This window comes from Peromyscus leucopus, chromosome 1 (assembly GCF_004664715.2).
Source record: "Peromyscus leucopus breed LL Stock chromosome 1, UCI_PerLeu_2.1, whole genome shotgun sequence".
NCBI lineage: Eukaryota > Metazoa > Chordata > Mammalia > Rodentia > Cricetidae > Peromyscus > Peromyscus leucopus.
Genome location: NC_051063.1, coordinates 77,330,204 through 77,398,545, shown reverse-complemented (window position 1 = coordinate 77,398,545; position 68,342 = coordinate 77,330,204). Strand labels below are relative to the sequence as shown.

General features: G+C 48.6%; 4 protein-coding genes and 1 long non-coding RNA gene across 6 annotated transcripts; 3 read left to right on the top strand and 2 right to left on the bottom strand.

The window, feature by feature from the left end:
- The first annotated feature begins 10,393 nt into the window (after positions 1-10,393).
- Positions 10,394-16,468, top strand: Znf48 (zinc finger protein 48). The gene is made up of 2 exons (XM_028885562.2): positions 10,394-10,816; positions 13,812-16,468. The coding sequence occupies exon 2, from the start codon at positions 13,829-13,831 to the stop codon at positions 15,602-15,604; it is 1,776 nt and encodes a 591-aa protein (XP_028741395.1). The 5' UTR covers positions 10,394-10,816; positions 13,812-13,828; the 3' UTR covers positions 15,605-16,468.
- A 4,750-nt stretch (positions 16,469-21,218) lies between these two features.
- Positions 21,219-31,586, top strand: Znf771 (zinc finger protein 771). 2 transcript variants are annotated; one of them, XM_028885563.1, is made up of 3 exons: positions 21,219-21,326; positions 21,707-21,856; positions 30,585-31,586. In XM_028885563.1, exons 2-3 carry the CDS (start codon positions 21,716-21,718, stop codon positions 31,395-31,397), a joined length of 954 nt encoding a protein of 317 aa, XP_028741396.1. In that variant the 5' UTR covers positions 21,219-21,326; positions 21,707-21,715; the 3' UTR covers positions 31,398-31,586. The 2 variants fall into 2 exon arrangements, with proteins under 2 accessions (XP_028741396.1, XP_037066332.1); XM_037210437.1 differs by having other exon boundaries at positions 21,252-21,326; positions 21,694-21,856.
- A 2,289-nt stretch (positions 31,587-33,875) lies between these two features.
- On the bottom strand, positions 33,876-36,871 carry Dctpp1 (dCTP pyrophosphatase 1). The gene is made up of 3 exons (XM_028885691.2): positions 36,714-36,871; positions 35,910-36,020; positions 33,876-34,312 (listed from the first exon to the last, which is right to left on the bottom strand). Exons 1-3 carry the CDS (start codon positions 36,815-36,817, stop codon positions 34,024-34,026), a joined length of 504 nt encoding a protein of 167 aa, XP_028741524.1. The 5' UTR covers positions 36,818-36,871; the 3' UTR covers positions 33,876-34,023.
- Positions 36,872-52,815: 15,944 nt separating this feature from the next.
- On the bottom strand, positions 52,816-55,025 carry Sephs2 (selenophosphate synthetase 2). Its single transcript, XM_028885566.2, has one exon. The coding sequence runs from the start codon at positions 54,869-54,871 to the stop codon at positions 53,513-53,515; it is 1,359 nt and encodes a 452-aa protein (XP_028741399.1). The 5' UTR covers positions 54,872-55,025; the 3' UTR covers positions 52,816-53,512.
- A 3,864-nt stretch (positions 55,026-58,889) lies between these two features.
- Positions 58,890-67,237, top strand: LOC119088925. The gene is made up of 3 exons (XR_005092686.1): positions 58,890-59,953; positions 64,056-64,106; positions 66,974-67,237. It is a non-coding gene; the product is annotated as an uncharacterized LOC119088925 (long non-coding RNA).
- The last annotated feature ends 1,105 nt before the right edge of the window (positions 67,238-68,342 follow it).

Here is a 68,342-nt window from a genome sequence, read left to right as displayed (position 1 = left end):
CTTATGCAGGGACACTTGGCTCAGTCTGGGAGGAAGGGACTGGACCTGCCTGGACTGAGTCTACCAGGTTGATCACAGTCCTCAGGGGAGGATTTGCCCTGGAGGAGGTGGGAATGGGGGGTGGGCTGAGGGTAAGGAGAGGGGGTGGGAGGGGGAGAATAGGGGAACCCGTGGCTGATATGTAGAACTGAATGGTATTGTAAAATAAAATAAAATAAATAAATTAAAAAAAAGAATTCCAGCCAAAAAAAAATTTATTGTTATTTAAGTGTGTGTGCACACCACATGTGTGTATAGGTGTACTTGGAGGCCAGAAGGCGGCATTGGATCCCCCAGAGCTGAAGTTACAGGTGGTTATGAGCTGCCCCTTGAGTCCATAAAATAAATAAACCATAAGATAAAAACCTTGTGCCGGCCGGTGGTGGTGGCGGCGGCGGCGGCGGCGGCGGCGGCGCACGCCTTTAATCCCAGCACTCGGGAGGCAGAGCCAGGCAGATCTCTGAGTTTTTGGCCAGCCTGATCTACATTACAGTGAGAGTTCCAGGATAGTCAGAGCTATACATTGTATAGCTATACAGAGCTATACAATGCCTGGGGGGCGCTCACCAACCTAAGACAGAGCGCCTGTGTGGCCTGGGCAGGCATCTCCATGACGGGTAAGGTGACCTGCTGACGTCCCACGCAACCTAAGTCAGAAGCTCATTTTTTAGTAAAAGGGGGACCTGTAGGGTCCTGCCCCCCCCCTCCCCCGTTTTGGGTAACTGTTGTCTTGCTTTCTGCCCTTGACCTTGATATCCTCACTATGCTAATTCCCTGCCGGGTTCCACCCTCCTGAATGCTTAAGGGAAGTTCCTTGTTTGTGTATCCTGCATAATTAGATGCAAGATTGTAAAACATCAGGTAGTGAACTTCTGCCCTCCGGGGTTCTCCCATTGTGCTGTAAGCCTGTATTTAAGACCTCTTCCCTCCTTCAATAAACAGCATTCGGCATTAAAAATAAATAAATAAATAAAAGAAAAGAAAGAAAGAAACCCAGTCTCAAAAAAAACAAAAGGAAAGAAGAGGAGGAGGAAAAGAAGAACAAGAAGGAGAAGAAGGAAGGAGGAGAAGGAAGAGAAGAAGGAGGAAAAGGAGGATGAAGAAAGGGAGAATTACAAAAACTAGGAACTGGGGGCTGAGGAGAAGGCTCAGTGGTGACGTTTGCTGTGCAGGCAGGAGCACCCGAGTTCAGCGATGTAGCGCTCATGTGCTTTTTGGATTGGCAAGACGGCCGAGTGGGTAAAATCCTACATCACAATACTAGGTGACAACTCACATAGAACCCGGTGCTGCGAAGGGGGGCGGGAGACAGGAGGATCGCTGAGGCTTGCTGGCGGCCAACCTGGCTGCCAAAGGGCAAATCCTAGGGTCAACCAGAGACCTTGTCTCCAAAGAGGAAGGCCACGGGCATCAGAGGAGGAGGAGCATCATCGAGCATGCCCCCACACCGTGTGCACACACACAGAGAGGGCGTGGGTATAAACAAACCAACCTGTCCGCAGCGCACGGGAACAGGTGGTTCTCAAAAGAAGAGATACAGTAGCCAATAAATATTCTTAAATGTGTCTGATATCCCAGCTGTCAGGGAAATGCAGATGAAAACTGCTGGAGAAGGGCTGGAGAGTCGGCCAGGAGGTGAAGATGCTTGGTCACACTGCTCATGACTTGAGTTCAATTCCTGGGACCCACAAGAATGTGGATGGAGAGAGCCAACTCCATAAAGTTGTCCTTTGATTTCCCACTAAGCCTCGGCACATCCTCTCCATCTCATCACACACATACCAACAAATGAACTAAAAATGAACTGTTTCGAGATTCCATCTCACCCCAGTCAGGATGGCTATCATCAAGAAAACACGACAACAGATTCTGGGGAAAATGTGGGGAACGGAGAGCCCTTATCCATTCCTGGCCAGAGTGAGAACTTGTACAGCCACTATGGAAATCAGTGTAGATGTTTCTCTAAAAAACTAAAAGTAGGGCCTGGAGACACTGTTCAGGGGTTCAGAGCACTGGCTGCTCTTGCAGAGGACCTGGGTTCAATTCCCAGCCCCCCGGGTGGCTCACAACCATCACCAACTCTGATTCTAGGGAATCCAGCGCGGTCTTCTGAGAGCAGCACGTATACTAGTGGTGCACAGATGTATAAACACTCACCCAAATAAAATAATAAAGTTAAAAACAACTAAAAAGAGCAGGATGCGGTAACCTATGCCTTTACTCATGGCATTAGGGAGGCAGCGGCAGGTAGATCTCTGTGGATTATAGATTAGCCTGGTCTACATACTGAGCTCCAGACTGGGCCGGACTACATAGACTATGTCATAGAGAGACCCTGTTTTAAAGGAAAACAAAAACAAACAAAAATCTAGACCTACCACATGACCCAGCCGTACCACTCATGGCTCCGTACTGAGAAGCTGGAAGCTCACCACAGGGACACCTGCTCATCCCACACCTATCTTTTCACAACAGCCAGGAAATGAAGACAGATAGTGAGTGGATAATCAAAGTGTGGGGCTTATACATGATGGGGTTTTATTCAGCTCTAAAGAAAATGTAATTAGGAAATTTTCAGGAAAGTGGGATAGACCTGGAAAACATTACATTAAGTGAGGTAACCAGCTTAGAAAGACAAACATACGTTCTCTCATATGCACATCCTGGCTTCGAATTGTTCAATGGTTGTATATGTGGGTAAAGGCCAGGAAAGTAGGAAGGGGTCCATGAGATGTGGGGGAAAGAAGCTTGAAGAGAGGAGGTGGGGTCTGGAGAGGTGGCTTGGCCATTAAGAACACACACTGTTCTTGCAGAGGCACAAGTCTGGTTCTGAGGGTGGCTCACAACCTTCTGTAACTCCAGCTCCAGAGGATCCTACTGTTGTGGACTATCACTTTAATGTGTAAAGGTGTGTTACATTTGTTTATGCTGCATTTGTTTAACTAGGCAAACGTGTTGCTGTTTTGCCCTGCCTGCCTAAGTACCTGATTGATCTTAAAGAAAGCTGAACAGCCAAAGCTAGGCAGAGGAAGGATGGGCGGGGCTGGTGGGCAGAGAGAATAAGTAAGAGGTGGAATCTAGGCTCAGGAGAGAGCAAAGAAAGAGGAAGATAAAGAGGGGGAGACACCTGGAGCTGGGGAGACACCAGGGCCGGGGAGACACCGGCAGCCACTAGCCAGCCAGACGAGGAGGAAGCAGTGCATGTAGGACATAGAGAATGAAAGAAGGTGAACAGGCCTGAGGCAAAACAGATGAAGCTGGGCGGTGGTGGCCGCCCGCCCTTAATCCCAGCACTCGGGAGGCAGAGGCAGGTGGATTTCTGCGAGTTCAAGGCCAGCCTGGTCTCCAAAGCGAGTTCCAGGACAGACTCCAAAGCAACACAGAGGAACCCTGTCTCAAAAAGCCAAGAGAGAGAGAGAGAGAGAGAGAGAGAGAGAGAGAGAGAGAGAGAGAGAGAGATATGAAGAGAAGCAGGTTAAATTAAGTTAAAAAAAAAAAAAAGAGCTATACAAAAACAAGCCTAAACTAAACCAAGGCTGAGCATTCATAATTAATAAGAAGTCTTTGTGTCATAATTTGGAAGCTGGTTAGAGGTCCAAAGAAAGCCTGCTGCATCCCACACCCTCTCCTGGCCTCCATGAACCCTGTATTTATGCGCACAAACCCACACACACCACCGCCACTACCACAACCAACAATAATAATACCTTTTCACCTCGCATGGTGGCGCACACCTTTAATCCCAGCACCCAAGAGGCAGAGGCAGGCGGATATCTGTGAGTTTGATACCAACTTGGTCTATGTTCTGGTGGAAGATCCACCTCCCCTCCCCTCCCCCATCTCTTTCCCCAAACCCGACCCTTCAAAGCTCACCAAACATGGCTCTTCCCCAGAGAGACTCAAGACCACGCCCACAGGGTATTTAAACTTCATGCCAGAAAACAGACACATGGTTTTCTGGTCTCTCATCTCTATCTCCTCTCTGGGGGGCCAGAGAATCAATCAGGAATGCCTTATGCATTAAACCAGGGCCTTTTCTAATTCAGTCTGATTTGGATTGTTGCGTCGCTGGAGAGGTTTATCAGGATGCAAAAAAAAAAACTTATCATTACTACATAGTGAGTTCCAGGCCAGCCATGGCTACATAGAAAGACCCTGTCTCATAAAACCAAAATAAATAAATAAATAAATAAATAAATAAATAAATCTTTTCTAAAAAGTGAAAGCATGGGGAGGACAATAGAATACATGCGCTATCAAAATGGAAGGGGTACAGGAGTTAAAGGGAGGTCAGAGCGATAGGAGAAGAGTTGATGGTCATGTGAGACAATCAACCAAAGTGAAATATGTATAAAAAATACCATTAGGGCTGGGCATTGGTGGTACACTCCCTTAATCCCAGCACTCAGGAGGCAGAAGCAGGCAGATCTCTGAGTTCGAAGACTAGCCTGGTCTACAGAATGAGTTCCGGAATAGCCAAGGCTACACAGAGAAACCCTGCCTCAAGAAACAAAAACAAAACAAAACAAATAAACAAAGTACCATTAGGAAACCTGTCATTTTATAAGCTAATTATATTTTTATATGAATTGGAAACTTTTAATCTAATATCTCTGTATTAATATAACACCAGTTTAATATGTACTCTTCTAGATTTTCTTCTTTGCCTATTCGTAGGTATCTGTGTATATGTCTTTTTGTTTTTTGAAACAAGTTCTCACCAAATGTCCCTAGCTGGCCTGGAGCTCACTCTGTATAGATCAGGCTGGCCTAGAACTCATAGACTTCTCCCTGCCTCTGCTTCTCAAGTGCTGAGATTGAAGGGGAGAACTACCATGACCCCCTTCTTTCTTTTAAATTTTTTGTTTATTGTGGGGGGTGTATGCATGTCATACTGCGAGTATGGAGGTCGGGGACAACGTGCCAAAATCAGCTCTCTGCTGCCACCATGTGGAAGTTCCAGGGATCAAATGGAGGTTTTCAGACTGGGTGGCAAGTCCCTTTACCCTCTGACCTTTACACTCTGACTCATTTTGCTGCTCCCAGTGATACATTTTTAAGGTGTAGTTTTCTTTATTGCTGTATTATCTGTATTTCCTACCGGATGCTTTGGGCCAAAGGAAAGACGAAGTTTTTTGTTTGTTCGTTTTTTTTTTTTTTTCCGAGACAGGGTTTCTCTGTGTAGTTTTGGTGCCTGTCCTGGATCTCACTCAGTAGACCAAGCTGGCCTCAAACTCACAGAGATCTGCCTGGTTTTGCCTCCCTCTGGGATTAAAGGCATGTGCCGTCGCCGCCCAGCGAAAGACAGTTTACTGGCGATATCGTACATGTGCATGTGTTTGTGTGCATTCGGGTGTTCTCACCTGTGCAGGGGCATGAGGAAGTCAGAGATAACAAGGGGATGTCTTCCTCAACCACCCTTTTCTTTATTTTTTATTTTATTTTATGTGCATTGTTGTTTTGCCTGCATGTGTATCTGTGTGAGGGTGTCAGATCCCCTGGAACTGGAGTTACAGACAGTTGTGAGCTGACATGTGAGTGCTGGGAATTGAACTCGGATCCTTTGGAAGAATGCTAAGCCATCTCTTCAGCCCCTTCCTCAATCACCTTAGTTTTTGAGACAGGGTCTCTCATTGAGGCTGGAGATTGCTGTTTTGATTGGCTGGCTGGTCAGTGAGCCTCGAACAATCCGCAGCTGCCTGATTCTCCCTGCCAACACTTAGGTTACAGATCTGCTACCACACCTGGCTGGTTGCTGGGGATCTGAGCTTAGGTCTTCATGTTTGAGCAGCAGGCCCTGTTAGCATTCGGGCATCTGTACTGGCCTGCCCTTAGGGTCGTATAGTGGTTAGTACTCTGCGTTGTGCCCGCAGCAACCTTGGTTCGAATCCGAGTCATGGCACCATATTTATATTTTAAAAAACGGCGGGGAGGAGTCACACCATACCACAGGGTCCCTGTGAGGGGGTTATTGAGAGGAGAGACGGGACAGAGAAGGGGGCAGAGTCTGGTCCCTGGGGACGAGAGTGAAGGAAGAGAAAGAGGTGAGAGCTAGGCAGGGCCCGCCTTTTATTTATTTTTATTTTTATTTTTTTGGCTTTTCAAGACAGAGTTTCTGTGTAGCTTTGCGCCTTTCCTGGGACTCACTTGGTAGCTCAGGCTGGCCTCGAACTCACAGAGATCCGCCTGGCTCTGCCTCCGGAGTGGCGCACGCCTTTAATCCCAGGGCCCGCCTTTTATAAGGGAATGTAGCACATGCGCACAGGGGGTGCTCTTTGTGGCTGCCGCTGAGGTCTATCCTGTCAGGACCCTAAGGGCAGGCCAGCACAGATGCCCGAATGCTAACAGGTACTTTACCGTCTGAGCCATCTTCTCAGTCCTACGATAACGTTTTGAAATTTATTTTTCAAAGCTTTGACCACACTCAATTCCAAATCTGTCATAGTTTGGGGATTCAACTGATTTGGCTCAGGCTTTGTGATGGTTAAGAAGTCCCAAAACAGGCCTTTGGGGACTGGATGCCAGTAGCATAGCTCAGTCCAAGACCAATGGCCTGACCTCTGAACCAAGCTAAATGTCTAAGGGCCTGTGGTGTAGAGAACTGGATACAGGAATGGAGTCTGGGCAGGGCAGTGGTGGCGTATAACTTTAATCTCAGCACTCGAGAGGCAGAGGCAGGTGGATCTCTATGAGTTCAAGGCCAGAATGGTCTAGAAATCGAGTTCCAGGACACCCAGGGCTCTGTTACACAGATAATCCTTGTCTTGAAAAAAAAAATTAATTTGTTTATTGAGATACAGCGTACATAACCCTGAATGGCCGCAATTTTGGAATCTTCCGGCCTCAAGCCCCTAGAGTGCTAGTGTTAAGTAACAGGACAGGAGGGTGAAGAGTGAGGTCAAAATTAGCACATGAAAGAAACCAGCTGGCAGGAAGGAAAACTGGAAATACCCAAACCAGCAAGGCTGACAGAGCACAGAGCATGTGCCGTAAGTGTGTTATACAGATGACCTCTAAAGATCCCAATCTGTCAGGCATGAGCACCTCTGAGCTTCTAACCTGTCCCCCAGTTCTGGCCCACTTCCTCTCTTGGAAATGTTTTCTTTCTTAATAAACTTTCTCTGCCTCTGCCTCTAATCTATGTGTGCCTATCCAATTCCTTAAAAAAAAAACAAAACAAACAAACAAACAAACAAACAAAAAAAACCCTTGGAAATTTTACATGTGTACACAACAAAGTATAATTATGCTGGGACTTGGAAGTCCTAAGAGAGTCAGCGTACTCTGATATCTACCAATTACAGTTATAGCTACACACACACACACACACGCACACACACACACACACACACACACACACACACCGCCCCCTTATGTTGTCTTGCATAGGTCCATTTAAGTGTCTCTCTCATCTATCTATTTATTTATTTATTTATTTTGGTTTTTGAGACAGGGTTTCTCTGTGTAGTTTTGGTGCCTGTCCTGGATCTCGCTCTGTAGACCAGGCTGGCCTTGAACTCACAGAGATCCACCTTCCTCTGCCTCCCGAGTGCTGGGATTAAAGGTGTGTGCCACCACCGCCGCCGCCACCACCCGGCCACTTAAGTGCCTCTTACAGTCTCTAGGCCTCCCCAGACTCTCAATTGCTGGAATCCACCCCAGGGCCTCAAGCACATTCAGCATGCACTCTATCACTGAACGATACAACCATAAGCCTCTATTTGTGTGTTGTGTGTGTGTGTGTATGCTACTTCCCCAGTTTGGCTGGTCTAGATAGCCAGCTCACTCTGGGGGATCTCCTGCTGATGCTGAATGCTGAGATTACTATCTGGGCACCTATGAGTGCTAAGGGTTTCAACCCTGGTCGTCATGCTTGTGTGGCAAACACTTTATCCATTAAAATATCTCCGCAGTCCCAATTCTCTTCTTATTTTATTATTTATTTATTGGGTTTCGAGATAGGGTTTCTCTGTGTAGCCTTGGCTGTCCTGGAACTAGCTCTGTAGACCAAGCTAGTCTCGAACTCACAGAGATCGGCCTGCCTCTACCTCCCATGCACTGGGATTAAAGGCATGTGCCACCGGCCTCTTACTTTATTTTTAATTATATGTATATGTGACTGTGTATAGGGTGTGTGTGTGTGTGTTTGTGCTTGTGAGTTCAGTGCCCTGGGAAACCAGAGAAGGGATTCCCCTGGAGCTAATTACAGGCAGTTGTGAGCTGCTAACGTGGGTGCTGGGAGCTGACTTTGGTCCTCTGTGAGAGCAGCGCCTGCTCTTCATCACCAAGCCACCTCTCCAGCTTTAATTCTCTCTCTCTCTCTGAGACAGGGTTTCTCTGTGTATAGCCTGGAACTCTCTCTAAAGCAGGCTGGCCTCAAACTCACAGAAATCTGCCTGCCTCTGCCTCCCAAGTGCTGGGATCAAAGGCCTGAGGCTCTGTCTCTTGATTCCACAGACCCTCATGAACCTACACCCACATCCCATATACAACAAACCCACCTATTTGCCTGCCAAATACCCCAGTTGGAAACCCCCGACCCTGGAGCTATTAAAACCTTACCTGCCCAGTCCAATGTTGAAACCTGCCTGAGGGGGCGGCAGCCCAAGTACATGAATAAAAAAAAACTTGCTTTAATGAGTTTGGCCATGATAATTTGGGTCGGTGGTCTTTCTCTCCCATCTTTGGGATTAACACCACCCAGCAATTTTTAGTTTCTTTTTTAAGTTAGAACTTCTTAAATTTAGAGTAATGGGGGGGTGCATTGCACGGGTGCGTGAGGTCAGAGGACAACTTGTACCCTCTTTCCACTATGTGGGCTCCCTGGATAGAACTGAGATGCCAAGCTTGGTGACAATCACCTTTACCCACTGAGCCACCCCATTGGCCCCGACTCTCTTTCTCTTTTTTTTTTTTAAATTTATTTATTTATTATGTATACAGTGCACATATCCCTGCAGGCCAGAAGAGGGCACCAGATCTCATTACAGATGGTAGTGAGCCACCATATGGTTGCTGGGAATTGAACTCAGGACCTTTGGAAGAGCAAGCAGTGCTCTCAACCTCTGAGCCATCTCTCCAGGCCCCTGGCCCCGACTCTCTTATGTCTAATGATTTGTATGCTTTCCTTTAAAACTGGTAGCACTCAAGGGACCGATGATTCATATTTCAACTTTATCTCACACTTCTGCTTTAATGTAAGATGCTAATACATATTGAAAGACCCTAACCCTTCAGGCTTACACCCCCCCAAGCCCCAGGAGAATAAGGAACTAAAAAGAAAACTAGTTCCAAGGGCAACCTGACTCAGACATTATTCAATCACCCCTGCCACAATGTAACAATGTAAAGAGATCTCTGATAAGAGATGTGCTCAACTGTGACTGGGATAATTGCAAATGTTCCAGGAAGGACCACCGTGACCTTTGTGTAAACTCCACTCCCGCCCTGATACCCCCCCTTGAGGTTTCGGGAAGAATGTGCATGCGGACCCACTTTGTGATCAGACCATGATCTTATGGAATTAGCCTCTAGACATAAATCAATCGAAACAAAATTGTATGGGAATTGTAACCTTGTTGTTTTTGTGGGCTTTTCCTTTAAAAGCACCTATGTGACTGCAGTAGGATGCGACTCTTGCTCTCAGGACAAGAGTAGCCCGTCTGTACAGTGGCTTCTTCAATAAACCTCGTGCTGTTGCATCAACTAGACCGGAGTCTGGGTTCTTGGGGCGCCCACTCGAGAAGGTAGTACCCTAGACTTTGGGGTCTATCAATATGAATTAAAAACCCCGTTATCTTCTCTTTTTGTGTGGCAGGACCGAAGGCTCCAGGCACTCACCTCTACAAAGGAAAGCCTGCCTACCACCCAAGTTCCTGGGATTGCTTCCAGGGACCGGGTCCCATGGAAGACGGCCCCACCAAGACGGAGGCAGGGTTTCATTCTTCACTCTCTCCCTGGGCTTGGCCTCTGCGGGCAGCCTTTCTTTGTTTCTCCACCTTTGTCTCTGCCTGGGGTCCTTTGTTCTGCCTCCCGCCCGTTCCTCTCCAGGCTCTCCGCATCTTCGGGCCCGTGACTCCGCTCGGGTGACGGGCCGCCCCTTATCTTGTTTCTACATCTCTTTGTCTCCGGTACCCCGTCTCTAGCTCCTGCCACTGGGTGTCCCCTCGCCGCCGACAGTGTCCTGCCTCGTGGCTTTCAGGCTAGGACCGGGCAGGCTCAGCTCGGTGCCGAGCCCCAGCCCAGCCCAGCCCCCACCCCGAGCCGGGCTTTGTTTCCCCCGCCTCGGCGCCCCGCCCCGCCCGCCCGTCCGTCCGCCCGCCCGCCGGGTCCCCGGAGCCCTTTGTCTGCCAAGGTCTCTCGCACCCGATCCCCGGGCTCCTTGCCCGTTGTCCCGCGCGGGCGGCCGGGCCCCACCGCGCCCGTTAGACGAGCCGGGGAGGCCCGCCGCCAACGCCGCAGGGCACCGCTGGAGCGGCCGCCGTGGCCGCCGAGCCCGCGGCTCCTCCGGGTCCTAGAGCGGCTCGCTGAGGCCCGTGCTTCCGCTTCCCGTCCCGCCCCGCGGCGCCCGGGACGTGGGCCGAGCCCCCTCCCGGCGTGGCGCGGAGCCCGCACCACCGGAGCCGCTGGCGGCAGCGGGCAAGGGGACGGCGAGTGCCCTCGGGGTCACGGGAGCCGCGCCCCGCTCGCGGGCCGACGGTGCAGCACGCGGCGGAACCCCGAGGCAGCGAGCTCCGCCGCTCGGCGGACTGGGAGCGGCTGAGAGCCGTCGGCACAGGTGAGGGCGGCGGTTGGGGCCGCGCCGACAGGTAATGGCTTCTTGGGGACCCGGGGAAGTCGGACGTGGGCGAAGGGGCGCGGGAGCAAAGCCCGAGGGGAAGGAGCCCGCGTCTCTGAGCACCCACTGTGTGCCAGGCCGAGGGGCGGGCATCCTGCACGGCGCTCTCCCCTCCCCCGCGGGCCCTCACTCCTCCGTACTGCCTGGGCTCTGCACAGGCCTCGGGGCTCGGTTGTGATAACCCTCCCCTGCCCTGTCCTCTGCATGCTTTCTGCAGCAAGTCTGGTGTAAACCCAGCTCTAATCCTGGCTCCCTTCTCAAAGCCTTCCTCACCTTCCTCCTTTCTGTTAACTAAAAGCCTTTCGTGAACCTAGTGTTACGTACAAACCTTGCTTACTCCGACTAGTCTCTGTATCCTTTTCCAACTAACCCCGTTCCTTTCCATAGTTTTCTCTTTGCTGCCGAGTGATGTGCGTCCTTGACTTCTTAATCTCTTGTCTCCTGTGACAACAGAGTTGTTAGGAACCCACAGTTATAGATAGTCCTTGCTACTTGGTCATTTCTCCCACCACCCCACAGTATCTGTAGGGTAGTAAGTACATGTAGAGTCATTGAAGTTACAAAGGGACAGAATAGAGCCAGTGGTCTATTCTCCATGTACCTGTAATCCCTGGAGGGTGCAGAATTCAAAGCCACCCTGGACACTATAGTAAGAATGTTTCAAAAACTGAAGGAAAAAAGCAAAACAGATTCAGTGGAAAGATCCCACACTAGGTTTTCTAAGATATTGTAATATAACACAGGTTTGTGTAGATGCAAATTAGAAACTTGACTATTCTCTAACTTTCCAGGCTTAAGAAAATTACTTTAGCTGGGTGGTGGTGGTCCAGGCCTTTAGTCCCAGTACTTGGGAGGCAGAGGCAGGAGGATCTTTGTGAGTCCCAGGACAGCCAGGGTTACACAGAGAAACCCTGTCTGGGCAGGGGGAAAGCTGGGTGGTGGTGGAAAACAGCTTTAATACCAGTACTCAGGAGGCAGAGGCAGGCAGGTCTCTTTGAGTTCAAGGCCAGCCTGGTCTACAGAGCAAGTTCCAGGATAGTCTTGTAAAGTCTTGTAAAACCAAAAAAAAAAAAAAAAGAAGGAAAAAGGAAAAAAAATGGAATGTTTATTTAACTAAGCAAAAATGTGTTACATTGGTTTATGCTGCATTTGTTCAATTATGTAAAGATATGCTGCTTTGCCTGCCTAAGGCACCTGACTGGTCTAATAAAAAGGTGAATGGTCAATAGTTAGTCAGAGGAGGGATAGGTGGGGCTGACGGACAGAGAGAATGAGTAGAAGAAGAGGAGAAAGAGAAAAAGAGTCACCCAGGGTCAGCCCGTCAGCCCGTCAGCCCGTCAGCAAGATACAGAGTAGGACAGGAAGAAAGAAAGGTAAAAAGCCTGAGGCAAAATGTAGATGAAGAGAAACGGGTTAACTTAAGTTAGATGGGCCAGTGGGACGAGCCTAAGCTAAGGCCGAGCATTCCTAACTAATGAAAGACCCCCACTCCATTATGAGGACATGGGGCGTTGGGCCAATGAAATGCCCCCCCCCCATCCCAATAACTTAGCCTAAGAAACGTCATTCTGAAAGGCAAGAACCAGAAAAACAGGGGCTCACAGCTGTGGCCGGCCACCCGGCCTTGAGAGAGATAACTATGGTCGGCCACCAGCCTTGGGAGAAAAAATGTTGAGTCAAAACAGGATATTTATGGCCGGCCACCCGGCCTTGAGAGAGATAACTGTAGTCGGCCACCGGCCTTGAGAAATAAGCAGCTGGGCTGGAAAAACATCCACTGTACCCTAGGCAAGGCCAAGTCAGCCACACACATCAAATTTCTGAGAATTAAAAATACGTCCATGCCGGGCGGTGGTGGCGCACGCCTTTAGTCCCAGCACTCGGGAGGCAGAGGCAGGCGGATCTCTTGTGAGTTCGAGGCCAGCCTGGTCTACCAAGTGAGTTCCAGGAAAGGCACAAAACTGCACAGAGAAACCCTGTCTCGAAAAACCAAAAAAAAAAAAAAAAACAACAACAATAAAAATACGTCCAATAGGAACCCTGTAACTATGCTTCTCGCTTCTGTAACCGCACCTCTGCCCCTGGGATCCTATAAAAAGTCCCCCTTGCCCTAGGAAGGCCTGCAAGTCCTCCGAGAGACTTCGCCCCAGGTACCTGTGTATCTGAATAAACCCTCTTGCTGTTTGCTTTGCATCTGATCTGTGGTTTCGGCGTGTTCCTTGGGTTTGGGGTCTCTCCTGAAGGAAGATCTCCCCTGGGGGTCTTTCACTAATAAGTCTCCATGTCATGATTTGGGAGCTGGTTGGATGCTAAAGAGAAAGCCTGCTACAAAAAAAAAAAAAAAAAGAAAGAGAAGAAAAAGGAAATTAATTTTCTTTGTTTCCATGAGTGTAAAAATAAAGAATATTATTGATAGGATTTTGAGGGTCCCGTATTGTTCTGTTTAGTGGTTGTTGCTTAAAAACATGGTAAGCCAGGATGGTGGCACATACCTATAATCCCAGGATTTGGTAGGCTGAGAATGGTGTTTGTCTTGAAACAAGTTCTTACTTTGTAGCCTTCTTGGCTGGCCTTGAAGTCAGATCCATCTGGCTCTGCCTCCCCAGTGCTGTGATTAGAAGCATGTGCTACCATGCCCAGCAGGATTGAAAGTTTAAGGCCAGCCTGGACAAGTTATTGAAACTCGTGTTTCAAAATAAAACAAAAAGAGCTAGGGATGCAGCACAGTGGTACTTATAATTATTGAGAGACAGGTAGTTAGTGCTCCCTAAAGTCAGTAGAGAGGGAGAAAAATTCAGGAGGTCATCCATTGTTAAGTCTCACTGGGGACGTTACCATTAGGGGTAGAGGCCCCGGGTTCCACTTCAGCAGCACTAAAAGAAAAAATGAAGTTGAGCCAGAGGGTGAGATTTATAATTCTGTTTTCTTTGCCCAGTTCTAGGGAGTGAGACTATGGAGGTTTCTCTGGTGGATGAGTTTGAACATACTCCACAGGAGGAGGATGGCTTAGAGTTCAAGGAAGAGGAACAATTAGCCCCAGAGCATGAAGTAGGAAATGCTTCTCTCAAACCTGAAGGCATTCAGAGCTGGGATGACTTATGGGTCCACAGAGAGGGGCTTGGAAAGCGACAGCCTCGAGACCCAGGCCCCAGGGTCCTGGGAGAACCCCGCTGGGGACAGGCTGGTAATGACCGAGCCGCCGCCGTGTGTGGTGAGTGTGGGAAGAGCTTCCGGCAGATGTCAGATCTGGTGAAACATCAGCGGACTCACACAGGGGAGAAGCCCTACAAGTGTGGGGTCTGCGGCAAGGGCTTTGGGGACAGCTCCGCCCGAATCAAGCACCAACGAACTCACTCCGGGGAGAAGCCCTATAGAGTGCGGACACCAGCCTCGGGCCCTCCCAAGATGCCTCGGTCTCGGGTTCCTGCTGGTGAGCGCCCCACTATCTGCGGGGAGTGTGGGAAGAGCTTCCGGCAGAGCTCGGACCTGGTGAAACACCAGCGCACTCACACGGGGGAGAAGCCCTACAAGTGTGGGGTCTGCGGCAAGGGCTTTGGGGACAGCTCCGCCCGAATCAAGCATCAGCGGACGCACAGAGGGGAGCAGCTCCCCCGGCCAGTGGCTCCCCGACGGCAGCCATCGCAGGCAGCCCCGACAGCCACACCGAGACCCAAGGCCCAGGACAAGCCGTACATCTGCACTGACTGCGGCAAGAGGTTTGTGCTGAGCTGCAGCCTCCTCAGCCACCAGCGCAGTCACCTGGGACCCAAACCCTTCGCCTGTGATGTGTGTGGGAAGGAGTTTGCCCGGGGCTCGGACCTGGTGAAGCACCTGCGGGTGCACACCGGCGAGAAGCCCTACCTGTGCCCCGAGTGCGGCAAATGCTTTGCCGACAGCTCTGCCCGGGTGAAGCATCTCCGCACCCACAGTGGCCAGAGGCCTCACGCCTGCCCGGAGTGCAACCGCTCCTTTAGTCTCAGCTCCACGCTTCTTCGTCACCGCCTTACCCATGTGGAGCCCCAGGACTTCAGCTTCTCCGCGTACCCTGTGGCCCCCCTCATCCTCAGCCCCCCTCCACCTCCCCTTGGCACCAGCCCCTCCCTGACGCCTCGAAGCCCTTCACACTCCAGCGATGGGCCCTTCGGCCTGCCCGGCTTGGAACCAGAGCCTGAGGGCCCACAGGCCGGGGAGCCTCCCCCCCCACTGGCAGGCGACAAGCCCCACAAGTGTCCTGAGTGTGGCAAAGGCTTCCGCCGAAGCTCTGATCTGGTGAAACACCACCGTGTGCATACAGGGGAGAAACCCTACCTCTGTCCTGAGTGTGGCAAGGGCTTTGCTGACAGTTCCGCCCGAGTCAAGCACCTCCGAACCCACCAGGGCGAACGCACCAGACCACCACCATCTACCCTCCTGCGGGCACATAACCCACCCGGTCCTATACTCATGGTCCCTCAGGCTCGAGTGCGGGGCCAGCCCTCTGGACCCAGCCAGCTTCATGTGTGTGGCTTCTGTGGGAAAGAGTTCCCGCGGAGTTCAGATCTAGTCAAGCACAGGCGTACACATACTGGGGAGAAGCCGTACAAATGCTCAGAGTGTGGCAAAGGCTTCAGTGATAGCTCTGCTCGGATCAAGCACCAGCGTGGCCATATGGCCTTGAGGCCCTTTGGCATAGGGGATGGTCTGTCAAGGCCTCTCCTCCAGGAGGAGTCACCAGCTGGAATAGAGTGATGGGAGTCCAGGGAGGGTAGAGGCCCGCGGTACCAGAGGGAGGGAATCTGCTGCCGAAGGCAGAGAAAAGCCTGGGAAATGGTGGGAGGGTGTGGAGGGAGGATGAGAACAGAAACAGATTGAAGACCATAATGTTCATGCTCAGGAAACTCTTGGCTAGGTGTTGGGAACCTCGCCAGTATGAGCTGTACCGCAGCTTCTAGAACACTGCCCAGCAGAGAAAGCTCGTCATACTTGTAAAATTGGTAAGCTGGACTCAACTCTAAAATCCTGCTGCCTTTTGTTAAGAATGCATCCCTCTGCTGGGCACTGTAGTGTACAAACTATATCTCCAGCACTCGGGAGGCAAAGGCAGGCGGATCTCAAATTCATGGCCAGACTGCTCTACATAGAGAGTTCTAGGTCAGCCAGGACTACATGGTAAAGCAAAAACAAACAAACAAACAAACAAAAAACACCCAACAAAAACCTTAATCCTCCCAACCTTAGGCTGGGAGAACATGGATTGTTTGAATTTAAGGTGTCAAAACAGGCAGGGACATCTTGACCACCCTGTGGGGGAAGTATTGCTGTGGGAGGCAGTTTCCACCTCTACCTGTGGATCACTGGTTGTATCCAGGAAGGGCCCTTTGGGAAAGAGCCTAAGTGTGTGCTTTGAGGGCCCTTGCCACCCTGACGCTGGGACACTGGTGAAGCAGAGCAGAACTACCAGGAGCATCCAGAGCTTCCAGTCTGGATGCAGAGCCTAGGGCGTCCTGGACATCTGCAAAGACCAGCTTGCTGAGCCAGTGCAGGCCAGAGAAGCTTCAAGTCTCCACAGCCAAGTGTCTCTCTCTTTACTAATAAACTGTCCCTTGTCTGAGGTTTGGTGTGTGGGTGTGTGTGTATGTGTGTGCATGGATAAATACAAACTCCAGCATGGATTGAAGTTGGTATAGAGGTAAAGCCCTCAGCCGTGATAAACTTATATGGGTCCCTTGCCTTAAGTTTGTTAAATAGATTGTCTCAGATGATTTAGCTGCTTTCATTGAAGGCAGATGTCCTGGCTCATGCCTGTAATCACTGGGATCCAGGACAGTCTTGGCTATATAGTGAGATCCAGACCAAAAGAAAAAGTCTTCAGTTCTGTCGGCCGATTTCCTAGGCTAAGGTCTGGTTGTTAACAAAAACTTAGCTACAAACTGGAACATGACCCTTGAAAAGAAAAATGTGAAATGCCAAGGAGGGAAGGCCAGTGACTGGGACTCGGAAAGCTGGTGATCAGTGAACTGGCTGTTGCTAAGCTCCCTGGGGCATGTTCAGAAAGTGTGATGCTAATTCATCATCAAGAAGGATGCTGGAAGACCACCTCCTCAGGCCTTTAAACGCTATTACATCCCCAGCACCAGAGCTTCCTCTGCAGCAGAAAGCTGGTCCCCATCTTGTCCTGAGTAAAGCATCAGTAGGCAGGGAAAGGAGCTGGCCTAATTGGCCAGTGGCAGGAATCCTTAGTTCCACTCATCTTATTTGGCAAGTTCCTGCCAGACCTGGTAACTCAGATAACTGCTCAAGAATAGTCCGATGGTTTCCCAAGATCTTAGCCATTGATGCTTCCCCAGAAATCGGTTATCCAGACTCTTGTGAAGATAGATGCATACTTGAAATCCTGGGACTTTGCAATCTGCCCCAAGGGCCCTTGCATAAGAATCTTGTTGGCCCTAAATGAAGCCCTTAAAGGGGCTTTTGAAGGACCCTTCCTGATGTTTTGTCTTCTTTTTCTATCCAAGCAGACCCCAGTGAGCTTTGTAAAATTGTCAGGCCATGTCACTGCTCCATTGAAAACCCTGTGATCACTGGGTGCCCTCTGTAAAGTGTAACTCCTGTGCTGGACAGATGGCGCCCGTATAGTGGCTTACAAACCAGCCCTAGCTCCAGGTTCGGGGGATCTGATGCCATCTTCTGAATTCTGCTGCACCAGGCATGCACATGGTGCACATGCATGGATACAAGAAAACATACAATACACATAAAATTTTGGAATCTTGAAAAAAAAGGGGGGGGTGTTTGTTAATCCAAAAGATGGAAGGAGAAAGACCACCAACCCAAATCATGGCCAAATTAATTAAAGCAAGCTGTTTATTCCTGTACACGGGTTGCCTCCCCCTAAGGCAGGGTTTATGAGGTCAATGTTGGATTTGAGGAAGACAAGGTTTTATAGCTTAGGGATAGGGGGTTTCCAAATGGGGCATTTGGTGGGCTTTAAAATAGGTTACAGGAGCAGAACATAAGCATAAGTTAATCATCACCACCTAAAACAAAATCATTGATTGCAAGGTTGTTGAAACAAAGGTGGTTATAACAACCTTTTGAAACAAAGGTAGGGTTGCCAGACGATGATAGACAACCTTTTTGAAACAAAGGCATGGTTGAAATTTCCTGGAACAGGCAGTACAGAACCATTTGTAGTTAAGGTTATATGTGGGGCCTAGCCCGATCCTTGAGAAACATTTAATCAACAGAACTGGGCCGTTGGTCTGTACCATAAGATGGTCTTTAAGTCTAAAGTGGAGGCCTGCTGCTTCATCAACTGTTAGCATTAGGCCCCCCCCTGCATTGCTTTTTATAGAGAGAAGGGCTCTCTGACCCTGTCCTCCACTGAGAATTCAGCTGAGACAGTTAAAACTGAAGTTTAGAGATCCAGAATGGCTGGGATAAGCAGCCTATTGTGTCCTGCCATGTGGATCTTTAAGTTTTAATGAAGATTCTGGGGTGGAAGGCATATTCAGGGGAGAAAGATGCCTCCTTTTTCCTTCCCCTCATGGTGATCAGACATTTTTAGATTATTTTTTCCCACATTCCTCTTGAGAAGCCCACAAACAGGCAGCAGGGAGGAGTCGAAAACAGTGCAAATAACGTATTGAAGGGGGTCTTTGAGGAGCAGACCTTCCTTGGTGCACGTGTTTGACAAAGTGCTGTAGGGTCATAGATTCTTTTTTTAAACATTTATTTATTATGTATACAGTGTTCTGCCTGCACACCAAGAGAGGGCACCAGATCTCATTACAGATGGTTGTGAGCTGCCATGTGGTTGCTGGGAATTGAACTCAGGACCTCAGAAGAGCAGCCAGTGTTCTTAACTGCTGAGCCATCTCTCCAGTCCCCTGGCCATAGTTTCTTATACAACCAGAACCTAACTGCCATTTTAAGAATATTTAACTAGGGTTGGGAAGAGGGCTCAGTGGCTAAGAGCATTTACTGATTTTGCAGAAGACTTGGGTTTGGTTCTGAGCACCTATATGGTGCCTTACAGTCATCTGTTACTCCAGCTCCAGGTGATCTGATGCCCTCTCCTGACCCCTGGGGGCTCCTGAATGAATGTGGTACACATACACGTACTCAGTTACACACAAATACATATTTAAAAAACAAACAGCTGGGCAGTGGTGGTGCACACCTTTAATCCCAGCACTTGGGAGGCAGAGGCAGGCAGATCTGAGTTCCAGGCCTGACTGGTCTACAGAGTAAGTTCCAGGACAGCCAGGGCTATACAGAGAAACTGTCTCAAAAAGCCAAAGACCAAAACAAAACAACAAAAAACTTAATTAAAGGAGCTGGAGAGCTGGCTCACCAGTCAAGAGTTTGCTGCTCTTTCAAAAGAGCTGAGTATGGTTCCCAGCACCCATGTGCATCCCTCACGACTGTCCTTACTCCACCTCAGAAGATTAAATACCTTTTTTTTGGCCTCTTCAGGCACCTGCAAGCATGTGAGCACACACAGACATATAACTTTTTAATCAATAACTAAAAAACAAACAAACAAAAAAAAAAACTGCAAAGAAGCATTCTGACACCTGTAGTTTTGTTTTTGTTGTTGTTTTTTTGTTTTTTTTTTGTTTTTTTTTACTCTTTACTCTTTGTTCTTTGGGGGGCTTGCCACCCAGCTTCCAAGTAAATACACACAGAGACTTACTACTTATAAATGCCCGGCCTTAGCTTGGCTTGTTTCTTGCCAGCTTTTCTTAAATTATCCCATCTACCTGTTGCCTCTGGGCTTCTTTCCTTTCTTTTCTATGTATCTTTTCTTCCTATTCCGTGTCTGGCTGTGTAGCTATGTGGTTGGCCCCTTCTTTTGCTCCCTGATCTCTCCCTCTTCCCAGTTTTCTCCTTCTGTTTATCCTCTCTGCCTGCCAGCCCGGCTATCCTTTCTCCTCCCTACCTATTGGCTGTTCAGCTCTTTATGAGACCAATCAGGTGTTTTAGACAGGCAAAGTAACACAGCTTCCTTCACAGAGTTAAACAAATGCAATATAAAAGAATGCAACACAACTTTGCATCATTAAATGTTCCACAGCACAAACATGTAACACTAACACATATTAAAGTAATATTGCACAACACCATCAGAAGACAGCCATCAAGGTACAGCTGGAGCTGGATCTTCAGTTACCTCATGCAGACCTTCCCTCTTTTTCCTTTTGAAATGGACGCTTCTATATTGTTGCCCAGCTGGCTTTGAACTCAGGATCCTCCAGAGTAGCTTGGATTACAGAGGTGAGCCAACACACCCAACTTCAAATTTAATTTTCTGTTCTCAGTCCTATCAGGAGCAGATGCCCTCGGGCGTCATTAGATGCTATCTGTAGTATTCCAAGTGTGTCTCTGAAACACAAATTGTTCTCTCTGCTTTTATCTCCCCTTTTCTTTTGTTTTTTAGCTAGAGTCTCACAATGTAGGCCTGCTTGGCCTTCGATGTACAGAGATCCACCTGCTCCTGCTTCTGCCTCCCTAATGCTGAGCGACACCCTGCCCAGCTAAAAATATCTAGCGGGATAAGCAAGATAGTACTGTAGTATTGTAGACTGGATTTGACCTTGGGCTAATTTTCCACCCACACTACCTGGTGTCAAAAATGCTTCCTTACTGTGTAATTTAGGCAAGTCAGTCCTCTCTGAATCATCTTGAAGTGCGTGTGTAAAATGGGGCTGTGGTCCTGTATGCAAAGCAAATGTGACCAAGTGTGTAAAACAGTCAGTAAACTGGCACGAACTGGTACACAAACCAGACACCGTAACTCCGCTCTGGAGGTGGGGGGAGGGGCAGAACTAGAACTAGACTCGCCACCAGATCAAAACTAACCAGGGATACAACGCAGTGAGACGCTGACTCCAAAGTCAGAACCACCACTTGGTAAACCAAGGGGGCAAGATTGGGCGGCCGTGGATCTGGGCTATGCGGGCAAACAGCAAGCTGTCTGGCAGGCCAGTAGACGAGAAGGCGACGCGAGAAGAAACAGAGGAGGAAAAAGGAGGGGATCGAAGAGAGGAGGTAACAGGGCCGCTCTCCAGGCGAGGCGCCAGCGAGAGGCCCAGACCCGCAGCGGCGCACGTGGCCTACGCGGGCGCAGCAGCCTCGGTGGGGCGTCGAGACCCAGGAGCGGCGGAGGCCGGCTGAGGGTGGTCGGAACTCGGCTGCAGGGCCTTGAAGGCCGGGCTGGGCATCTTCGGATCGTTAGGAGTTTCCCGACCGCCGACACCTCCGAGTCCAGGCTCCCCCTCCCGGGGCGGTTAGGACACAAGTCCGGGCCTCCGGCCTCTCCCCCAGGGGCGGGGCCAGGCGCACGAGCCAATGAATGGCCGCCCCCGGGGCCCCGCCCCGCCCCCGCCTCCGGAGCCGCGGCCTTCGCGGAGCACCCAACCGCCCCTCGCCCAGGCCCGGGGCCGCACGAGCGCCGAACCTCGGGCTGGTGAGTGCGCACCCCACCCCAGGGCCTCAGCTCCAGCTGGCCTCCAGCCCGTCCGTCCCTTAGCGCTGGGGTCGCCGACCCAGGCTCCGGGGAGTGACTCAGCGCGAGGAGGGTGGCAACTCGCGGGGAGCTGGAGATTCGAACTGTTCAGGGCCCTGAATACCGGGATGAGTGGGGTGAACGGGTGTCTCCCGAGCTGGGCCTTGGGCAGTGCCGGAGCGTGGGGCCGGGCTAGGGTGGATGGGAGAGGACTAGACTCGGAGCCTGGACAGGGCGGGGGAAGCCACGGCTGCACCGCCTTGTCTGGGCCGGGGCCACCGTGGGGGTGGGGTGGGGGTGGGGGGCGGTTCCTGAGCCTCTGATCCAGCGCCCCGCCTCAGGACACCAAGATGCCTGGCGAACAGCAGGCAGAGGAGGAGGAGGAGGAAGAGATGCAGGAGGAGATGGTGCTGCTGGTGAAGGGTGAGGAGGAGGAGGGTGAGGAGAAGTATGAGGTGGTGAAACTCAAGATCCCTGTGGACAACAAGGAGGTACGTGTGACACCCTGATCCCACCCCCTGCCTCGAGCCTGTGCCAGGTTCAGCGTCCCTCAGACCGAAGTCAGGACTCCTACCCCCAGCCTTCTCCTGGATCTCAGAGCTAGAACCTCGGGATTAGCCCATCCCTCTGCCCACTGCCCTCCACCTGATCGGACAGATGTTTTGGCTCACTGTGAGAGTCAGGCGCCATGCTGAGTGCTGCTTGGGGACACCATGCTGAGTGTTTCCAGTCTCTTTGCAGCTTGATGTCCATAAACTCACAATCCTGGGTCCTGAGTCCAGATATATAGGAGTGGGGAAGGCCAGAGGTGGGAGCATAATTCAGACTCAGGTAACAGTAACAGCTAACTCTTGCGTAGTTTCTAGAGTGCCAGATGCTATTCTGAACACCTCCAATCTGGTTTGTTGGTAGTATTGACTCCATTTTACAGGTGAGGAACTGAGGCACCGGACAGTTGGTAACTGACCTAAGATCTCAAAGTTAGTAAGTGACTGCTCCAGGCAGAAAGAATGGCCCTTTGAGTGAGAACTAAGGGCCAGTAGTTCCCTCATACTTCAGCATGGCTCCGGGTACGTTGGTTGGCAGACCATGCTGGGAATCTGGATTTTCTTCTGAAGGGATCTGAACGTATTAAGGACATCAGGACATCAGGAGGAGTTAGAGCCTGCCGTTCGAGACCTTAACTGTCACCAGCTATTCCTACCCCCTAGAGCTGCCAGGACCCTGGGCTGACCCTGTCTGAGTAGCGTGAGTCCAGCTGAAGGGCTCTTGCATCCTTGGGTTTCAAGGCCCGCATCCCAGGGGGGAAATTCTGATACCCTCTAGTGGACATGGTGAGTTGTTGGGAAAGGGAACCTGCTCTCTAGGCCTCTTCACTCCAAATTAACCTTGAAGCCCGATTTTTTCCAGCCTTCTTGGCTTGTCGTCTTAGCACAGCCCACCTTTCAGGCTCTGCGGGTCCTGCTTACTTCTTTGGTCTGTACATTAAGTCCTAGGGCTCTGGAGCTCAGGGTGGACTTCCATTCCCATCACCTACCTCCAGCTGACAATTCCCCAGCCTTGTTAACTTTTCTTGTGGTACCAGGATTGAACCAAGGCTTTACAGGTCTCTTACTGTAGCCCTTTTCCTCTGAGACAGGGTCTCAACCAAGTGGCCTGGGTGGGCCTAGAACTTGTTCTGTAGCACAGGCAGGCAGGTAGTCCTTTGACCTCAGCCTTCCTATTAGTTGTGAAATTTCAGGCCTGAGAAAAGCTACTTGGCTTTTTCGCTGTGCCTCAGTTTCCTTGTTAGTAAAAGGGAGGGCATAGCAGCATTTACCTCTTGGAGTTGTCAGCACTGAGTGGATACATGAGTTAGGGCTGTGTCTTACACACAAGCATTGTGTAAATAGTTCTGCATTTTTCTGTATGTGTGGGTGAGTGGTCTATGTGAATGTGTGTACCTGTGCACATGCCAAAGCTGGACAAGGATGGCAGGTGCCTGCTCCATCTCTCTCCACCTTATTCCCTTGACAGGGGGTCTCTCACTGAGCCTGGAGTTAGGTTAGGCTGGCGGCCTGCAAACCTAACTAATCTCCCCATATCCTCCCTCCACAGCACTGAAGAGTGCAAGGCTCAGCTAGTATTTTTGGTTGCTGCTGTTAATTTGTTTTTTTGAGATGGGGTTTCTGTGTGTAGCCCTAGCTGGCCTGCAACTTGATCTGTAGACCAGGCTGGTCTGAAACTCAGATCTGCTTGCCTCTACCTCCCTAGTGGGATTAAAGGTGTGCACCACACCTGCCTCCAACTATTTTACTTTATTTAATTTCTTTGAGAGAGGCCCGCATATGGAGGTCGGAAGACAACTTTTGGGAGTCTGTTCTCTCCCTCCACCATGGGTTCCAGGGACAGAACTTGGTTCTTGAGGGCTACACGACAAGCCCTGTTACCTGCTGACCTACCACGCTGGCCTGCCATTTTTTTTTTTTTTGGTTTTTCGAGACAGGGTTTCTCTGTGTAGCTTTGCGCCTTTCCTAGAACTCACTTGGTAGCCCAGGCTGGCCTCGAACTCACAGAGATCCACCTGCCTCTGCCTCCCAAGTGCTGGGATTAAAGGCGTGCGCCACCACCGCCCGGCCTGGCCTGCCATTTTTATCAAAGACTTGTTTTAGGCTGATCTCAGGTTGGACAGAGTTGAAGGCAGACTACTCCAGGCAATGGGAAAGACTTCAAGGGAGGGTGCTCAGTGTGGACCGTGGAGACTTAAGTGACAAGTGGGGCGGGGGGCAAGAGCAAAGGCTCAGAGAAAGTGACCCTGGAAGGGTCCACCGGGGCCAAAGTGTAACAGGTTTTAAACAAGACAGGGCCGCAGCGTGGGCGTGCCGTGTTCCGTCCTGCTGTGACATGGGAAGTCTGAAGCCAATCAATGAAAAGAACTGGAGTTCCTTCAAAAGAATCTCTGGCAGGGGGCTGAGGATGTGCCAGCCCTTAGAGTTCTTGCCTCGCATGCAGAAGTCCTGACCCCTAGCACCACATAATCAGGCATGGTGGCATATACTGTGGTCCCAGTACTAGGGAGGTAGAGGCAGGAAGTCCAGAAGTTCAGGGTTGGGGCTAGAGAGATGGCTTAGCAGTTAAGAGCACTTGCTGCTCTTCCAGAGGACCTAGGTTCAATTCCCAGCACCCACATGGTGGCTCTCAACCCCCTGTAACTCCAGTTCCAAGAGATCTAGTGCCCTTTTCTGGCCCTCATGGACACCAAACATAAAGGCAAAACATTCAGACACATCATACATTTTTAAAAGTTCAAAGTTCTATTCAGTTATGTAGTGGGTTTAAGGCATGCCTCCATGAAACCCTATCTAAAAAAATGAAAGAAGGAAAACAACAACAACAACAGTCAGATATGGTGGCTCATGTCTTTAATCCCAGCACTCCGGAGGCAGAGGCAGGGGCAGGTGGATCTCTGTGAGTTTGAGGCCAGCCTAGGCTACAGAGTGAGTTCCAAGACAGGGCAATTAAAGAGGAACCCTGTCTCAAAACAAAAACAAAAAAAAGAACAAATACAAAAATATTGTCTGCTAAGGTTAGTGGTCTGTGTTGAACTAAAAGTAGCAGCATCAGGAAGAGAAAGGGTGTTTGGGTACCCACCCCTGAACTAGCTGAAGCTGAGAGAGAAAAAGGTTTATCATGAAAGTCATAAAAGGTCCATTGGGCCAAACTGTAAATAATGTCAGGTAGCAGTCAAATCCTAGCTCTACCATTTACCTACTTTGCCTCAGTTTCTCCAAATGTAAAGAGGGATAAAAGATCAGTGAATGTGCTAGGCATGCTGGTGAATGCCTTTTTATTTTTCCTCAAGACAGGGTTTTGTTGTGTAGCCTTGGTTCTCCTGCCTCTGCCTCCCAAGTGCTGGGAATAAGAGCATTTGCCACCACCACACTGGCTGGTGTCGAATGCCTTTAATCTCAGCATTCCAGAGGCAGAGACAGGAGGATCTCAGTGAGGTTGAGGCTGGCCTGGTATACACACTGAGTTCCAGAACAGTCAAGACAAGAGACCCTGTCTTAAACAAACTGACCCCCAAATGTCAGTCTGGGATCTGGGTAAGTGGATTAGGAGGAGTTGGAGGGTTAGACGTAAGGCATAAGTGGCCCTCTGCCACCAAGACAGCTCAGTCATTTGTTAGTGGCCTCTCTTAGCCTCATTTCCCAGTGTACAAATTAGTTATCTCAAAAGTGCCTTCCGGCCCGCATGGTGGTGCATACCTGTAATCCATTCCAGCTCTAGGGAGGCCAAGGCAGGAGGATTCCAAGTTCCAGGCCAGCGTGGGCTGCATAGCAAGTGCCTGTCTGGGGGATGGCGGGTGGGTGGCATCCAGTACCAGCAGACTGATCATTACCTGTCATCCCATGGCCATGCCTTGTTGAGAATAGGCCTCAATGGGGTTGTGGATGTAACTCCCTGGTAAAGCTGGGCATGTTAGGTTCAGTCCCCAGAGCTGTAGGGAAATAGTCCTCAGGGATGGTACACTCAGAGCCTGGATTAGTAGTCTTTGTCTGCCTGTCAAACTCTGATCTGCCTGAATTTGAAGTCATTTGTGTGAGTGTGTGTACAGTGGGTACCATGGCCCCTATGGCAGTCGGAGGACAACTTTACAGAAGTTGGTTCTTTCTTCTACCAGGTGAGTCTTACGGATAAGACTCAAGTCATCAAGCTTAGCAACAGGTGCCCTTACCAGCTGAGCCGTCCTACTAGCCCTGAATGGAACTCTTTAAATAATAAATACATATCTTGAAGGAGTACAAAATACACACACACACACACACACATACACACACACACACACACACACACACACACACACACACACAAGAAGGCTCTATGTACATCCTCACTGATCATCGGGAGCTTGATAAAGTGAAAGTCGTTGTTTCTGCAATGCTGGAGGTTGAATTTAGGGTCTTGTGTATATTAGGTACCACTGAGTTATATCACCAGCATAAAATGAAGATTTAAAAAAATTAAGATGTATTTTTTTGTGCACAAGTATTTTGCCTGCATGTATGTGTGCATCAGATATGTGTAGTTCCCATAGAGGCCAGAAGAGGGTATTGTAACCCCTGAAACTGAAGTTTCAGATACTTGTGGGTTCTAGGAACTCAGTCCAGGTCCTCTGCTGCAGTGGCCAGTGCTTTTAGCCACAGAGCAATCTTTTCAACCCCTAAAAGGAAGATTAGGACTCAAATCTTGGATGAGGCTTAACATTCAAGCTGTCCTCAAACCCTGTATAGCTGAAGAACTAGAATTCCTGGTCTTCTGTTTCTACCTCATAAATGCTGGAATTCCAGGCATGGAGCCAGCTGGAATTCACAGTAGAGTGGAGGCTGGCCTTGAATTTCTGTTCTTTCTGCATCCACCTCCTGAGTACTGGGATTACAGTGGCATGCCACCATGGCAGGTGTAGGCAGTGCTGGGGTTAGGCCTAGGATTTCGTGTGTGCTAAGTAATGACTACCGACTGAGCCACAGCTCCAACCTGAGTCTGTATTTTTCACAAGTGCTAGGCTGTGGGCCACATCCTGTGGTAAGGAGCTAGCCTTGGGGGTGGTGTTTTATACTTTGTAGGAAAAGAGGAGGATTTTGACTAAAGGGTTTAGGGGAGAAGACAAGGTGCCTAGGTGAATTCACACTTCAGTGTGAGGTTAGGATCACATCATGACTAAGAATGATAGACCTGAGTTTAAACCCTGGCTCTGCTGTTTATTATCTGTATGGCCTTGGGTAATCAGTTGATGTCTGTGACTTATTTCTTCATTTATATGAGGGGGCTGAAGTACCTAGCACAAAATAATAAGCTAATTTCATTAGCTTGTTTTCAGACAGGGTCTCACTATTTAACCCAGGCTAGCCTCAAGCTCATGACCCTTGTGCCTCAGCCATCCAAGTGCTAGAATGATGGTTATCTCTCCAGGCCTTATCAGTGTCTCAGGGAGCTAGACTCAGACCATTACCAAGATTCCACTCCAGGTGCCCGAGGCCCCTCCATCTGGGGATGGAGGGAGTGATAACTAGTGGGAAGGCTTTCTTTCTCCTAAGTCGAAGAAGCCAGTGTGAGCTCCAGACTGGGCACCGTCAACTTAAAGAAGGATGCTGGGGGAAGGATCTAGAAGAAAGGTCATCTCCACAGTGTCTCATGTTGACACAGACTCAGTGGATGTCACAACCAGGGAAGGGAGGGCAGTGTGGCCCTGAGTAATTCAGACTGGAACTCCCCAGTGTTCTTTAACGGATGGAGACTTAGAGGGAGCCTCTGTCTGGTCCTGGCTGTGAGTTCAGGGGAGTTGCATCTCCTCATTATCTCCTCATGCTTTGTCAACTTAGTCTCTCTAAGCCTTGGTGTTCTCTGCTGTCAGGAGGTAGACCCTGTGATCCCTGTACTCAGCAGGTGGAGGTAAGGGGATTTCAAGTTCCAGGCTAGCCTGGGCTATATGATAGCAAGGCAAGAACCTCTCCATAAAACAAACAAACAAAATAAATAAATAAACAAAAGTAAACCTGCATGGTGGAACACACTTGTAATCCAACAGTCAGGAGGTAGATTTTGTCCATGAGTATGAGGCTAGCCTAGGCTACACATTAAGATACTGTCCCACCTGACTGAGGGGTAACGGGAAGATTTACTGTAATATCATACATGTCAAAGTCTGACATGGGGCTCTTGACTACAGAAGCCCCTTTTAGACACTGCATTTCAAGATACACACCCTGCCGTGAATGCCCAAAACTTTGAATGGTTTCAAATCATATATATATACGTTGTTTTTGAGATAGGTGCTTGCCATATTCCCCAAGCTGGCCCAGAACTTGTGATCCTCCTGCTTCAGTCTCCTGAGTCCTGGGATTATAGGTGTGCTCTCATACCTGGCCTGTGTTTTTTTTTTCTTTAGGTATATACCTATGATACAATTTAATTTCTAAATTAGGCATAGTAAGAGTTCAATAATAATAACATAGAACTATAATAATATACTGTAATAAAGTTGTTTTAAACTTACAAATTGTTTATTTTTGGAATTTTCCATTTAATATTTTCAGACCGAGATTGACTGCTGGCAGCTGAAACTTGGGCAAGTCAAGCCAAGCTAAGGGAGGGCTATTGTTATTAAAGCCAGAGCTCTCTTGGCTGATTGCTTATTTCCCACATTGTCTCATGTTCTAGTTTTCTTCTTTGTTTTGTTTTGAGATGGGGTCTCTTTATGCAACCCTGGCTGGCTAGGAACTCTCTATGTAGACCAGGCTGCCTTTGAACTCACAGGAGATGCACCTGCCTCTGCCTCCTGAGTGCTGGGATTAAGTCATGTGCCACCCCCATCTGACCACAAAGCCAGTGTCTTATAAAGCACTGATGGCCTTCGAGTTGCACTTCTCCAGCTTCTGAAAGAGAAGGTCCTGTTCCCTGTCACTTACCGTTCTTGCGGTGTTTCCTCCTCTTTAAAGGAGAGTGGCATTGGATTGAACACAGGAGAGGCAGCAGGTCTTGCCCTGTGTTGCAGGTGATTCTCTGATCACGAATTAATAGGTTTTTTTCTCTCTCTCTGTGTTTATTTGATTTTATTTTAAAATACAGGGCCTATGTAATCTTGACTGTCTTGAAACTTGCTGTGTAGATCAGGCTGGGCTGGAACTCACAGAGATCCTCCTGCCTCTGCCGTCTGGGTGCTGGGATTAAAGGTGTGCGCCACCAAGCCCAGCGTGAGTTAATGTTCTTAATTGCTTGGTTCACAGTACTCATCGTTGGCTTTACTAGGGGATCCTTCCACCCCAGTGTCCCCCAGTTCTCTTCCCCACCAGGAAGCAAACTGTACCTCACTCACAAACTTCCTTCACGGACAGGAAGTCCACGCCATGCTTTCAGCCGTCTATACATGGTATTTTTCTTTTTTATTAGAAGGGAGTAATGTGCCTTCAATATTCCTCTTCACTCTTGAGTACAAAATGTTTCTGCTTCATCTGCTTCTTACACAGCATTCTTGCCTTTTCCTGATTTTATCTCTAGAAGTCCAGACTGACTCAAGCTTCACAACTTCAGGCCTCAGAGCAGCATTTGGCTTCTTCACAGCTTAAGAACGAGCTTGCTCTTAAAGGTCTGCTGAGAGCCTGGTCCTGGCCAAGCTGCCCGTCCTGGCTTCTGCCCACACTCGCCAGCTGGCTGCTCCAGTTTCCTCTACCGTCCCCTGGGTGCTCTCTTCAGCCTCGAGGCTTTAGTGACCACTCTAGGCTGAAAACGGCGTGGTCCTGAGTTCCGTACAGCCCCAAGCAGATTGTACCCCCCCTCCCTGCTCCCCTCAGGAAAAGGCAGCTCCACCCATGGAGTTCTAAGCCTAAACGCCTTGGATACTTGGGGCCAGACATGGAGGAGAGGTAGAGGCAGGCAGATCTAACTAAACCCTAATCACTTTGAGTCTTACATCAAGGCCGATTTGTTGCCATCTCTTAAACTTTAAAGTGGATAAACGGACATCTCGCTGGCTCCACTTTCTACTAGTTTCCTGGGCTTAGAGCAACCGGTCCTTTTTCGGACGAGAGCAGTTGCCTCCTTGCTAGGCTCCTGGTTCTGTCTTTCCGCCTTCGTTTGGGTTCCCAAAGAGCCTTTTGAAATGTGTGAGCTAGTCACTTTCCTGATGAAAATTCTCAGAAGTCCCTTATAGCGGTTCTGCATGTCAGTCCTCCGGATAACCGGCCCTGTCACAACAGGGTCTTCCTAGCCCGCCTAACTCTGCAGCATTCCAGCTGTACCAGCCGTCTTAACCTATTACTCCTGTAAGCAGGATTCCCCCGAGGGCTGAGGAAATTGGTAGCTCTCAGTCACTGCTACATCACAAGCACTTGGGTTTTGAGACAGGGTCCCCGTATGAAGTCAGACTGGCCTGGATCTCAGGATCCTCCCGTCCCACTGCTGGCCTTACGGGAACCTAGCACTTTTTAATGTCAAATCCCCAGTGCCTCTTAACTCTATAACCTAGGACGTGCCCAATAGATGTATGAATTAATACAAGTAACTGTAATGCCACCCGGCACTGTAATGTATTAACTCATGTAAGGTGCACAATCACGGAGGCAGGCACAGCTCCCATTTTACAGATGGAGGAACTGAGGCTCAAAAAAAATTGCGTTGTGCAGGAGACCAAGGTTTCCGCTGGGGCCTCTTAAGGCTGACCTGTCCTCCCTCTCCCTGCAGGTCGCCAGCCAGATGCCAGCGCCGTCGGCCGACCCGGCGCGCCCCCACGCGTGCCCGGACTGCGGCCGTGCCTTTGCACGCCGCTCCACACTAGCCAAACATGCGCGCACGCACACGGGCGAGCGTCCCTTCGCGTGCACGGAGTGCGGCCGGTGCTTTTCGCAGAAGTCGGCGCTGACAAAGCACGGCCGCACGCACACGGGCGAGCGACCCTACCAGTGCCCAGAGTGCGACAAGCGCTTCTCCGCCGCCTCGAACCTGCGGCAGCACCGGCGGCGTCACACGGGCGAGAAGCCGTACGCATGCGCACACTGCGGCCGGCGCTTTGCGCAGAGCTCCAATTACGCGCAGCACTTGCGCGTGCACACGGGCGAAAAGCCTTACGCGTGCCCGGACTGCGGACGAGCCTTCGGCGGAAGTTCGTGCCTGGCGCGCCACCGACGCACGCACACGGGCGAGCGCCCGTACGCATGCGCCGACTGCGGCACGCGCTTCGCTCAGAGCTCGGCGCTGGCCAAGCACCGGCGCGTGCACACGGGCGAGAAGCCGCATCGCTGCGCCGTGTGCGGCCGGCGCTTCGGCCACCGTTCCAACCTGGCGGAGCATGCGCGCACGCATACGGGCGAGCGGCCCTACCCGTGCACGGAGTGCGGCCGGCGCTTCCGCCTCAGCTCACACTTCATCCGCCACCGACGCGCGCACATGCGGCGCCGCCTCTACATCTGCGCCGGCTGCGGCCGAGACTTCAAGCTGCCCGCCAGTGCCACAGCCGCCACGCCCACCGAGCGCTGCCCGGAGTGCGAGGGCAGCTGAGCCACGGCGGGGCAGCGAGGGGCACTTGGGGTTTGCACCCGAACGGCTCCTTCCGCGCCTGCCACCCGGGTCGGGGTGCTTTGGGACGGGGCGACAGGGAGTGCCCTAATTGGGGTCCCTCGAAACCGTGCCCCGTCCCCAGCTACATTCCCTTGGCCTTTCTGAGTGAATAAAGTATTCTATCCTCACCTCCCCGGTGCCTGTGAGTGAGGTGGGTGGGAAGGGGAAGGGCACCAGGTATAACGGAACCAAGTGGGCTGTCAAGTAGCCTAAAGGGATTCCTGGGAGGGGAGAATCACACAGCTGCCTTCCGCTATGCCTTGCCCAGTTCTGAAAAGAACCATAAACAGGACATGTTCATGACTAGATGATGGTGTTGGCCTTTGGGGGTCAGTGCGTCAAATGGGGAGAAAAGGGATTATACAGATTTAAGAACTGCCTCCTGAATCTTGAGATGACGAACTTGCACCACCACAGCTCGCTCCAAACCTCATTTATCTTCACTGTTGCAGACAGCTAGTGAATGGCGTAGCACGGATAAGGAAATTGGCGATCACAATCCGGTGTTCCCCAGAACTGAGATGGGGGAAAGTCGGCAGTGACTTCTCCGGGGTGTGTGTGTAGGTATCTCTATATATTAGTCTTGCAGAGGCTCTAGGTTCCATTCCAAGCATCCATAACTCCAGTTCTAGGGGATCCAAAGCCCTCTTCTGACTTCCACGGGCACCAGGCACTGACATGGTACACTTACACACATGTAGACAGAACATTTATACATATGAAAAATTTTGTAGCCAAGCTGCCTTCAAACGTGGGTCCTTCTGTCTCAGCTTCTTTAATGCTGGGATTACAGGTATGGAATTAGTGATTTTTAAAAACATGGGGGAGGGGACTGTGCCATGGTGTTTGTGTGTGTGTGTGGGGTCAGAGGACACCTGCAGGAATTGGTTTTCTCCCTTTACCTTGTGGATCTCTGGGACGGATGAGGCTCTGGATTTGTGCATGCTTGAGTGCAGGTGCTGATGGAGTCCAGATGAGGGAGTAAGAGTTGGAGTTAGTTACAGGCATTTGTGAGCAGCCTGATGTGAGTGCTGGGGACACAACTTCAGTCCTCTGCAAGATGCTGGGTGTGGTGCTGGACGCCTTTAATCTCAGCACTTGGGAGGCAGATGGATTTGAGTCCAAGGCCAGCCTGGTCTACACAGCCAGTTCCTGGCCAGCCAACGATACATAGTGAGACCTTGTCTCAACAAACAACAAAGACCGGAAAGAGCAGCAAGTGTGTAACTGCTAAGCATCTCTCCAGCCCCAGAAGTCAGTTTTCCCCCTCCCTGTGGCGTACACCTTTATTTTCCATCATATTTTCAGTATTTGAGAATTTCACACAATGCATCCCCAGTCGCACTCACTTCCTATTTCTCCCGGCTCGGCCCTCCCAACCTTGTGCCCTCCCACCAAAAAAGCAAAAAAAAAACACCAAGTCCAATTTGTGTTGCCCATCTACTCCCTGGAGCATGGTCAAACTCCCAGTCAGTGTCCAGTCCCTTAAAGAAAACTGAGTCCTCCCCACCCACCCTGCCAGAAGCCATCAACTGTGAAGAGCTATACCCCAGCATCCCTATCAAGTCATGTTTTAAGATTTGTCAGGATGGTAGAGCACGTCTTTAATCCCAGCACTCTGGAGGCAGAGGCAGGCGGATCTCTGTGAGTTCAAGCCAGCCTGGTCTACAGGGAGTTCTAGGAGACAGCCAGAGCTACACAGAGAAACCCTGTCTTGAAAAACTAAAAAAAAAAAAAAAAAAAAAAAAAGCTTGGAGCTCCAGCGACAAGGCTGCACGAGATTATACACAAGGAATAAAGGAAAGGGAATAAAATTAAATTTTATAAGATTCAGTACATTTGGGAATATAAAACTAAAGCAGTTTTAATATAAATTGTTTTCCCTGGGAAGGCAAGGGTCATTAGAGAAAAGGGACAGGGGAGGCTGCTGGGGACCCCTCACTTTCCTGATGTGGAAACAGCCCGAGGGGCAGGGGAGGCTGCTGGGGACCCCTCACTTTCCTGATGTGGAAACAGCCCGAGGGGCAGGGGAGGCTGCTGGGGACCCCTCACTTTACTGATATGGAAACAGCCCGAGGGGCAGGCACTACCTCTGCTTTCTCTGCAGTACCCCTCTTTTTGGGAGGCAGGCCTAGGTGTCTTAGCGGAAGTGGTGTGCCTTAGGTCACACACCACATAAATCATTCAACACCATCTAGCTGGAGAGGAATCACAGACTTAGGCAGGTGAGAGGGGTGGGCGGCCTTTACTTACACCACGGGACCAAGGAGGAAAGGAGGCTGTATTCTGCGCTCATCAAAGACTTGTGGCCCATATTTACTTCCTGTTCTCTACTTTTCTAAGTCCTAAGTTGAAAAGGCAAAATAACAACTGGGGAGCCCTGCTTCTCTGAAGGCCACCCAAGAAAAATCTAGAAGCTGTTGCCTTAAATCATTTTATTGAGAGAGAAAAGACCAGTAGACTATCTTTTGGAGACTCTTGGGTCTCACTCAGACCCATGAGTTAGTATGAATGGACCAGAACAAGTCCATCTCTGCTGTTCAGACACCGTTTTCTAGGTAGAGGCCTAGTTTTTCAACTCAGAGGCAGGGTCTGCAGCCCCCACAGGCTGGTTTTCTGAGATGGTCTCACGGGGCAAGTCTGTGTACTTGCAGGCAGAACCTCGGGAGAGATGGACTGGGTAACGTCGTCGGTTGGTGTCCATTTTGGAAACCACTGCTCGAGGTAAATCCACATGACAACGAGCTGCCAATGCTACCAGGTAGATGAGGACGTCACTAAGCTCCTCTTGAAGGGCTGCTCGTTCCTTTGGCGGCCAGGCTTGAGGACCAGGCTCTGCATCAGACTTCCACTGACTGGAAAGAGAACAGGACAGACACACGAGCTTGCTAGTTCAGCGGGCCTGCCTCCAGTCTATCAAGTATCACACTTCCACAGCCCAGAAAACCCCTCCGAGGTAATCCACCTGCCTGGGCTCTGGATGGAGCCAGGTGGGGAAGAGACTGGAACAGGTAACAGCCAAACCCCCACGACTACCCATGCCAAGGAGAGACCAAGGGACACTGTTGAGACACTTGGAGGGTCTAGGCTACTCTTCCCTACCCTAGCTGCTGCCATTCCTAACCAAACCCCAGACCTAGGTCAGTGCAGAAGCTGAATTTACTTCCTGTTAACTTATCTTCACCCATTAATCTCCCACCCAAAGCCACTACCCCCTTTCTGTTTGCAGTCACTGTTCTTTCTCGGGTCTCGATTCAGAGGTTACCACCTCAGAAACTCTTATGTCTTCATCTCCCTTCCGCTCCCAAGACAGCTTCTTACGGAGCCGAGAAGGAACACCTGATCGATCCTCCAGCCTCTTCCTCTCCAGGGCGGGGATTCCATCCCACACCACATCTGACTTGACTCTCCTTTTAACCCACGCCAGTTGCAGATCATTTAAAATTAGCTCATGTATTATCAGTCTCCTTCCATTAGGACCGGAGTCAGCCTGGTCCAAGGCCCCATCTTTTGGTTCCAGATGACCTAACCCACAGCTGATGCTAATTCATCTGTAAAAAAGGAATGGCCTGCTCAGACGTCTGTGTTCTCTGTTCTTCAGCTCTACAATGGCTGCCCCTCAAGGGCTACACCAGTCTGCTCACTAGTCTACTCCACTCTCTCAGACGACCAATCTGCCCTGCAGGCACAGAGATCTTTCTGCAACTCAGGTTATCAGGCCCTCCGTCCAAACTCCATCACTTTCTAGCTCCAACCTTTTCTGCCTGGGTTTGCCTCCACCCTCGTCTTCCACAGTTCCGTCTTCTTCAAAATACCTGCGATGGGCCAGACGCTTGGGACAGGCCAGAGAACAAGAACAGATACGAAGTCCTCATATTGGATCGGATTCTCCCAGAATTTAACCTGCCCTTTCTTGCCTCACTAATTCCTTTTTTTTAAAAGAATGTACTGATTGTGGGTGTCCGCAGGCACCTGTGTATCTATCTGTACGTGCACTGCAGATACGCAGGAGCCTCCGCGGCCAGAAGAGTGTCAGCTCCCCTGAAACTGGAGTTATGGGCATTATGACCTGCAAGTGGGGTGCTGGGAACGGAACCCTGCTCTTCTGATGGAGCGGGAGGTGCACTGAGACATCTCAGCAGCCCCCTCGCCACCTCTGAAGTGCAAGTTCCCTGTCTGGCAGGCCACTGGGCAGGTCCTATTTTGAAATTCCTTATTTTCAGTCCACACAGGGGTAAAATGCCGGTGACAACTGTCCTTCTTAGACCTAGGTCTGCCTCACTTTTTCTCTCGCCGGAAACTGGGACCCATCTGTCATCTCTATAACCATCATCTATATATCAGCAGAATACAGCAATAAGGAAAATAAAACCCGCCCCTGTGTTTGAGGCTCAGGTACATGCTTCCCTCCCCGAACAACAGCCTCTTCCAGGAAGCCTCCCATCTACTCACAAGAGTTCTGCCAGCTCGCCCACTTCTCCCACCAAGGCTAGGAGCAAGTTCCGGGGCTGGTGGAACTGCTCCCAGTCCCGCTCAGCAGCAAACTCTGCATGGAGGCGTCGACTGGAGAGAAAACAAAGGGTGGAGGTTCAAGTCCCAGGGCTGGAGAGTGAGGGACAAGATACAGGGCCCAGGTACCAGGTCAGGTCATACACAGAGATGGGGTATAACAGGAACCCCACGGTCAGTTTTTGGATGTCCCTAAGTTATTACCTCCTAACAAGACTTGTTCTGATCATCTGGAAATGAACGCGCCCCTGTACAGATTTTAACCTCAAGCTAAATTTTGCACCACTCTTCATTATTCCATTTTTTTCCTGCTACTTCTGCTGGTCCTCTCCCTTGACGCCCTTATGTTTGAACGCCTAAGTCCAGCTAATCACCGGATGCAGTTTTGAGACAACGTCCCCTGGGGGCCTTCCTTGATATTCTGCAAGAAGAAATAACATCTCTCTACACTTCAGCCTCCCCTGTCCTCCCACCCTCACTCTTGGGGTGCACAGGCACTATCAGACCCCCGTTATCTCCTCAAAGTTGGACTAAAGGTTGGTATTAACATGCCCGGGGGCGCCACCCATTTCCCCGGCTTCAGGTGGTGCACCGTGCAGATGAGGTTTGGCTAGGCTCGCCAGAGGTCGGCCAGGAGGGCCCCGACCGACACGAGCATGTTCTTCTTGCGGACCACGTGGAGGGGACCTCCCCACTACGACAAAAGGGCCAATCTCTTCACCCGAGGCAGGACAAGGACTTGCTTACATGTCCTCAAGCGTGGGCTCCGGGCTGAAGCTGAACGGGCCGGCAGCAGCAGCATCTTCTTGCCCCGCATCATCACCACGCGTACCGCCACCAGCTTGGGACATCCCGCCCACCCTTCCCAGCCGCGCGGGCGCGAGCAAACACCGCGCCACGCTCGGAGCCGCCTCCAGGGCCCGGCCAATCATAGCGTCTTGGTGCGTTCCCGGGGCGGAGCCGGAGGAGGGCCCACTCCGATATGTGGATTTTGCTACGGCCCGCCCCTTATCCGGACTGGACCAATCTGAGGGAGCTTCAAGTGTGTTTTCTTCGCCCGTCCCCTCGAGTTCTTCCGCCCGGGGGAAACTTCTTAAAGGGAAACGGACCAGTTCAATCTGGGAAAGAGACCAGAGCAGAAAGCCTAATGCGACGTAACTGTTTGCTTAATGAACGCCAGATGGCGCCAAAGCGAAGTGGCAGGAGCGGAGGAGGCGTGTCCGCGGCAAGCAAAACCCTGCAAGTGAAGGACCCAATGTTTGCGTTGTCTCTTAGTTAGGAACGCTGCTTAAGGCTCCAGGACAGCCTTCACACATTTTGAATGAGGTCGACCAGAAAGGGTCCAGACACAAGGAGGACCCAGGCATCGTATCCCGTGTCAGTGTCCTGCTCCAGCGGATTCCAATGATTGGAAGCAATTAACCCATCCTTGTCCTACAGGGAGAGGAAGGCATTCTTCCTCTTTACCTGCAGCATAGGATACAGGACACAGAAATTTGTGGCAGGTAGATAGGGTCTGGCCTCTTCCCACCTTTCCAGCTCCATGGGTCACTATCACAGCCTTACGTAACACACAAGAGGACACCAAACTCGCTTACGTTAGCGAGTTTCTGAAGGCTCTTTAAAAAAAAGAGACATTTGTATTCATTCATTCATTCATTTAATTTATTTATTTAGTGTGTGTGTGTGTGTGTGTGTGTGTGTGTGTGCGCGCGCGCGCGCGCGCGTGTTTTGTCTGCATGTCTGTCTGTGGACCACTTGCGTGTCTTCTGCCCAGGGCAGCCAGAAGAGGATGTCAGGTTCTCTGGAACTGAAGTTACAGACGGCTGTAAGATGCCAGTGGGTACTGGGAATAGAACTTGCAGGCGCAGCAAGTGATCTTGTCCTTAGAGTCATCTTTCCAGCCCCTTAAGATTTTTTCCCTCCTTAAAATCTGCAAAGAAAATTGTGTGTATGTGTGTGGCTGGGTATGTGCACATGAGTGAAGTTGTCCGCATAGGTCGGAGATGTGGAATCCCCTGAAGCTAGAGTTATCGGCAGTTGTGAGCCACCCAGTGTGGGTACTGGGAACCAGACCCTGATCCCTCTGCAAGAGTAGCAAAGGTTCTTCATTGCCGAGCTGTCGCCTCAGCACCCTCTTTCCCATTTTTAAGGGTGCTGGAATCCAACCTAGAGACTTGACCTTACTAGGCAAGTGCTGGACCCAGTCCACTGAGCTACCCCAGCTCTTGAGTTATTAATTTCTTTCTTTCTTTCTTTCTTTCTTTCTTTCTTTCTTTCTTTCTTTATTTATTTATTTATTTATTTATTTATTTATTTATTTATTTATTTATTTTTTGGTTTTTCGAGACAGGGTTTCTCTGTGTAGCTTTGCGCCTTTCCTGGGACTCATTTGGTAGTCCAGGCTGGCCTCGAACTCACAGAGATCCACCTGGCTCTGCCTCCCAAGTGCTGGGATTAAAGGAGTGCGCCACCACCGCCCAGCGAGAGTTATTAATTTCAAACCTGAAGAATCACTGCATCATTAACCATGGCAAGAATAGAGTTACCTAAGAAGAGGCATTTTTTGTTTGTTGCTTTGATTGGTTTTATTTTATTTTATTATTATTATTTTTTTTTTTGAGGCAGGATTTTACATTGTAACCCAGGCTGTCCTGGAACTCACTATGTAGCTCAGGCTACCATCAAACTCACACCAATCCTCCATCATCTTCTAAATACTAGAATTATAGACATGAGGCTCTGTGCCCGCTGTGAGTTCAAGGCCACACTGGAAACAGCCAGGCAGTGGTGGCACACACCTTTAATCCCAGCACTTGAGATCTCATGTCTTTGCTTGGGAAAGATACATGCCTTTAATGCCAGGAAGTGATGGCAGGAAGCAGAAAGGTATATAAAGTGTGAGGACCAGGAACTAGAGGCTTTTAAGCTGTTAGGCTTTTAGCAGCGGTTCAGCTGAGATCCATTCGGGTGAGGACTCAGAAGCTTCCAGTCTGAGAATTCATGGAAACAGGATTGGATGAAGAGCTGTTGAAGTGAGGTTGGCTGTGACTTGTTCTGCTTCTCTGATCTTTCAGAATTCACCCCCAATACCTAGCTCTGGGCTTTTTATTGATAAGACCATTTAAAATTCATGTTACACACAAGTAAATATAATAATTTTTAATTAAAAATCCACAACAAATAAAAATAATAAAATTAGAGCACCAGATGGGGTGTGGTGGTGCATACCTTTAATCCCAGCACTCAGGAGGTAGAGGTAGGTGGATCTTTGAGTTTGAGGCTAGCCTGGTCTATATATGTGTTGTATAATATTATTTTAAGGTGTGTTACTTTTGTTTTAGTTTTTTTTTTTTTTTTGGTTTTTCGAGAGAGGGTTTCTCTGTGTAGCTTTGCGCCTTTCCTGGAGCTCACTTGGTAGCCCAGGCTGGCCTCGAACTCACAGAGATCCGCCTGGCTCTGCCTCCCGAGTGCTGGGATTAAAGGCGTGCGCCACCACCGCCCGGCCTGTGTTACTTTTGTTTAGGCTGCCTTTGTTTAACTCTGTGAAGCTGTGTTACTGTGCCTGTGTAAAACACCTGATGGTCTAATAAAGAACTGAACGGCCAATGATGAGACAGGAGAAAGGATGGGTGAGGCTGGCAGGCAGAGAGAATTAATCTGGGAGGAGAGAGAAAAGATCAAGGGCCTATCGAGAGAAGGAGGAGGACTCCAGGGGCCAGCCACCCAGTTACACAGCAAGCCATGGAGTAAGAATAAGATTTACAGAAGTAAGAGAATGGGAAAAGCCCAGAGGCAAAAGACAGGTGGGATAATTTAAGGAAAGCTGGCTAGCAACAAGCCAAGCTAAGGCAGGGCATTTATAAGTAAGAATAAGCCCCCATGTGTTATTTATGAGGGAGCTGGGTGGCAGGCTCCCAAAAGAGTAAAAACCAACAACAACACATGAATTCTAGGGCCAGCCAGGCCTAAACAGTAAGATTTGCTTCAAAATTAGAGCAAAAACAAAACTGCAGCTCTTCTCTGGAAGCTCCCTGGAGATCCCTTCACAGGGATGCTGTGTGCCTCGGGTTTGGAGGAGTAACAGATGAGGTTTTTAGAGTCTGAGCTCAGGGAACCTGTGGAGGCTGGTGAGGAGAGTCGGGGTCACCTCTGCATTCTCCCCAGGAGACTCTGCCTGTGAGCTTCTGTAAGGCATCTTTTAAGAACATTTTAAATGTATTATTACTGTGTGTGTGTATGTGTGTGTGTGTGTGTAGCAATGGGCATCTGGAGGTCAGAGGACAACTTTATGGAGTAGTTTTTTTTTTAAGATTTATTTATTGTGTATTATGTATACAGTGTTCTGCCTACGTGCCAGATCTCATTACAGATGGTTGTGAGCCACCATGTGGTTGCTCGGAATTGAACTCAAGAACTCTGGAAGAGCAGCCAGTGCTCTTAACCACTGAGCCATCTCTCCAGCCCATGGAGTTGGTTCTTGCTGCTGTGGGTCCCAGGGGTTGAACTCGGGTTGATAGGCTTATGTGGCAAGGGCCTTTCCATAATGAGCCATCTTGTACTAGCATCTGGCAGAAGCATCCATGGTCTTTGTCACAGTAGCGTCCTCTGAAGAGAAGGCCAGTCCTACAGGGAGGGAATGGATATGAGTGTGTATGCGGCCTCATTAGCTGTCCTCTTATTCCCAGGCTCTTCCCCCTCCCCCCATATCCAGTCAGTTTTCTCCAGTCTCCTTAGACATACCTTGGCAGTCCAACCTGCCTGCTTTAATTAGGGCTTCAATGTATTTGGACTTGTCTTTCAGTTCACACTTGTCAACAGCCCTTTATAGACCTAGCCTCCCAAGAAATTGGATCTTTTCAAACCAAGGGTGACTCTCTAGCACAAGCCAATAAATATTTTACAGGATGTCTGGCTTGGGTCAGGCAAGCATGTACATGCTTGCCTTCTCTCTGCTGCTCTCAAAAGAGTTTGGCCACCTTCCTCAATGGTCCCAGTATGGCTCTTTGGGAAACTGGAATGGAAGAGGTAATAGCCGCTTGAGAAGACCGTGGTGAAGGCTTATTGCTAGGCAGATTATGTGACAGCAGAGAGACTTGCCCTGACCAGTGAGACAGAGACAATAGGGTATGCTGGGATACCAGGAGCTAAGGGCTTGGGTACCCACTGCCAGTGCCCTTGAGAAGATCTTTGCTAATCTTAGCCTCAGTTTCCCTATATAGATCATAGGGATCTGGCCTAGGTGGCCTCAAAGGACCCTTCATGTGTGGTGGGTAGAATGGGACAATATGTGTCCGTAGCTACATCCACCACCGTATTAAATCTTGTTATATTTTTTTCAGGAGGACCAAGTGTTATGGGATGTCCTGTATGCTGTATGTGTTGCTCTGATTGGTTGACAAGTAAAATGCTGATTGGCCAGTAGCCAGGCAGGAAGTATAGGCGGGATAAGCAGACAAGGAGAATTCTGGGAAGAGGAAGGCTGAGTGAGGAGATGTGGCTGGGCAAGTATGAATAATATTAAGCCTCTGTGTGATTATTTTACAAAAGGCTGTGGGACTGTGGGTGAGAGATTTTTCCTGACCACGGGCCAGGTGGGACACAGAAAAACTTCTGCTACAATTAGCATTCACTGTCAGGCACTGAGCCATCTAGACCTAAGAAAGATTAAAGATTTGGAATGTACAGAAATGGAGCCACTCTGGGCTTCCTCGTCTCACAGTCTCATGCCAGCAGCAGCGCAAACTCGTCTCCTGGCAGCTGCCTGTGAGACGGAGCTGGCCGCCAGCCGCCATGAGCTAAGGAGCATGGCTGCAGATTTACGCCACAGGACACAGAGGCATCTCCAAGCTGTACAATGTGGAGCATGGTGGATTTAGCCTTTGCTAGTACAGACAGAAAAAAGAAAGAAAAGGTTTTGGGACTACACGCTGCTGGATGGAAGCGTAGATCCACTGCTTCACAGAGTCAGCGATGAGCATGGTTCCCCCAAAGCTGGTTCTGCCATGTTGGGAAGCTGAGGTGGGCGGAGTCAACAGCAAAGCTTAGGATCCCCATAAGACTATCAGCACCCCTATCAGCAGGAAGTAGCCTAGAACACTACGATCACATTCCCCAAAACTAGATTATGGATATTTGTCTTTGCTTAGAGATTGTTTACAAATTGTTATTGGTCACAGTCAATATCTTTCTAAAGAAAAAAGGGGAATAGGATATAGATATGATAGGATGAAAGGGTAGATTATTGAATCTACTTTTAAAGAACAACAACTTGTGTAAAGTATTTTATATTGCTATGAATTTTAGTATATTGATACAAATTTAAAGTTAATTTTATTATACTGTATGTGTATTTTTACTCTTGTTTAAGGTATTATGTTTATACAACTCATTTAAAATTGTAATATATCATTAAGAAATACAGATTAATAGTTAATCATCTGTGATAATCAAACTTATAGTCATGTTAGTTAAGTTTTCTAGGTATACATAGATAGATTTCAATTAGATAGGTAATCTTCAAACACTTCAAAGACCTACAGAATATGGCATTTAAAATGTTTTAAAAATTTAGACTTTCCTGAACAATGAGAGATGTCTGCTCCTGGCAGCACTGATTTACTTCAAAGAGGAGGATGGGCATCGAAGACACTCCATATGGAGTTTATCTTCTTCTTGGCAAAAATAGCCATTTGGGCAGGAAACTGTTCTTGCCTGGACTGCTTGACAAAAAGTTGTATTGATTGGACGTGCAGGACCCATAGGAAAATGACCACTGGACTTTGCAAGATAAAATGGTTCCTGCTTCGCAGAAGAAACTGCCAGATATTCTACAGGACACAGAGAGAAATGACTGAGAGACTCTAGACCTATGGGCTGAAAATGGATGCCCCAACATTGCAGAAGAACTTTAGGTGACTGTCCAGGCAGCCAGCTGTCTCTGTCATTCTAGATTTTTGGAAGTTGCTTACAATGCTCTTCCTGTTTACTTAGGTAATATTATATTCTTCTGAGGTCTTTGATGTAGTTGAAGACTAGATAGTTATCATTATAACTTTCCTTGGTTATGATAAAAGATAAATTAGATATGAAACTTTAGACTCACAAATATGATAGATAGAACATTTTCTTTAATTTTGCCAAATACAAATAGACTAGATATTATAACTGTAATTCTTGCTTGATAACTGTTCTATTATATGTAATTTTACTATGTTACAGTTAAAACCTCCCTTTTTGATTAGACAGAAAAGGGAGATGCTGTGGGATGTTCTGTATGCTGTGAATATGTGTTGCTCTGATTGGTTGATAAATAAAATGCTGATTGGCCAGTAGCCAGGCAAGAAGTATAGGGGGGATAAGCAGACAAGGAGAATTCTGGGAAGAGGAAGGCTGAGTGAGGAGATGCCAGCCCACTGTCCAGGGAGCAGCATGTAATGGCACACGGGTAAAGCCATGGAAAATGTGGCAACATACAGAGTAACAGAAATGGGCTGAGTTAAAGTCAAGAGCTGGTCAGTAGTTAGCCTGTATGGCTGAGCAGTTTTAATCAATATAAACCTTTGTGTGTTTACTTGGGGGATGAGAGTGGGAGAGATTTGTTCCGACCACCAGCCTGCTGGGACACAGGAAAATGTTCAGCAACAACCAAGAATGGAGACTTTAACCCTTTCAGGCCCAGAGGGACTCCAGTACCCCTAGGGGTCTGGGGTTCTACCCCTGTCCTCCTCCACACATGCTGAAATCCAGTCAGAAGGTCCCACACCTTCTCTGCCTGCCTTCATTCACAAAGTTCTTCCATCTGGATACCTATCCCCTTCTCCACACACCAAAACCTAACCTGCCCATCCCACAGAGCCCTGCTTAAAAGCCTCTCTCTCTGGAAAGCTAAAGGCTCTTGAAAAAGGCAAGAGTTTGGGTCAGAAGGATTGACCTCCATACATGTGTTCTTGAGCATGCTTGCACGCGCACACAAACACACACACCGTTGTAGAACATTATTTTAAGGTGTGTTACTTTTGTTTATGTTACGTTTGTTTAACTGTGTGAAGCTATGTTACTGTGCCTGTCTAAAACACCTGATGGTCTAATAAAGAACTGAATGGCCAATAGCAAGGCAGGAGAAAGGATAGGTGGGGCTGGCAGGCAGAGAGAATATATAGAGGGAGAAATCTGGGAGAGAGGGAAAAAAGAAGTATCCTGAGAAGGAGGAGGACTCCAGGGGCCAGCCCACCCAGCTACACAGCAAGCCATGGAGCAAGAGTAAGATTTACAGAAGAGAATGGGAAAAGCCCAGAGGTAAAAGGTAGATAGAATAATTTTAAGTTAAGGAAAGCTGTCAAGAAAGAAGTCAAGCTAAGGCTGGGCATTTATAAGTAATAATATGCCTCCATGTGTGATTTATTTGGGAGCTGGGTGGCAGGCCTCCCAAAAGACCAAAAAACAACCAACAAAACACATACACTACTTTTTTTTAAAAAAAATATTTATTTATTTTTCTATTATCAGTTTGATACAGTATAAATTCTTATCCTAATAGTGAAATGTTTCATTGAGGCTTGCCCAGTAATTGAGTAAAACCAAAACTTATAAGGCACAGTCATCCTAGGGTCCCCCCTGCTATATAGCCTCCCTGGTTCTGTGGTTTGCAGTCTGATTGTTCTTTGCTTTATATCTAGAATCCACTTATGAGTGAGTACATACCATGTTTGTCCTTCTGTGTTTGTGTTACCTCACTCAAGATGATATTTTCTAGTTCCATCCATTTGCCTGCAAATTTCATGCTGTCATTGTTTTTCTCTACTGAGTAGTACTCCATTGTGTACATGTACCACATTTTCTTGATCCATTCTTCAGTTGACGGGCATCTAGGTTGTTTCCAGGTTCTGGCTATTACGAATAGTGCTGCTATGAACATAGTTAAGCATATATCTTTGTGGTATGATTGAGCATTCCTTGGGTATATGCTCAAGAGTGATATGGCTGGGTTTTGAGGTAGATTGATTCCCAATTTTCTGAGAAACCGCCATACTGATTTCCACAGTGGTTTTATAAGTTTGCATTCCCACCAACAGTGGTGGAGTGTTCCCTTTGCTCTGTATCCTCTCCATGTGACTGTCATTAGTGTTTTTGATCATAGCCATTCTAATCTCAGAATGGTGGTATCTCAGAGTCGTTTTGATTTGCATTTCTCTGATGACTAAGGATGTTGAACATTTCCTTAAATGTCTTTCAGCCATTTGCGATTCTTGTTTTGTGAATTCTCTGTTTAGCTCTTTAGCCCATTTTTTAATTGGATTGTTAGGTATTTTGATGTCTAGTTTCTTGAGTTCTTTATATACTTTGGAGATCAGTCCTCTGTCAGATGTGGGGTTGGTGAAGATCTTTTCCCATTCTGTAGAATGTTGTTTGGTCTTATTGACCGTGTCTTTTGCCCTACAAAAGCTTCTCAGTTTCAAGAGGTCCCATTTATTAATTGTTGTTCTCAGTGTCTGTCCTGCTGGTATTATATTTAGGAAGTGATCTCCTGTGCCAAGAATACTTCCTACTTTCTCTTCTTTTAAGTTTAGTGTAACTGGATTTATTTGTTTTTTGTTTGTTTTGTTTTTTTGTTTTTTGAGACAGGGTTTCTCTGTGTAGCTTTGCGCCTTTCCTGGATCTCACTCTGTAGCCCAAGCTGGCCTCGAACTCACAGAGATCCGCCTGCCTCTGCCTCCCGAGTGCTGGGATTAAAGGCGTGTGCCACCACCGCCCAGCCGTGTAACTGGATTTATGTTGAGGTCTTTGATCCACTTGGACTTGAGTTTTGCACGCTACATTTTTAAAAGGAAAGGATGGGCTGGAGAGATGGTTCAACTGTGAACAGCACTGGTTGCTCTTCCAGAGGACCCAAGTTCAATTCCCAGCATCCACGTGGCAGCTCACAACTGTCTGTAACTCCAGTTCCAAGGGACCTGACACCCTCATACAGACATACATGCAGGCAAAACACCAATGCACATAAAATAAAAATAAATCATTGAAATTTTTATTTTAACAAAAAAGGAATTTGGGCCTTTCTCTTTCTAATTCTCACAGCACTCTAACCTTTCATCATAATTTTTCGTCTAGACACCTAAACCAGAGTTTATTGGGACCCAAAGTTTGCTCAGAGCAGGTACTCAGTGGGTCTAATGAGTTTATGTTGGAGTGTATCTCATTGTGTTTCCTCCATGACTGCCTCCCACTCCTTTTTAAATTCTGAAACGGGCTCACACAGGTTAGCCGTAAACACACTATGTAGCGCAGGTTATTTCCTCCCACTTCAGCTTCCTGGGAGCTAGAATCGCAGGTGTGTTCCATCATGCTCAGCCGGGCTGCACCTAGTTCACCTAAGTTACAACAGACTGAGGCCCTCAGAGGCCAGGGCCTGACTCAGACTGAGGTAAGGCGGTACTGATGCTGCCACTCTGGCTGGGGAGGAGAGGAGGCAGTGAACCTGTCTCCAGGCTGCCCAGCATGGCCTTCCCCCTGTTGTGTCCTGTCCTGTAAGCCCTGTCCTCTGCTCTCACTGTACCCCTCTCTTCCTTCTCCTCCATCACCTGCTTGCTTGAAAGAATGTTTATGAGTGTTCTCCCTGCATGTCTGTGCGCCACATGTGAGCCTGGTACCCACAAAGCCAGAAAAAGGGGTCAGATCCCCTGAAAATGGAGTCACAGACAGTTGTGAGCTGCCGGGTGGGTGCTGGGAACTGAACCCAGGTCTCTGGAAGAGCAGCCAGCGCTCCTAACCACTGAGCCATCCCTCCAGCCTGCCCTGTTTGCTCTTAGAGTCTCATGTCCACCCATGGCATTGTCATCTCTACCACCTGCTGCCTTCACTTTTATGGCCAGCCTGTCCCCAAGGCAGGCTTGGGTGCTTCCATACTGTCGACCTTGAACTCTGCCTGGGCTAAGTCGAGGACCCACACAAGGACACCTCCACCTTCTCTTTCCTTTTCTACTGTCAGTGCTGTCTAGAAAATGAAGCAATAAGAGAGCCTGTAAGGGGCTGGAGAGGTGGCTCAGTAGTCAGGCTCTGCTGCTCTTGCCGAGGACCCCAGTTCAGCTCCCAGCACCTGCATGGGGGCTCACATCCATTCGTAACTCCAGTTCTAAGGGGTCTGACACCCTTTTCTGACTACATGGGCACCAGGCACACAGGTGGTGCACATTCATACATGTGGGCAAACACTCATCCACATACAAAAAACCAGGAGAGAGAAAGCGCCTTTAAGTGGGAAACAGACCCGACTCGAATTCCTTCTCCAAAGACGTGTTTTGTAGACAAATGACACCAGCTTCCACTGCTAGGCGACACCAGGCACAAGAGCTAGGACGATGTGAAAAAGGGTGACGGTCCTCAAGGTCCACCCCTCTCTCCCTCCCTCCCTCCCTCATCCATCCATACCTCTGCTCCCTCCCTTCCCTCCATCTCCCCCCTCCCTCCAGAACACTAACCAGGTACTGATCAGTCTGAGGTGTGAGCATCCCTGTCCTCTTGAAGCTTATATACTAGGGGACAATTTTTTTTTTTAAAGATTTATTTATTATGTATACAGTGTTCTGCCTGCATGTACGCCTGCAGGCCAGAAGAGGGCACCAGATCTCATTACAGATGGTTGTGAGCCACCATGTGGTTGCTGGGAATTGAACTCAGGACCTCTGGAAGAGCAGCCAGTGCTCCTAACCGCTGAGCCATCTCTCCAGCCCCCTAGGGGACAATTTTGTTTCATTTTTAAATTTTTACTTTATATTTACTATCTGTGTGTGTGTGTGATGTGTATGTGTTCACACACAAAGTGCAGGTCAAAGGACAACTTCTCAGAGTCTGTTCTCTCCTCCCTCCATGGATTACGGGGCTTGAACTCAGGATATTGGGCTAAGTGCTTTTACCTGCCGAGTCATCGAACCGGAACAAAAGTTTACTTTTTTCTTTTTTTAAACAGCTGGGGATTAAACCTAGGGCTTCATGCACGGGAGGCCCAGCGCTCCACCCACTGAGGCCCCAACCCCGCCCTCACCCCGGCTCCCACCTCGGCCCCCACCCCGGCCCCCACCCCGGCCCTAACCTTAGCCCCCACCCCGGCCCCCACCCCGGCCCCCACCCCGGCCCCCACCCGGCCCCCACCCCGGCTCCCACCTCGGCCCCCACCCCGGCCCCCACCCCGGCCCTAACCTTAGCCCCCACCCCGGCCCCCACCCCGACCCCCACCCCGGCCCCACCCCGGTCCCCACCCGGGCCCCCACCCCAGCCCCCACCCCAGCCCTAACCTCAGCCCTTTCAGAGAATAATTTCAAAGTAAATTAATACATTTTAAATGAAGCAATTATAGGACAAGTGGGAGAAGGGCTGGGTGCTAGGCCGCTGCTGAGTGGTAGACAGTGTGCCTGGAGGGCACTGAGTTCTGCCCGATACTGAGTTCTGCCCACAGGCCTTCCGTAGCTGATGTCTGCTGAGGAGACAGACGGGTTCTTCGTGAGGTTTCTTTTGAAAGACTTTTTTCTTTTTTAAACGTTATTTTATGTACATCGGTGTTTTGCCACGGGTGTCGGGTCCCCTGGAACTGGAGTTACAGCCAGTTGTGAGCTGTCACATGGGTGCTGGGAATTGACCCAGGTCCTCTGGAAGAACAGGTGGTGCTCTTAACCACTGAGTCATCTCTCAAGCCCGAAAGACTTTTTTTTTGGTTTTTCGAGACAGGGTTTCTCTGTGTAGCTTTGCGCCTTTCCTGGAACTCGCTTTGGAGACCAGGCTGGCCTCGAACTCACAGAGATCCACCTGGCTCTGCCTCCCGAGTGCTGGGATGAAAGGCGTGCGCCACCACCGACCGACTCTGAAAGACTTTTAAATTGAAATTATTTTAAGATTTTTGGAATGATGGTCCTGGGGATGGAACTAAGGCTGGTCTTCATACACGTACTCTTCTCCTACTGAGCTGTATTTTCAGGCCTTTTGAAGGGGTTTGAGCCTGGACAGGACTGAAAATGGACCAGCCAGTTAGAGTCTAAAGTGGTTTTCTATTGGGAGGAAGGTAAAAAGTGAGAGGTGCTAGGCGGAGCGTCTTGGTTTGTCTATCGCCCCTGGAAAAGCTACTGAGTTTAAAGTTAATGAATGTGTGAAGCTGGAGACCTGCAGTGGGGTCCACACCCCAGCATCTGGTGAAGAGCTCTGTAAGAGCGTGGAGACGGATGATCAACTTTCGTTGTTATTAAATGACATTTATATCAACTGTGGTATTGATTGTTGAATACTATGGCATGATTACATTTCCTTTATACTACTGAGTTGCTTTTTCGGCTGGGTTTTTCTTTTTTTGTTTCCATTTGTTAACTTTCTATATGATTATCACTGATTCTTTATATATTGTCGTTATTCTTCCCATACAGATTCCACACAATTCGATGTGCCAAGACTCCATTGAATTGTGTTCTTGCCGAGAGGCTTCTGGTTCTGCTGGCTGGGTTGTGTCCTCAGGATGGCGGATGGCTTCACCTCTCTCCAGTGAGGTCCAGTTTTGTTTCCTTTTCTCTTTGCTCTCTGGGAACACAACGCCCGGCAGTTTTACTTGCTTGTTTTCATGGTTCTGGGAATAAACACAGGCCTAACACACACTAGGAAATTGTTCCACCACTGAAATGCATGCTTAGCCTGTCCGGTAGTTTCCTGAGAAAGGCTGCATGGGATGAAATTGTTTAGATATTTTGCATGTCTCAAAATATCTGTTTTGAGACAGGGGCCCCCTGTGTAGTTCTGGCTAGCCTTGAACTCATGATCTTTACCTCTGGCAATTTAAAGCTTCGTAGAATTAGTATGTCTTGGAAGTCTCTGTGTCAGAGGTGGGCACGGTGGCTCACACCTGTAAATTTGGTCCTTGGGAAGCTGAGGCAGGAGGAGTTTACAAGTTCAAGGCTATCCTAGGGTTCACAGTGAGTTCCAGCATAGTCCTGGCTGTAAAATCTGACCCCTTCCTCAAAACAAACAGCAATAACAAAATTCACTATGCTGGGAATTCAAGAGGCATGGAATTTTCAGCTTATTTTCTGTTTTGTTTTTGAGACAGGGTTCATATAGCCCAGGCTTACCTAGAACTTTCTATATACGTGAGGGTGACTTTGAACCCCGGATCTTTCTGGCTCCCCTACCCAAGCCCTGGGATTACAGGAAGGTACCAGCAGGCCTACCTACTTTCAACTAAGGAAAAACAAAACAAAACAAAAACAAACAAAACCCCCTTTAAAAATTATTTCACATGTATGATATAATGTTTTGCTTGCATGCATACATAAACATGACATATATGCCTGATGCCCTTGGGTTCAGAAGAAGGCATCAGATCTCCTGGAACTGGAGCTTTGGACGGTTGTGAGCCGCCATGTGGGTGCGGAGGATGGAACCTGGGTCCTCTGGAAGCGCAGCTAATGCTCTGCGGAGCCGTCTCCAGCCCCCGCTTGCACGTTTTAAGTTTGAGAACACTTGCATTACTCTCTCCCTGGTAAGTTTCTTTCTTTCACCTGTCTTATTCCTGGAGCTCCCGGGTCACCTGATTTTCATATATTTTCCTTGTCTATTACACATCTTTTTCATGATTTTGTTTTCTGCCAGCCTTTTCCACCCTTGTCATCTCTTGCTGTATGGCATGTTTAGGTCTCCAGATCCCGAGCACTTTCCCTGAGAAATCATCCTTCTGGACTTTCCTTCTTCCCCCACTTCTCTCTGAACTGTCTTTCCCTTAATTTTTTTTTCCAAGTTGGAAGCTTGCCTCAAATGTCTAGTGATCCTTGATTGCTCTTATTTAAAAATAAGAATAAGCTGGGCAGTGGTGGCACACACCTTTAGTTCCAGCACCTGGGAGGCAGAGGCAGGTGGATCTCTATGAGTTCAAGGCCAGCCTGGGCTTCAAGGCTACAGAGTGAAATCCAGGACAGCCAGGGCTACATATTGAGGCCCTGATTCAAAAAAGATAAACAAACAAACAAACAAATACCCAGCAACAATAAAGAATGAGGGAACAGAGAGATGGCCCATTGGTTAACAGCACTGGCTGCTCACGCAGGAGAAAAACAAACAAAAAACCCAGCAACAATAAAGAAAAAGGGACAGAGAGATGGCTCATCATACTAGCACTGGCTGCTCATGCAGGAGTCCAGGTTCCATCCCCAGCACCCACAACAATCTCTAACTCCAGATCCAGGGGATTCAAAGCCCTCTTCTGGCCTCTGGGGGGCACTGCACGTGTATGATGTATATATCCATGCAGGCAAAACACTCATTTACATAAAAATAAAATAAAGAAAAAACTAAAAGAATGAGTTGGGTGTGGCAGCACATACATTTAATCCTGGCACAGGAGAGGCAGAGGCAGGGAAATCTCTGAGCTCTAAACCAGGCTGGTCTACCTAGCAAGTTCCAGGCCAGACCCAGCTACATAGCAAGACCTTTCCTAAAACAATACCAGAAGACACGGGGTAGCTAGGGAGTGCGGCTCAGTAACAGAGTGCTGGCCTAGCAACTAGTCCTTGAAAGGGAAGCAACTTTGCAAAAAGAAAGAACAAAGTTGCATTCTCAGCAGACAGGAAGACAAGGTATCGAAAACCTTTGAGGCCAAAGCGGGAAGATCTAGGCCAAAGCGGGAAGATCTAGACAAGCCTCGGTTACACAGAATGATGCTGTCAAGTGTTGGGGCAGTTGGCGGGTGGGCAGGCATTGAAGTCTTATGTATTGGGGAACTTCAGGGAAGTGCTTTTACTTATAAAGAGCTTGCATTTAAACAACTGTGTTCTGGACATGGTCACCTTCTCCAGAGTATTTCAACTGTCAAGCTACTGGATGGTACCTGGGTCCTCTTAAGCTTCATTGCCAAGGTTACCCTTTCTGGTGGGAGATTAAACCAGGACTTTGCCCGAGCCGCACCACTGTGACACTGAATTACACAACTCCCTGGCCAGTGTTTTAAAACTTATCTCCTTTTATCACCACCCAAGCCCCAAAGCACTGCGTACTGAACCGAAGCTCTTATGCATCCTGGGCACCCTCCAACAAATCCTAGCTCAGTTTTCTTTTGTATGTGTGTGTGGGGGTGTTGAGGCAGGGTCTCATGTAGATGTAGCCTAGGCTAGCCTTGAGCTTTCTATATAACCAAAGATGACCTTGACTTCTGCTCCTTCTGCTTCTATCTCCCAAGTGCTGGTGAACCCAGCAGGCTTATTTGGTGCTGGGGACTGAACCAGGGTTTCAGGTGTGCTAGGCAAGCGACGTCAGGCTGTCCACTGCTGCGCTTGGTGTCCAGCCTTTTTCCTCCCGGAGAGAAAGGTAGTCACCCATCTCCAAGTGTGGGGGAGGGGTGCTACAAAGTGTGAGGCCATTAATTGCTGTGTATAAGCTTTTAGCCAGGTCTCTTCCCATGCCAACGCCTTGCCTCCACCTTCCAGAGCTATTTCCTGTTAGTATCCCCCACTTTCAGAAAGCCTCTTTATTCTGCTCAGCCAGTTTTGCTCTCTATCTTCCTAGCTTTTAAACACTGGCCACTTTTTTTTTTTTTCCTATTTCCTGTCTACCTTGTAATCCCTAGAGTTGACATCTATTCCAGGTACTCTTCTGTCATCGCCTGGGGACAGGCAACTCAAATACCCGGGCTCAGGGGCGGGACAACACCCCCTTTCTATTTTGTAGGTTCGAAACATCAAGGGATCAAAAGATTCACAATTGCAGCTAGGCTTGGCCGCACACACCTGGACTCGGCACACAGGAGTTCAAGGCCATCCTCCACTACCTGAGAACCTGCCGGAAACCAAACAAAAACTGACCCACAAAACCAAACATTAGCCACAGGAGTTTTTCAACGAAGTTCCTTTTATTTATTTAGCTGTAAGAAATTTTCTTTATTAACTAAATCTCCGGGAATTTTCAGCATAAGATTTAGTATATTAATGCCCACCAACACCTGGCTCTGAGGCTTGTTCAGTCTCTTCCAGTCCGCAGTGGGAGTTAGAGGAGGAGACATCATTAACAGAGACCAAGGCAGGGGACTGCGTCTTCCTTTCCTAGTTGGACAAGTTGCTCAACTCTTGTCCAGAACAGGAAAAGAGGCGGTTTCTCAGAAAAATTAATAATGAATTTGACAATGAATCAGTAAGAGTTCTAACAATTTAGACTTATCAATATATTGGTCCAAACTCTAATTTCTTTTCATGTTACAGTTTACTTTTTCTGTGTGTAATCTTAATAATCTTACTCCCTGTGCAGAAATGAATCAACTCAGTGCAAAGAAAAAAAATCCCTCAACCTGGAATAGTCTCATCTTGCTTTGGGAAAAGGCTTCCTGCTCCTCAATCAACAGATGAACACACATTCCCCCGGTGCTACTTCTGGCCCTAGATCTACATACAGGCGGCTTTGGATGGAACTAGCAAGGGCACCTGGAGGCACTACGCAGAGGGCCTTGGCAAAGGTCTTAAAATCAGCCCTGGGCAACAGTCCGTGAGCGCGTGGGATGGCTCTGCGTCCCCAACAACTTCTGCTATTCCATTTCATAAACTAGGCTCAGCGGCGGCGTTGGAATTTTCAGGAGCAGCAGCAGCAGCAGCAGCAGCAGCGGCGGGCGCGGCTCCCCGAGGTAGAACTTCAATAACGCGAGGCTTGTCAATGATACGGGCTGTCCGGTTTCCCTTCTCCACGATGCCGACGATCCACGCTTGGTGACCCTCTCCATACTTGGAAGATTTGATTTCCGAACAAAAGCGTGCTGCCTGTTCTCTTGGCAGACAAATCAGTAATCCCCCAGAGGTTTCGGCTGATGTTCCCTGGAGGAGGCCAAAGCGCCCGCTGGCTTTGCTGATGGCAGCCATCTTGGCAATGATTGGCAGGTTATGGATGACAAAGGACACTTCATTTTTCTGTTGTTTCGCGAGGTTCTGAGAGTGTCCTAAAATGCCAAAGCCTGTGATATCTGTGGCTGCGTGGGCATTGAACGTGTGCATCAACCCAGCAGCAGTTCTGTTTAGAGTAGCCATGTTGAACATAGCTTCCTGATAGGCCAACTCGACTTCCTCTCTGGAAACCACCATCTTGATCTTATTCCACTTCTCGGGGTTATCCAGCCACTGGTGGGCATTGGCGGCCACCTGGGTTCCCAAAGGCTTGGTCAGCACCAGCACGTCTCCCACCACCGCACTGTCGGGCATTATGAACTCATTCTGCTGACACACCACGGTGGCCACCCCGCCGATGATAATCCAGGGGTTGACCACCGTCTGCCCCCCCGTCACTGCAGTGCCCCCCTCCTCGGCAGCATCACGGAAGCCTTTGATCATGAGCGGCGTCACCTTCTCTCGTTCCTTCTCACTCATGCTCTGGCTGACACTGAGCAGCATCAGCATGTTGTCGCACTCGGTGATGCCCATGGCGTAGAGGTCACTGAGCACGTTGGCACAGGCTATGCGCCCCATCATGTAGGGATCTTCCACCAAGGGGTAAAAGAAGTCGGTGGTCTGCACCAGCGACAGGCCGCCGTGCCTCAGGGGGATGACGCACGAGTCCAAGCCAATGCTCAGCGAGGGGAGGGCCGAGCTGGGGCCCGGCCTGGCGGCCAGGCCCCCTTCCTGCACCGTCTCTTCCGGACCCCCGACCAGACCCGAGGCGAGCGGGGGCTGCAGCGCGGGCCGCGTCAGTCCCTCCAGGAGTTTGAGCAGAGTCTCCTGGGGGACCTTGCAGCCTCAGCCCTTCATGCCAGAGAAGCTCGTCAGCCGCCAGCTCGGGCTGAAGCCCAGCGTCTGGGGCTCGAACGGCCGGTAGTTGGAGAAACTCCGGCCCGCCGGGCCGAAGGAACCTTCCGCCGCCACCAGCGCCGCCATGGCCTCTCCGCTGGCGCCTGCCGCCGCTTCCGCCATCGTGCCGCCGGCGGGGGAGGCCGGGCGGACCAGAGGCCCCGGTACCTGCAGGCGAGCCCGCTTGCCACAGCAGGCAGAGGTTCCCGGAGGAGATGGGGGTACCACACGTGTCGGAGCGGAGGACGCCAGCCACGCTGCCCGGCCGAGCGCCGCGCGGCCTCTATTTATATACGGCGTGATTGACAGCCGCACCACCCAATGACGGCTCCGGAACCGAGAGGCGGGCTTCCTTTACTCGGGAAGGTAAATTACAAATTAACCGTCTGCTTGCATAACCGGTCCCCGCGAGAGATCGTCACGTGAGCCTGTTGTAACTGGCCTGGAACGCGCGTCTCTACGTAGACCAGGGTGGCCTCGAACTGGCGTCGATCCGTCTGCCTCAGTTTCCCAAGGGCTGGTATTCCAGTCCCCTTACGTATGTGAACCTAGTCTTGGAAGTGGCTGGCGCAAGTTTGTTGCTTTGCAGTGGCTTTACCAAAGGCTAGCTTACTTGCAGAAGGAAATCTGACCCTTGGCTAACCCCATGAAGGTCAGAGTAGCGCTAGCGTCATTTGACAGGACACAAGGCCAGTCTAGGGTAAGAAAACACTTTAGGGGAGAATTGGGGGAAGAAAAGGGACAGCACAAAGTAAATACCATCATTACGTAAGCAAATTGCAACATGGGTGTTGTGAAATTTCACACGGACTGCACAGGTTTGGGTACTGTTTTGGCCATTAGTTGCCAGTGATGAGTTGCTGTCCTCTTGCAAGTTAATTTACTAATGCAACGGAATAGCTTACCTGTGCTAAGATGTCCATATTGCTTCAAGTTAATGTATATGAGAATTCATGATAGATTCAGGAAGGAAACCAATAACTACTAAAATTGTAAATGCTAGACCCAGAGCAGTGGCTTCATGCCTGTAATCCCAGCGTTTGGGAGACAGAGATAGGAGAATTGCTGTGAATTCCAGTCCATCCTGGACTACAGATTGAAACCCTAAAAGGAATAAATGAATAAATTAAACACTGTCGATGGGTGTAGAGACACAGCCTGTAATCCCAGCACTTGGAAAGCTGAAGTAGAAGATGATGACGGTCCAGGCCAGCCTGGGCTACACAGTGAGACCTTGTCTCAAACACACACACACACACACACACACACACACACACCAAAATAGGTGCTGGAGAGATGGGTCAGTGTTTAAGAGCGTTTGCTAGTCTTGCAGAGGACCTAAGTTTGGTTCTCATCACCCACATGGTAGCTAGGTAACAGACACCTGTAATTCCAGTTTCCAGGGGATCTGATCTGTTCTGGCTATGGAGAACACCCGGAACACATATAGTGCACAGTCATATGCAGGCCAAACACTCCTACACATATAAATAGAAATAAATAAATCTTTTATTGTTGTATTTGATGATGTGTGGGGTGTCCAAGGACAACTTTGTGTAATTGGTTCTCTTCTTCCACTTTTAATAGATTCATGGAATCTAACTGAAGCTGTCAAGATTTTCACAGCACCGGGCAGTGGTGGCGCACGCCTTTAATCCCAGCACTTGGGAGGCAGAGGCAGGAGGATCTCTGTGAGTCCAAGACTATCCTGGTCTACACAGTGAGTTACAGGACAGCCCAGGCTACACAGAGAAACTCTATCTCAAAAAACAAAACAAACAAAAAAAATAAGATTTAATTGTTGGGCGGTGGTGTATACCTTTAGTCCCAGCACTTGGGAGGCAGAAACAGGTCAAGGTCTAGGAGTTCAAGGCCAGCCTGGTCTACATAGTGAGTTCTACGACAGCCAAGGCTACACAAAGAAACCCTGTCTTGGAAAAAAGTTTTTTTTTTTTTTTTTCCATAGCAAATACTTTTACCCATCTCACTAGCCCCAGATTATAATTTTAAAAATAAGAGTTAAATCTTTAGTAGCAACACTCTAAGACATTTTTGTGTATGAGCTATTTTAATTCTCATAAAAAATATTACAAGTTAGACTTCTGTTTTCACTATAAGAAGAACAGGTGAGCCGGGCAGTGGTGGCGCATGCCTTTAATCCCAGCACTCGGGAGGCAGAGGCAGGTGGATCTCTGAGTTTGAGGCGTAGGCTACAGAGTGAGATCTAGGAAAGGCGCAAAGCTACACAGAGAAACCCTGTCTCGAAAAAAAAGAAAGAAAGAAAGAAAGAAAGAAAGAAAGAAAGAAAGAAAGAAAGAAAGAAAGAAAGAAAGAAAGAAAAAGAAAGAACACGAGGTGTGGGGGGCTGGACAGATGGCTCAGTTAGTACAAGGGTGTTTGCTGTTCTTTCAGAGGACACAGATTTATTTCTCAGCTCCCACTTGGTACCTCAAATGTCCCTATAACTCTTGCTCCAGGAGATCTAAGACCCTCCTCTGGCTTCTTCATACACATGTGTCATGCCCTCAGACATTCACACATACACAAAGATAATGAAACAATTTCTCTGTGTAGCCCTGGCTGTCTTGGAACTCACTCTGTGGACCAGGCTGGCCTTGAACTCAGAGATCCACCTGCCTCAGCCTCCTGAGTGCTGGGATTAAAGATGTGCGCCACCACTGCCTGGTTTTTAAAAAAAAAAAAAAAGGTATTTTTAAAAAGAAAGAATATGAGGTACGGATGTGTCCTACTCAAGGTCACCTTTAGATCAGAGTGGAACAGAATTATAATCTAGAGGTCTGCTTCAGAGTATACTCACTGAGCCTGCCTGAGACACTTGTTGAGAGAAGCCAGTGAACTTCAGAAGGACATATAGATGACATTGTGGATTTGAGGACGTGAAATTTTTCATTTTCTTTTGTCTTTTTTTTTGAGACATGGTCTCAATGTGTAGCCCAGGCTGACCTTGAACTCACAGAGATCCACCTACTTCTGCCTCCTGGATTCTGGGAGTAAAGGTGTGCACAACTACACCCTGCTTTCAGCTTTTTAAGAAATAGATTGATTCTTGTTTGTGTGTAGGAGTGTTTTGCCCACATGTATGTAAGTGGACCTGGAGTGACAGTTACCATAGAGATACCGGCATCTGAAGCTGGGTCCTCTGGAAGAGCAGACAGCATTCTTAAATCTCCAAATATCTCTGCAGTCCTCAACTTTCTAAAAAGAGGAAAATTTGGGCCAAAAAGGAAGCTCAAGAGTAAAGGTACTGGCCACCAACCTGAGGACTTGAGTTTGATCCCCAGGACAGAGCAGTGGAAGGACAGAATTACTTCCACAGGGGTCCACACATGCATATAAACTCACACCCACGTACATGAGGCACACCTACATATAAACACTTATACACATGCACACATTGTGGAATATCACTTTAACTAGGCAAAATGTAGGTGAAGAGAAACAGGTTAAATTAAGTTATAAGAGCTAGCAAGAAATGAGTCTAAGCTAAGGCCATGCATTCATAGCAAATAATAAGTCTCCATGTCATAGTTTTGGAGCTGGTGTGTGGCCCAAGAGAAAGCTTGTTTTATATACACACACTAAGTAAAAAGGAATTTAGAAAAGTAAAGTATATATTTTAGAATTTATTTATTTATTTTATTTCTTTTTAAATTTTTTTTATTTTTTAATTGCACTCATGATATTAATTACATTTGTGATATTCATTGATTATATTCACAGTATTCATTCAGCAACTATATTTATGATATTCATTAATTACATTAATTGTATTGATTTATTACATTCATGATATTATGTCCTGATACTACTGTCTGTTTGTGGGGCTTTTCCATCACAAAAAACAGAGATTCTGTACTTAGGAAATCATTGCTCTATATTACTTTCTTCTCCATCTTGAGATAACGTCTAATCTTTCTGTCTCTATGAATTCGTATATTCTATATATTTCATGTAATACGATTCTATAGTATCTGTTCTTTTTTTAATGTAAAAACATTTTATGTACAACTGCAGGAGAAATAATACACAGATAGCTTAAACATAAAAAACAGGTTATAATTCAAAAGTCCAGGGTTATTTGAAACACACACACACATACACACACACACACACACACACAAAGTAAAATGTAATTTAGAAAAGTAAAGTATTTATTTTAGAATTTATAAAAACAGAAAAAAAAATGGTACAGTGGTCAAACAATAGACATGGAAGCAAAAACCTTTGGATTATTTTAGGGTTTTCTTAAGACATATTAATTACACATAACAACGTATTTCAAAGGACAGTTCTTGAATGTATAGTGTATTTTGGTCATACTTAGGCCCATAGCCCTTCCCACCCCCTCCACTCTGCTGACCCCTGCTGCTCCCCAGCTAGATCTCCTGCACCCTCCTGTCTTTGGTCTTCAAGGCCCTGGGGCCAGCCTGCCAGTGAGCATGCTCTCCCACCTTTCCACTCAAGGCACTCAAGCTGTGACCTTGGGGAAATGATAGACCATCCCTGCCCCTCCTTGCCACATCAGTAAATTGGGGATCATAGTTCCTGTTTGGGAGGTAGCATGATGGCAAGATGAGAGAGTCACGTGTGAAGGCCTTTGCGGCTTCTCAGCATATGGCACCCTTGAAGGAGTCTCCTATCTCAAAGGGAAAAACCCCAACGGCTGCGTTAAATCTGTCAGCACCTGGGAAGTTAAACAGTGACGAGACCAGGTGGACCTGCTGTTTGCTTGTTCTTTGGACTTTGCCGTCTCAATTAAAAATTGTAACTCTGTAGTTGAAGCAGGGTCTCACTATGCAGGCCAGGCTCGTCTCTAACTTGAGGCTGACCTCCTGCCTCTGGTTTAGAGTTCTTTGTTCCTGCAGGATGTCAGGTTGTCTGACTGCCATGCCGTGTGTAAACAGCACAGGGCAGGGCTGCTGTTTCTCCCCCTCTCGTCCTAGCACTGCCCGTGGACCAGCATTGCCCGTGGACCAGCATTGCCCGTGGACCAGCATTGCCCAGAGAGTAAATCCTCTCGTCCTAGCTCTGCGCGTGGACCAGCATTGCCCGTGGACCAGCATTGCCCCGAGAGTAAATCCCCTCGTCCCAGCACTGCCCGTGGACCAGCATTGCCCCGAGAGTAAACCCTCTCGTCCCAGCACTGCGCGTGGACCAGCATTGCCCGTGGACCAGCATTGCCCCGTGAGTAAACCCTCTCGTCCTAGCTCTGCGCGTGGACCAGCATTGCCCGTGGACCAGCACTGCCCCGAGAGTAAACCCTCTCCTACAGTCATCTGTCCAGTTTGCTAAGCACAAATGAAGAGGCAAACATTTTCCCATGTATTCATCTTCTCATTTAGTATTCACAGCAGCCAGCTGGGGGTGGGGACACACACCTGTAATCCCAGCACTTGGGAGGTAGAGGCAGAGGATCAGGAGTTCAAGGCTAGACTTAGCTACATATCAAGAGAGCTCAGAGTTTTTTTTGTTTTTTTTTTTAAAAAAAAAGATAGTCTTCCCAGCAGCCCCTGGAAAGGGCATTGCTTTCTTTAACTAGTTTTTGTTTGTTTTAGAGAGGCCTTTTGTATTCTGGACAAGCACTCTTATCAACTGAGCTACATCTCCAGTGCCTCTACTTTTTATTTTTATCTATCTATCTGTCTGTCTGTCTGTCTGTCTGTCTATCTATCTATCTATCTATCTGTCTATCTATCTATTTTGGTTTTTCAGGACAGGGTTTCACTGTGTATCCCTGGCTGTCCTGGAACTCACTCTGTAGACCAGACTGTCCTCAAAATAGAGACCCACCTGCCTCTGCCTCCTGAGTCCTGGGATTAAAGGGATGTACCACCACTGCCTGGCTCTATGTTTTTTAATAAGATAGGATCTTATTATGTAACCCAAGCTTACATTAAGCCTGCAATCATTATGGCCAGATATTTTGTTTCATGTTTAATTTATTTATGTAGTGTGTGTATGTGTGTGTGTGTGTGTGTGTGTGTGTGTGTGTGTGTGGGTGTGGGTGGGTGCTGTGTATATATGTGTGTGTTGTGTGTGTGTGGAATGTTGTATATGTATGTGTGTGGTTGTGTGGTGTGTGTGTGGTTGTGTGGTGTGTATATGTGTCTCTCTGTGTGTGTGTGTGTGTTCCAGCACTGTGTGGAGGTAGGTGGACTTTGCAGGAGCTCTCAGGAAGACCCTATATCTACTGAGCCATCTCTCAGTTCCCTGTTTTGTTGGAGAATGGTCCCACTCTGTAACCCACCTTGTCCTGAACTCACGGTGTAGCTCAGTCTGTCTTTGAACTCAGTGTGATCCTTTCACTTCGGCCTCCAGAGTCCTGGCTTCTAGGCATGTACCGCTGTACCTGCCTCTGCTTCCACTTTGCAGTAGACAAAAACTGAGGGCCCGAAGGTACACAGTGTTGTACGGTATCATCTCTTGTGGGGTGGTCACCAGAGAAGACTGCTCAGACGTGGGTTTAAACCAATAGAAGGTCTTTATTAGCCCGAAAGTGAGTACATGGGATGTTCAGGATTCCACTGCAGCCCAGAGCCTTTCTACAGGTGAACTTTTAAGCATAAAAAAAAAAAAAATGTCCTGGGTTGACATACTTCAGTTAACAAGAATAGTTAGTCAGAAGCAGAACTACAGAAGCCAAAAGGCAAGGTTAGAACATTTAGAGACTTTCCCAGAACTGTGAACTTTGATGGATTAGGCCTTTGTTTTAGTTTTGATAGGTTGTATTGTCTACATGCTGAGTTTTACAGCCTGAATAGCGCTTCCATCATGGAGTCTATTGTGCTAAGGTCTGGAGTTTACACGAATTTCTAAATGGTCTTATTAAATAAAAAAAACATGGATCCAAATATAGGAGTGAAAGCCTTAGATCAGGGAAATAGTGAGAGCCACCAGCTAATCTACCTCAGCAACTCTGCAGCTTCCAAATGGTACAACTTCCTGTCTACCTACACCTTTATTGCCTTTCTGTTCTGCCCTCTCATTGGCTAGCTCAGCCCAGCTACCTCACTTCCTCTTCCTACACAGCTCTGTCACTTTCTGTCTGTCTGCACAAACCTCCAGGTCTCCATAGTTGGTACTGGGATTAAAGGCATGTGTTACCACGCATGACTCTCTTCCCTAGTGTGGCCTTAAACAGAGACCCTGCCTGCTAAGTGATAGGATTAAGGGCGTGTGCTACCATTACCTGACTTTTGTGTTTACTTAAAATGGCTTGCTATTTCCTCTGATCTCCAGGGAAACTTTATTTATTAACGTACAAATAAAATATCATCACATTTCAGCACGAATAAAATATCACCGCACTGGGGCCCTGTTACACATCATCTGGGAAGCAACATAGTAAGGATGCAAACCCAGGCCTGGCCTGGCAGACCTGAGGATTCTGCTCAACCTTTCATGCCACGGCGTTTGAGGAAGCAGGATTCTCTGGGGGAAGATGTTGATCCTGTGGTTCCCCGTGGCTAGGACGCTGGTACTTGCGAGCAGTGGTCACTTGGGTCAGTACAAAGATGCTGTGCAGCTGCCTCGGCCAGTGAGTGGACGCAGACTGACAAGCTCATGTGACCCTGAGTGAGTGACGGACGCATGTGGTCCTGTTGTGCCCAGATCTCAACCCCCACAGAGACCACCGAAGACGAGCTTACCGGAATGCAGAAGCAAGGTTTTATTGGGGAGCAATTCAAGCCTAGGCAGGGACCCCATCAGACCATCCAACACAGTGGAGGCTGGAGGAGGTGCCCGCCCCTCTGCAAGCTCAGGTGTTTTTGTTGTTGTTGTTGTTATTTCCTGTTTTCACATTTTTAAAGTTTATTTTTCTATTATCAGCCTGATACAGTATAAATTCTTATCCTAATTGTGAAATGTTTGATTGAGGCTTGCCCAGTAATTGAGTAAAACCAAAACTTATTATAAGTCACAGTCGTCCTAGGGACCTCCATGCTATATATATAGCCTTCATGGTTCTATGGGTTGTGGTCTGATTGTTCTTTATTTTATATCTAGAATCCACTTATGAGTGAGTACATACCATGTTTGTCCTCCTGGGTCTGGGTTACCTCACGCAGGATATTTTCTAGTTCCATCCATTTGCCTGCACATTTCATGCTGTCATTGTTTTTCTCTGCTGAGTAGTACTCCATTGTGTATATGTACCACATTTTCTTAATGCAAGCTCAGGTTTTAAAGGCAAAAACCACAAGGTTACATCAGTTAGGGATGCTAGTACGGGTGCAATTCCGAACGGCTCGCTTCCAGGGACTTCCAGAGACTTTATCTTAGCTTACTGCTGGGTGGGAGGTTGTCCGTCACCGTTTCTCATTAGCTGCCCTCAGGTGGGGACATTCTGTGGTTAAACAATCACCATGGAGACCAGGATTGGGACATCCCATGGTTAAACAGTCACTACTAGATGGTTAACTTGATATCAGCAGTTATTTCGGAGATTATACTCAAACTACTTGCTTAAAATGGAGGTGCTATGGTTCTTCAGTCCCCCTAGGGTAACTTTGTGACTTTGTTTCTTCAGCATCTGCAAACATCTGTCCCCTTTATTTGTCACCAAGAGAACCATTCCACCACATCTTCCATTTGTAGTTGGTCATGTGTACTGATATTACAGTTGGGATATGAAATGTCCTCCAAAGGCTCGTGTGTTGAGCATGTGGCCCAGCTGATGGATCTGGTTATTTCAAAGTTATTGGACCATGAGGGCTGTGGTCTAATCAATAGATTAATCCAAGCATGAATTCACAACTTGATAGCATTGGGGTATAAACTAGGAAGTGGGGCCTAGGCCAGAGGAAGTAGGTTACTGGGGGCGGGGCTTGGAGGGCATATCTTGTCACTGGCTCCTCTCTGTTCTTACTTGCCTTCCCGACCTCCGTGACGTAGCATCTCCTCCATACTCTTTGCCATGATACTCTGCCTCCCTATAGGCCCATGCGAACGGGGCCAGCCACTCATGGCCAAAACCATGAGAAAAAAGAAAGCCTTCCTTGAGTCTTCTTTAAGTGTGTGTGTGTGTGTGTGTGTGTGTGTGTGTGTGTGTGTGTGTGTGTGTATGTGTGTGTGTATATGTGTGTGTGTATGTATGTGTGTGCATGTGTGCGCGCGCGCGCACGTGCGTGCGTGTGTTCACTTGCAGAGAGTTCACCATTTTCAGGAGTTCATTTTCTCCTTCCACTCTGTGGGTCCAGGGGAGCAAACTCAGCTCTTCAATCTTGGTGGCCAGGGCTGAGCCATCCTGGTGGCTCCCTTAAGTGGCTTTCTTTTTCCTACTCAGGCGATTTGTCACAGTGACCAAAAATGACTGACATAATCTAAGACTGCAAAGGTAAGACCTGGGGGTGCAGATTGGAGAACAAAGAAATTTCACAAACAAGGGCTCTGGCCAGGCAGGTCATGCATGCCTGTCATCTCCACACTCAGGGAACTGAGGCAGGGGAGCAAGAGTTCAAGTTCTGCGTAACAAGTCCCAGGGATACTTGGGCCTGTAGCCGGTTTTTTTTTTTTTAAGTGTGTGTGTGTGTGTGTGTGTGTGTGTGTGTAGCCATCTCTCCTGTCCCACTAATATATTTTTAATTACATAGTTTACCTCTTATAAAACCAGTTTTGGCACGTTTCGGGGTTGGGGATTTAGCTCAGTGGTGTAGATGTAACTAACCGTCTTATTAAATAAGAAACACAGAAACAATGTAAAAGAGAAAGCCGAGAGGTCAGAGCTCAGAGCTAAAATCTCACCCTTCCGCCTGCGGTGTCCCAGCTTCCCGAAAGAGGGCTACTTCCTGTCTGTATGTCTTTTTTATAGCATTATTGTTCTGCCTTCTCATTGGTTGTAAACCCAAACACATGACTGCCTCGTCACTGTCTGAATGTACAGCCCCCCAGGTATTAAAGGCATATGTCTCCAATGCTGGCTGTATCCCTGAACACACAGAGATCTATGGGATTAAAGGCGTGTGCCACCACCGCCACACTCTGTCTATGGCTCTAATAGCTCTGACCCCCGGGTGACTTTATTTATTAACATACAATCAAAATCACATTTCAGTACAATTAGAATACCACCACACAGTGGTAGAATGCTTGCCTAGCAAGCGCAAGGCCCTGGGTTCGGTCCTCAGCTCTGGTTAAAAGAAATGCTGGGCATGGTGGCACACTTTTAATCCCAGCACCCAGGAGGCAGAATAGGGAGATCACTGTGAGTTTTGGGCCAGCCAGGGTTACATAGTGAGACCTTGTCCCAAAACAAAACATGAAAACAAAACCCACCTGTCTTAGTGTTCTATTGCTGTGCAGAGACATCATGACCACCCAGACTCTTATAAAGGAAAACACTTAATTGAGGCTGCTTACAGTTCAGAGGTTCAGTCCATTATCATCATGGTGGGGAACATGGTGGCACACAGGCAGACATGGTGCTGAAGAGGTAGCTGAGAGTTCTACATCTGGACCCATAGGCAGCAGGAAGAACATGAGACATATTAGGCCTGACTTGAGCTTTTGAGACTTCACAGCCCACCCCCAGTGACACACTTCCTCCAACACCACCACCCCTACTCCAACAAGGCCACACCACCTAAAATACCATTCCCTAAATGCCTATGAGGGCCATTTTCATTCACACCACCACACTACCATTTAAAAAATATTTAGTGTGTGTGTGTGTGTGTGTGTGTGTGTGTGTGTTTCTCCTAACAAAAGCAAGATAACCCTATTTACAGTTGTCCAGAATGCTTGGAAGAATGGCACCCCACTAGTATACATAACTTTTAGGTACATGTCTCACTTAAAATAAACAAAAGCTTGGGAACCAGGAGCGGTAGCACACACCTATAATCCTGGAGAGCAAGGTCATGCTTGTCTACACAGCAAATACAAGACTAGCAAGGGCTACATGAGAAACTCTATCTTAAAAAGTAAAATTAAAAAAAGAAATATGCGGCCAGGCGGTGGTGGCGCACGCCTTTAATCTCAGCACTCAGGAGGCAGAAGCAAGAGATCTCTGTGAGTTCGAGGCCAGCCTGGTCTCCAAAGTGAGTTCCAGGTAAGGCGCAAAGGTACACAGAGAAACCCTGTCTCGAAAAACCAAAAAAAAAAAAAAAAAAAAATATGCATATGACCTCCTCTGTGCCAGGCATTGAGGGATACACAGCAGACAAAGCCTGTTGTCAGGCTGGCAGGATGGTTCACAGGGTAGTGACCCTTGCTGCCAACCTGAGTTCCTGAGTTCAATTCCTGGAACCTGCATGGTAGAAAGAGAGAGCTGACTCCTACAAGTTATCCTCCTGCTTCCACGTGCGTGCAATGGCACACACACATGCATGAGTGTACACACACACACACACACAGACCGAACCCCTCTGTCCTCGCACTGGGGAGAGAGACAGCCCCAGACGAGAGCATCCACTAGACATAAATACCAAGGGGTGGTCTGGGGGAGGTGGTTCTGAGTGACTGCTGTGTGACTGTGGTCAGGGAAGGCCTCACTGAGAACGGGCCTTTGAAGTCAAGGCCTGAATGAGATAAGTGAGTGTGTAGAAGGCTGAGGAACCAATGTGAGGGATTAGTGTGTAATGAGCAGGACAAGCAGAGCTGAGCAGTAGAAGAATTCAGACACCTCGGATCCCCAGGAAAGCAGCTGGTCCTGTGCCTCCCAGGTCCACAGATCATCCATCGCAGGACTAACAGTTTCACTTTGTTTTAGGAGTCTGTGTATTCCAGGTAAGAACTTTACCACTGAGCTACACTATCAGACTTCTTTGTTAAGAATTTTATCCTGGGTTCTGGAGAGATGGCTCAGCAGTTAAGAGCACTGACTGCTCTTCCAGAGGTCCTGAGTTCAATTCCCAGCAACCACATGGTGGCTCACAACCATCTGTAATGAGATCTGGTGCCCTCTTCTGGCCTGCAGGCAGAACACTGTATACATAATAAATCAATAAGTCTTAAAAAAAATTATTCTGGGGGCTGGAGAGCAGGCTCAGGGTTTAAGAGCAGTGGCTGTTCTGCCAGAGGATCTGGGTTCAATTCCCAGCATCCACATGGTGTCTCAAAGCTGTAACTCCAGTTCCAGGGAATCCAGTACTTCTGGCCTCGTTGGGCACTGTGAACAAACGTGATTCACAGACAGACATACATGCAGGAAAAACACCTATACATTTAAAAATAAATAAGTTAAAACCTATGTTTATTCTGCAGTCAAACACCGGAGGCCACGGTCTCTGAAGTGCCTTCCCTCCCTTGAGTTTGACTCTGGTGCGGTGTCTAGGCCCCGACCAGCCCCTGCCTTCCTGGAATTTATTCTGCTGGGCTTCTAGCAACAGGACTGCCTGGGAAGACTTGAGATTGACACCCAGACCCACAGTTCTCACACCCCCTCCACAACCCCCCTTCACAAGTGAGAAGAGCACAGTGAGGTATCTGGGGCAAATGTGAGTCATCTCCTTCAGGGAGGGGGCGGAGAGGGGGGGAGGGGGGAGGAAGGGGAGGGGAGGATGGGGGGAGAGAGAGAGGGGGAGAGAGAGAGAAAGAGAGAGAGAGAGAGAGAGAGAGAGAAAGAGAGAGAGAGAGAAAGAGAGAGAGAGGAGAGAGAGAGAGACTAAATCTCAGCGAGGAGTTGCCAGGGAGAACTCAGGGTTGGGGGAGCCGGATGGATTTGAAGGAGGAAAGTGACAATCTGGGGTCGAGGCCTTCAGGGCAGGGGCAGCGCCATGTCAGAGGCTGCAGTGGGACAAACCTGATCTGTGAAGGAGACAGTGAGGAGGCAGAGGAGGCGGGGGTGGCTGGCAGTAAGGGGTGAGGGAGGAGGGGAGGCAGCAAACACTTCTTTCTTGTTTTAGGAAGGAAGGCTTTGTGAGGTCTTAATGGACTGTTATCTAGAGTGTATGGTTGACTTGCCTGCATGCACGTCTGTGTTCCACCTGTGTGCCTGGTGTCCGGTTCTCTGCAGAACAGTTAGTGCTCTTAACCACTGAGCCAGGTCTCCAGGCCCTAGAAATTGCCTTTTCTTTTCTTTCTCTTTCTCCCCCCCCCCACCCAAGACAGGGTTTCTTTGTGTAGCCTTGGCTGTCCTGGATCTTGCTCTGTAGCCTAGGCTGGCCTCAAACTCACAGAGATCCCCCTGCCTCTGCCTCCCGAGTGCTGGGATTAAAGGTGTATGCCACTGCCCAGTTCCCAGAAATTTCTCAGAACTTTGTCTTCTATCTCTAGCTACAACTCAAGACATCTCTCTGGTCTAGAAATAATAACAATGCCAAATTCAGGAACTGCCCCTTTCTGAAACTGTTTATTAAGGAACGTTAGGACGGAGCTGGCAGGGTAGCGCCAAGCGCTGTCCTAGCATGCAAAGGGGGTCAGGTTCCGAGGTGAAATAAAGGGGCAGAGACGCGGCAGGAAGGGAAGACTTCCTGTCTAGGAGATGAGCAAGACAGCACACCTGTTCTGTAGCTGACTCATTCTTACATCCTCATGACAGTCTGTGTTAGCTCATGCGAGTCATTCTCCATTGTTAAATATTGAATAGTATCCTATCACACCCACCCCCACCACACACATATTTCTCTCTCTC

What these genes read in the sequence shown, in the direction of transcription:
- Znf48 (XM_028885562.2), top strand. Translation starts at nt 13,829, where the DNA reads ATGGAGGTTTCTCTGGTGGATGAGTTTGAACATACTCCACAGGAGGAG.
- Znf771 (XM_028885563.1), top strand. Translation starts at nt 21,716, where the DNA reads ATGCCTGGCGAACAGCAGGCAGAGGAGGAGGAGGAGGAAGAGATGCAG. An exon ending in TCCCTGTGGACAACAAGGAG is followed by an intron (nt 21,857 to 30,584) that starts GTACGTGTGACA and finishes CTCTCCCTGCAG; the next exon opens with GTCGCCAGCCAGATGCCAGC.
- Dctpp1 (XM_028885691.2), bottom strand. Translation starts at nt 36,817, where the DNA reads ATGTCCCAAGCTGGTGGCGGTACGCGTGGTGATGATGCGGGGCAAGAA. An exon ending in GAGCCCACGCTTGAGGACAT is followed by an intron (nt 36,021 to 36,713) that starts GTAAGCAAGTCC and finishes TTTTCTCTCCAG; the next exon opens with TCGACGCCTCCATGCAGAGT. An exon ending in GGCGAGCTGGCAGAACTCTT is followed by an intron (nt 34,313 to 35,909) that starts GTGAGTAGATGG and finishes TTCTCTTTCCAG; the next exon opens with TCAGTGGAAGTCTGATGCAG.